A 72,089-nucleotide genomic window follows, 5' to 3' on the forward strand; every position below is an offset into this window, starting at 1 on the left:
AGTTGTCCCACATTTTCCAGGTCATGGAGCTACAGCGTATCCTACAGCTTCCATGAGAAAAGATCCATGCTGTGGGCACACAAAGGTGAAAGAATTTCTCTCATAAAGTGTGAATTTTCCTACGGGCAACCACAACAATTGCAGCTTCCAGATTGTCGCCAGACACCAACCACTTAAATAATGCATGCTCAGCTGATGCCTCTACTTGGTACATTTTCTAATCGAGTAGTCAGGAAAATCTGCAAACACTCTGTCATTTACCATAAATCCACTGCCTGCTTACAACTACAGAGTAATTAATTTTAGTGTTGCTCAGAATTATTAATTTCAGTTGGGAAATCTGTCTTCAGAATCGCTGCTGTTTAATGCCTCCCCCTTTTTTTTTTGTTTGGTTGTTTCCTAATATTCTACCTAGGGGTCGGAACATCAAAGCACTATTCTACAAGGGAAACACTGTTAGTAGCAATGCTAATGTGCTATTCCAGTGTGACACAAATCACTGCTTCAACATTTCTGGTCGTAATCTGCAATAAGGCTCTCTCAGTATCTGGCTAGCTGGCCAAATGAAACTGGCAATACAAAATAAAGGAGGTGAATGATAGTCTTCCTTTGGAGATGTAATTAATTTATTAGTTCCTAAAAGGGTTTACTGTATGATAGGCAGTGTGAAAATCTTTCCATTCTTGCTCTTATTCAGGAGAGCGGAGTGTCACAACCCAAGTGTTGAAAATAACTAGAGGCAAGAAAATTACAATGAATGGCTTATCATGGGTCTAAATATTTGTAGCATACAACATTATGCACTCTTTGGTGAGAATAAAATGATAGGTTTATTCACAGTGCTCAAGAACACTAGACAGAAAATCTCTAATTACTTTTTTATATCCACCATTTTGTAAACACAGAGAATTTAACTTGTTGAAATGGTTCATCCTTATTTGCAAGGTTGAATTCTGGAGTTATAGCATTCAATATTTCAAGCAGCAGTCCAACTTGGCTGCAGTCCAAGCCATGTCCATGTCCACTATAGTGAGAAAACTGGTGCAGCTGGGTTTTGCCACTGGAAGCACCAGTTCCCATCAAAATTGTGAAGTAATCAGTATTAATCTTGTAACTGAATTGCCATATGGCTGTGTTCAAACAAATAATGTTAATTTCCTAAAGGGGGGGAATGGGACAGTGCAAGTTAAAGTTTTTAAATTAAAAAAAAAAAGTAAGCATGACTCACTGAGACATCAGACATTGTAAAGTATTTCAGAATGCTTGTGGTCATCTTGGTCTAAACAATCCTGATAGTTCTAGCTAGGTAGTCCTGCTTCCAACTGTTCTTTATAGTTTGTCTAAAACTATACTTGTTTTCGGAAGAACTGTAACCCTTTGATTCCAAGTAGACTACTACCTGACTTAAAAAGCAGATTGCAAGTGTTAATGAAATTAACTATTAGACTATGAATAGTGCCAAAGCTAATGATTTAAAAACAGTACTGTGAAATTTGACACAGCATAGTTGTACATTTGGCATGTTGATTTACTAGTAAACCGTGAGATTATAGACACTTGACAAGCAGTATGGCAAATCATAGATTAGACAAATGTAAAAAATGAAGAATATGTACTTGAAGAGCATGTTTCACAGAGAGATAGTTTAAAGAAAATGCCACCTCTAATTTCTCATCTAATTACTACATGAACTAAACTACCCATTTAATCCTGAATTTAAGGCTAGTGCCAAAGTACCTTTTGAATATAATGCAAATTCAGTTCTGTGATCTTTCAATATAGTAGCCAAGTTTTCCTTATCCAAATTATGCAGGTCTATAATATAAACAGTATGAATTTTTAAGAAACATTCAAAAATTTGACCATTTCCATCAAAAACCTATTAGTAGCATTTATTTGGGGCATTTTAGAGAAAAGGAATGGTAGAAAAAATCTCAGTGTATCTTTATAGTAGATGATTTAAAGACTTTTAGCTCAGCATGTTGGAAAAAAAGTGTCATAGATTTGGGATTTTCTCTTTGAGTGTGTAGTTAATTTTTGTACCACAGAAGAGGATCAATTTTTAAGGGGGCGGAAGTAAGTTGTGAGAAATAATGTAAACACTGTGACACTAAACCAACACCAGGACAACATTCAAACCCATTAATTAATCATTCCAAAATACTGAGTTACAGCATAACATAAGCAATGTTTCTGGTGGCAAAAAATATTAGGGAATTAAGTCTTTATATATATATATATATATATATATATATATATATATATATATGAGATACTGTATTTTAAATATATGCAGCAGACTTCTAAATATCTGGAATTAATCATATCTGAACCATGCTATTAGTGATGTATTATGTTACTTCCATTACTACTTTTATTAATCAAAAACATTTTTAATTTAATTTAATTCAGACTATTTTGTTTAAAAGCAGCACTGTGCTGCTCGTCACTGTATTTTGACAGCAAACTGAATTCTTGTTCACAAGTACGGGATTTGTTTAGCTCCAGGCATCTGTGTTTGGATTACGAGAATGCTGATTGGTTCACTGCCAGGGGCACATAAAGGTCAAGCTGTCCTTTTTTAAAGGCTTTTTTTTCCCTAAGAGTTTGGCTCATTAATCAGAGTTAAAAGAAAGGGGAAAAGGCAGTGACTTGAAATCATTTGATTCTTTTTCAAGGGGTATTTTAAAAAGCAGAACTCAATGTTAGTGTTAGAGGTTGAGTAGATGTTTGTATGGATCATACTGACATACTTCTGACAGGTGACCTGAAACCTTTCAAACTGACATCTGTCACAAAGACAGACAGAGGTTTTTTAGCCCGAGAGCCTGTTTTCATGACATTTCATTTTTCATCAGATTTTGAGAGAAGGGAAAAAAGAAGATGAACTTGAAAAAATCTTGCCAGGGGCAGAAAATGAGATCAAGTTTTCTGCAGCTGTCTAACTCACCTTTAAAGGTTAGAGGTCCAAGTAAAGTGAAGAAAAGGGTCTCATTTAGATATTATTAGCTGAAAGGACAGATTACCTCTTTAAGTGTGTCTCTACCAGTTGCATAACCAGTAGGGGATATTATAGTGGTGGGGATAGTTAAGGGTGAGTTGGTGTAGCCATTACAAATCCTGATTTTCCTGGTCTACTAGCTCATCTGTTTCATGTTGCACCAAAGTGAAACTTGGAGCACAAGTTTAGCTTTGCAGCATCTGTGCCCAAATATACAAATATTTTTCACATGGGTTGCATTATGTATGTATGATAAAATATATAATATGAACCAGTTGTCAGCTACCTTTATTTTTTCACACCACTTTTTGGAAAATAATGGCCTCTGTTTTAAACAAATAATTGGTGTGGATCCAGAAAAAATGTGACACAATAATATGGTTAAATGCAGAAGCCACAACTTCATTTTGAACTTTTCCCTAACTGGGGTAGCTACCCTCAAACTACCCAGCAAGATTGTTCGAGTGCAGATCTCAACTAGCACCAATGGCATCAATGAGATTGTACCTAGCACCTGAGAGTGGGTGCGAAGGCCATGCCCCTTCTATCCTCTCAGGCCTGCCAAAAGACTTTGATTGGAAGCCAGTGCATTAATCCCCTCACTTTTTCTGCATCAGAGGTACAAGAGCCATGATGAGGGGAGCCAGAAGCTGTGTGAGACACACAGACATTCCCTTAACAGTTGTTGTGCCCAGGACCAATGCTCACTGGGCCACAGGAACCTCTATCAGACACTTTCTAATGCCCAGCTGCACTGGAACTTACCAAAGTTGCAACAGTTGTAACCCAAATTCCAAAACCAGACCTGCTGGAAAGTGTAAAAACTCACACAGCAAAACTGAATCAACCCCTCACATGCTACCACCTCCAAATGGGAGCCAATCAGCCAGTCCCAGGAGCAGTAGGTAGGACATTCCCTGGAGTGCTGACTCCAGATGCAGCATGGGATCCTCTCTTCCCTTCTTCTTGCTCTGAGCATGATAAGGAAGGGGGAAGACAGACGCAGCAGCCCCTGCATGTTGAAAACAAAACTGGGGGGAGGAAGAGAAGAGGTCATGTGGACACTGCTTCAGCTTCTCCCAGAGAACTGCTCCCCTCACCAGCCCCAAAAGGTGTCTCTACTGCTCTCAGCCTCATCAAAGCCATACCCTGGCTAAGCATTTTGTCGGCCATTAATCCTTATTAGAGTAGCATGGATTTTTGCAATGGACCCTGAAGGCATGCAAAGTTCACCTGAGTATTACTGAGATTTCATTTTAAATTTGAGACTCAGACCAAGACTTGTCAATATTCACTCAGGTTCATTATCTCTTGAGTCTGGAGCAAACTTGGGCTGCTTTATGGTTTTCTGTTGTAATCATGAAAATTGCATTCTACGTGGTTTTAACACAGTTTCACTTGAATTTCACTTAGAGACTTTTGGTTAGTTTTAACCCAGAATTCAAAGTGAATCAAATCATATGTTTGTTTAGTCCTACTGATGTCAGTGGAACTACTGAGGTGATTAAGAGATTGCAGTTTAGGATTCAGAAGTTAGGAACTCATATGGGTCAAAAATTAAGACAATAGTGTCATTAAACTCTAACCAGAAAAGCTTTACAGTCCTTACAGGGAACTTGGCTGTTTGTTATTTTGAAAAACCAGAGTTTTAGTGTCACTGACAGATTTATGTTAAAATCAAATTCACAGCAACATTGTTTTACCGCTAATGTACAGAGAGAATCCCACAAAAGCAAAGAGATATGTTTTGTCACCTTTTGTTGAGTCCATTTTTCCCCAGATATTTCATATGGTTCTGCTTGGTTCTGCCTTCCAGGGGCTGTTTCAGTCACCTCTGTACTTTGTCATGCTAATGTTGTGGACACCCATCCTACAGCCTCAGTGATATTCACACTTAAATAGCCTTATTTGAGCTTAAAATTTCAATTTTTGATGGTGTTCACACTAAAGAAACTTGAGTCATAAATATACAGGGAAATGAAAAGATTGTGAATATGTTGAACACAACATTGCTTTTGAATTTGAATTATTTGAAAATATTTCCTCTTTTCATTCAGTTGTATTTAAAAATAAAAAGCAATACATTAATAATAATAAAAAACTCAGAGTACGTGAGGATTATTTCCATACTAAATCAACTTACTTGGAGTTTGCTTGTCCTACTTTCTGCTTCCTGATGAAAAAATGTATGGCCACCAAAAGGCAAGAGTGATTTATACTAAGCTGGATCATTTTCCCATGTCACCCTTTCACCTAACAGACCCCTACGTATACCATGGAGGTTTTTTTCTCAGAAAAAGACGACATGCTTCCTTGGTTCTCTTGATTTTTTTCTGTACTCAATATCTCACAAGATTCTCTCATTTCTGTTAATTTAATTTTCTCTGTGATCATCTGTCTAAGATGGCTGAGACAGATTGGTGCATGGTTTCTTAAAAACAATGTTTTGCTCCATCAACTGCAATATATTCAGTTTAAATAGAAGCAACTGCTATTCCCCATGCAAAGTAAGTTCCCCAAAAGCTTAACGCGATGATGGGAGAAACTAAGCCTTCACTGGCTGGCACATCTTCAGTTTCATTACTCTTATAATGCTGTTTGCTAAGAAGCTTCACTGTGTATTTCAAATTTAGGTGTGAGAACCAAAGTCTAATTAGGGGGAAGGCTTTTAGGTTGATTGGTTGTTATCCACCCAGTTCTTCAAAGGTTCTAAACCCATGTATCTTAGTAAAAGAAATGCAACTCAGTGTCTTTTTATACATTATATTAAAACACTTAAAACAAAAAATTAAATCAAGAAAACGTATCACAAAATCAAGGTGCTATCAACAATATGCAAAAAGAAAAGGAGTACTTGTGGCACCTTAGAGACTAACAAATTTATTAGAGCATAAGCTTTCGTGAGCTACAGCTCACTTCATTGGATGCATTTGGTGGAAAAAAAAACTTTAAATAATTTTGTGAGACAATTTAAACTTGGGGGACCTTTTTGTCAGACACTTTCCCCGTGTGATCACACACGCATGCACATCTTAAGAATAAAAAAAGGACTAGATATCACCCAGATAATGACTTATTTTTTCTTTTTCTATTTTTATTTAAAATAATAGACAGCTCTCACAGTCTTCTGGACTCTCATAGAGTAGGACCCAGAACTGTAGTTAGGGGTCAGACCCTGGTGCACCACTATCTGGTAGTGAGTTTCAGCTGGTCCGACCTCCGTGTACCCCAATTCATTAATGTCACAATCTGTATCTGTGTCTTGTAAGGTATCATTTGAAAACTATTAACACACTAATCATCAATATTCTTGAATGGTGTATGTAAACACCCAAGGGAAAATACTAATATGAAAGAAATGGGGAACTAAAATGTGTTCACTAAACAAGTCTGTAGAGTGGGTAAACTGGTTTCTCCCAGACGAAGGATGATCCCCAGTTCCACTCAGGTCAGTTAGCAATCACATATCAAGTGGCCATTCATTTGCACTGGAGAAGGTAGGAGCAGATTAAGTTGCATTTTAGCAAACACCAGCAGGGGATACAACTAGAATGGAACTTTCTGCACCACAGATTCCATGTCTCTTTCCTCAGAGTTTCAAAGAACTTTATTTTGGGGCATAACTTTCTGAAGAATCCATGTCAAAGATTCACTGCACTACAAAAGAGTGGGGCAAACAAACCCAAGTTATCTTTCACTTAGGAAGACAAACACCCTGAACTTCTGTGGAAGGCCCTGAGAGACATACCAATCAGTCATCTAGAAAAGATTCACTGTATCAACTCGGAACATCGGTCCAATCTGTCCCCAGCTGTGGCAATCTCTGATGCTTCAGAGGAAGATGAAAAATAAATAAATGAAAACACCACAGAATACATCTGGCCAATTGTGTATTGAGAGGAAAAAATCCTTCCTGATCCTGGCAGGTGACCAGCTGAAGCCCTGAAGCATGAGATTTGATTATAGTCATTAGCTTAATGCAAAGCTGCCAGTGTTGTGAACATGTTGAGGGCAGTGCAGGTTATCCTTTTCTTACCATGGCTCACAAAAGAAGGGGATCAACAGGGAGACTCAGATTCACTTACTCCAAGGCCAGAGGGAACCAGTACCCTGACTCTTAGCACACACAGACTACAGAATTTCTCTAAGAAGCTGGATTAAAGTTTATCTTTTAAAAATATATCAAATCTGTCTTAAAGACTCCAAATGATGGTGTGTCCATCATGTCCCTAGTAAGCTGTTTAAAAGTTTAATTCCCTCACTGCTAGAAAATTGCATCTTATTCAGGGGTGAATTATCTAACTTCAACTTCCAGCCTTTGGATCTTGATATGCCTTTCTCAGCAAAGTTGAAAAGCCCCCTTCCCTCTTCCCCCCCATCAGATGTCTTTTCCATATGTAAGGACCTTTACACAGTGATTAAAATTACCTCTCAACTTTCTCTTCCATAAACTGAATAAGTTGAGCTCCTTAAGCTTCATATCATAAGGCTTGTTGTCCAGCCCTTGGACTATTTTTGTGGCCCTCTTTTGAACCATCTCCAGTATTTCCACATCCTTCTTGAAGTACGGATGCCAGAACTGGACACAATATTCTAGTAGTCGCTTTACCAATGCTGATAGTTTCAAGATAGTTTCCCTACTTTTACTTGACACTTTGGACAAATCAGCTGTGAGGAGACACACAGCTTAAACAAGTCAGTTTCAAATTAGGTCATCCTCAGCAAGCATCATTTCAGAAAAATCAGCTGTTTAAATTTTTTTGGTGTATGTGTTTTGGATGCCACAGAAACAGAGTCTAAGATCTGCAAAAAATATCAAAGATACATGAGACCACTTTTGAGGAATCTGGCATGGTCTCTTCTGGTTGAAAAATTCTTGAGATGACATTGTGTCACCAGTTTACAGAAAGTTCAATCTAAAGAAATGACTGGAAAAAGATCACTAGCAACAACTGGTCACTCAACTTCCATTCATCTGCAAAATTAAAAATATGTTAAACCTTATGTCCATTTTCATCACCTCCAATTCCTTCTTATAGACAAAGGTGTTTTCAATATTTTTTTTCTGTTTTGGAACTGAACTATAAATCAAGCAGATTATTTTCTGAAATCTTCATTTTATAGAGGAAAGTTATTTTAAACCCATCAACATAAAGCCCCTTGAAACATAAAATTTAAAATGTTATATAGGATCTTTATTCCTGTATAAACTATTTCTCTCACTTAGGTGTGTTGATACCAATGGAGTTTATAATGAGTAGAGGATTTGAAGTACAATAGAAATAAATTAGGGATATTTTATAGCAGACATTCAGTGGACAAATAAATTAAGTAGAATCTTTAACATTTCTCCTAAATCCATTGTGTGAGGATGCCACTGATTAGTTCAGAGAACTTTGGCCTAACTTTAAGGCACCTAGAAAATCACTGTAACAACAATGTGAATCACATCCATAACTCAAAGTGTAGACCTACCCTTTGAAGCCAGTAACATTGGAAATAGAAAATAGTCTCATGATCCTTGTTTAGTACAAAAGACCATATCGGGGAAAAAGATGATACTTGAGCAATTGTGTTATATAATTCAAAGAGGCAAATCCTCAGCTGAGCTCAGTTGTCATAGTTCCATTGACTTCAAGGTGTTCAGAGAGACAAGGTGGGTGAGGTAATATATTGTATTGGATCAACTTCTGTTGGTGAGAAAGACAAGTCTCTCTAATATATTGGGACTGACACAGCTACACCTACACTGCATTCGAGATCTTCAGTCAGAACTAGATTGTACTAAAGTCTTTAATGAAGCCCTCACTAAAGACATTGCTATCCTGCACAAGAAGACAGAAGTGCTAGAGAAGTCATCAAAATATTACAATTTAAGAATAGTGGGACTACCTGGAAAAATTGAGGAAATGAGCCCAATAGAGGTTTTTCTAGCTACTTTAGAACTTATAGTAGAATCACAGAGTTATGAACACAAGAGTTACAAACTGACCAGTCAACCACACGTCTCATTTGGTACTGTAAGTTCACAATCAGGCATCAGCAGAGACACACAAAGAAAAGAAAAGAAAAGAAAAGAAAAGAAAAGAAAAGAAAAGAAAAGAAAAGAAAAGAAAAGAAAAAGCAAATACAGTACAGGATTGTGTTATACATAAACTACTAAAAGATAAAGTGAAAGTTAAATAAAGATTTGACAAGGTAAGGAAACTGTTTCTGTGCTTCTTTCATTTAAAGTAAGATGGTTAAAAGCAGCATTTTTCTTCTGCATAGTAAAGTTTCAAAGCTGTATTAAGTCAATGGTCAGTCAGATGACTGGCTTCAGATAAAAAAGGAGTTGAAAATAAGGATAAAATATAGATATATTTGAATCAATGGATGACTAGCTAACATTTGTATCATACTAAAGTTCTGAGATTTCTTAAATTTTATTCTAATCTGTTCTTCGTTTTTTGTACTGTTTCCTCCTTCCTTCCACCTTCGTAGGTGGGGAGTATATTATTTGACACAGAATATTTTTCTTTATGATGATGATGTTCAAGTATTGAAAATGTATTCATGGTTTTATTTAAATTGTGTTCTGTGAAGTTCAGTATTAGAGCTCTCTTTTTCCATTTATCTTGAGAAATTTGAATGATGATTCTGCTATATATTCCTCAATTTTTATTATAACAATTTGGATCTGATTATATGGGATTTTATAAAACCAGTATAACCTGTCATAAATTAAATTTTCAAAATCAAGTAACTGTATTACAAGTTTCTTAGTTACCTAAGAAAACCAGAGAACATATTATATATTATTATTTATTATTAGAACCAGAAAAAAATAAATAGCAAAGAAATGTTATTTCACAGAAAATGTCACCTATGACATTTAGGATTGCTGAGGTAACATCAAGATACCTCTCTTGGCATCTTTTGTTGAGTTGAAAACTGAATGGGAGAGATGCACTTTTGGTCCAAGTTTGCTTGATGGGGCTTGAGTGGCTTGTAGCATGGTAAGATTGTGTTTGGACACATGGCATGCAAACAAATAAGCTTCTTGGAAGATGTGAAGTCCCAATCCATGTCAATATGGCAGAAACCCAAGAATAAGATCAGGAAGGAAGGTCTATGATAGACAAAAAGTTTGAAAGGTTTTTGGTACCTGAGTTACTCTTCAGGTCAGAGTTATATACTTGTTTGTGCAGTTGCGTGCATTTGTTTGTGCATGCCTACCTTCAACACACAGATACCTGATGTGAAAGTGCAAATGACGAATTATGCATCTCAGGATGTGTCCACTCTGCAGCTAGGGTGTACTTTCCAGGATGGGTAGGCAAACACATGCTAGCTCGAGCTAATGCACTAAAAATATCTTTCGCTGGGGTAGTATGGGGCAGTGGCTCACCTAACTGCCCAAGTAGCTACTCAGGAGGTCTAGGAGGGTTTGTAGTCAGACCACTAGCCCAAGCTGCCCCCATGCTACCTTGCTATTTTTAATGGGCTAGCACAGAGCTAACATGTCTTTCTACCCATGCTGAGAAGCATGCTTCCAGCCACCACACATGTTTATCTGTAAATAACTGATTTGTGTTGTATTCTGGATACAGCCATGCACAAGTTAGTTACATATAAGTGAATGTGCACAATTATGATTATGATTATTATTATTTTATTATTTAATATTGCAATAGCATCTTTTGGTGTATGTGAAGGCTTAAGGTGTCAATGTACATATACATAAGTCACTGTCCAAAAGCGTTTTCCAATATTCCATGTGCTTAACTTTGAAAATCTGCCCTCTCACATTTGAAGAGTGTGACTTAAAAGAAAGGAAACATTAGAAGTCAATTAATTTTCTCATCTTTATTTAGACAATGATAACGATAAGTTTGTATTTTTAATATTATCTTTCCTGTATATCCAGGTACTTTGTTCTCTTTTTATTATGTGCAGTAAGTAGTATTCTGAGATTTTTAGTATTTTTCCCTACTCACTGGTAGGGTAGATAAATAATCATCATTTGTTTCCCTTTCCCTCGTAACCTGTTACCTTTAGTTGTAATGCCTGCTCTGAGCTTAAAAAGTTTTATCAGCATAATTATGTCAGTAAGGGATGTGAATTTATTATTTGTTTTTTTCACCTACATAGTTATGCTGGTAAAAGCCTTACTGCAGATGCAGTTTTGCTAGCACAAGGCACTTTATACTGGAATAGATAATTTTGCTTCAGCAAACCAGAATTTGCTATACCAGAATAACCTTTTTTATACTGGTATAAATGTGTCTACTTTGAGAGGGTGGGGATTGCCCACCCCTGCAACTGAAGGGGCAAAAAAATTGTGTAGACAAGGGATAATATAATACAAAAAGGAGCAAGTAACCTACATTTGATAAGCCCTGGAACTCACACTGTGATTAACCAATACCGAAGAGGAATCAGTGTTTTTTCACATTACCCTGAACAGGTGTAATGATTGCCCAGAGGTTAGAGCACCCAGCCATGTTGTGGGAAACCTGAATTCAAGGTCCGCCTCTGCTTGATGTGGAGCAATGACTTGAACCCAAATCCCACCACCACCCGGGGCGTGTGCAGAACACAGGGCTATAAGATATTCTGCACTGGGGTATTCTCAGTCTCTCCCAGTTGAAGTTGTTCCATTTTGTATGAAATACTTAAATAGTCACTGAAGCAAGGACTGGAACCTGAGTGGGTCAGGTGAACGTCCTAACCAGAATGCTCTAGTCATTCTCTCTCTCTTGCTTGCTCTGATCCAACAACTATTTAATATTTCATACAAAGCAGTCTTTTTCTTTTTTTTCCACAAGAAAGGTGTCACCTGGCTTAAAGTGTTTAACTTCAGGAGAGAGATTATGGCTGTGTGACCCTAGGCACCTCTGTATTCATACCCTATAAAATTAATAAGCTGTAACGTGTCAACTCTTTCAAAGAGCAGCAAACTTACTAACTTCTGTGAATGCACAGTGGTTTGGGAAGTGAATTGCCTAGAAATATCTCTGAGGAACACGAGGGCTGGAGTTCACTGATAGTTACCTGTTAGGCAAGGTTTGGGCCAGGAGAGCCTTGAGGAGTTTGCTGGTGAGGAAGACAGACTGATATGGCAGAAAGCTGATACACCATCTAATCTCTAGCAAAGCTCACTCTTGCTGAAGCAGAGAGGTAACATAGTGGCTTACAGCTCTGAGTGTCCCCTGCAGAATGTTACAGGTTATGCATCCAAAGTGGAGGGAGGCACCTCTCATTAGGTGTCTAACTCCCTTTGAATGGTGTGGTTTAGGCCCCACACCTCTCCTTGGCTTGCTGGCTTTGGGGAATGCAATATTTAGATGCCTAGCTCTTCTCATGCATTGTTCAGGGAACCCAGGAGCCTAATTTAGATCTGTGGATTCCACTAGACTGTGAGTCACATGTAAGTTAGGCATTGCAATACTGAGTTTCAGATCCCTTTGTGAATCTACCCTTAAATTACTTGCTGGGAGTTAAATGCTGATCACTTGAGTCCCTGTCTAGTACATTAACCACAGGACCATTCTTCCTCTCCAACTATTACAATAACACTCTCACAGCTTCTGTCAAGAAAATGTCCATGATAATATGAAAAATTTTAGTTTTCTAATATTTTTTCTTTTTTTAATTGTACCTTTTTTTATATACCTGTCTGTTGTTTTCCTTAAATCTCTGTCTTTTTAACTAAGTATTTGTATGACCTCACCACTATAGTAGCAGAGCATCTCCTGAGAAACTAAAAATACATATAACAATCCTTCTCTCTCTTTTTTCCCCTTCCTAATCTTTAAGAAAAATTGTTTGATTTAGTAATAGGGCTTAGTGAGAGAGAAAGTGGATCACAAAGACACTGGGCCCAAAAGTTTCCCAGTTTTTGTGATCATTTATGTAACTTTTAGTTACCATCTGCTTTAAGCTAGATTTGTCTCTTATCTCTAAATTGACCAGACCTTCCAGATTCTGATGTCAACAATGTTAATGAACTATTTGGCTGATTTAAAACAGTAAAAGTTTAAAACATTTAAATCCTATAAATAATCAAGCTGAGAATAGACAAAACAAATTGACCTCTTCAGACATAAAAAAAGATCCTGAAAATGAAGGGTTTAGAAGTTTCTCAGCAAGCGTCCACAAAATAAAAGAACATATATTTATTTTTAATACTGACAAATGTGATCTCATGTAATGAAATATTTGTTGCAATTGCTTCTGTGGTCCTCTACAATTCCTGATAGAGTTGCACTATAATCCAGCAGAAGACCTGTATGATGGAAGCTCTCTCTATACATATATTTATTTACATTTAAGGAGCTGGTCAATAAGTTTTACATTGGGAAAGAATAAAACATTATCAGTAACTATGTTCTTTTGAGATTTTTAACGCAGTATTTTGCTTACCATGGTATGTGCAATCTTTCTATTATAGTATAGTATATGCTATTATAGTATAGTATAATTAACAGACTAAAGTATTTAACACTTCATTCAACATCTGTTTGTTTTTCAGTATTTTAACTCTCCTTTAGCTATCCTATTTTTGTCACTGTGGTCTCTCCATGCCCTAAGAATCAGTATCATTTTACCAAGTTGAGGGCATATTTCGTTCTTTAGTCCCTTTGGTCAAGATATATTTATCCAAATTAGGACCATGCCTGCCCAAATTGGATCAGACAATGACCCTGTATAGGCAATTATTTCCAAACAAGTCTTAAAATAAAACAGCTGTATGATCTGCCCTCAGAAAGAATGCATAGTATGTGAGATTCTGAAACTCTCTGTATACCAAATAAAGGATTTTTTTATCTGTTTACTAGCTATTCAGAGAGAGAAGAGTAGTATTGGAACTGTGTGTGTGAATTTTCATGAAGATCATCAAGATCACTGGCTCGTGATTTGTAGAGACAGCTTGAGAAAGTCACAGACTGGAGGTAGCAGAGGGATTTCCTACAAGATGGCTAAAATAGCACGTGAAATTGTTTACTTCTTCTATTTCTGGCTTTTACCAAGATAATAAATTATATTGTAACACCACACATAATGATGTCACATCAAAGAAAAAATACAACAGTAGCTTTTGTGATCCCATTGCAAGTTTTCAAAGCTGTTGTCAGCCTTGTATAATATGTATTGCTTCTAACTCACTATCGCAGTATAGAGCTTATGCTGAGGTGTTCTTCGTGCCTCAGTGTGACATGTATTACAGCAACTTGTGGTCCTTCTGTTTATAAATTCTTAAGTTCACAAGTTGGATGTTCCTGAGATGTCTGATTTCTACTACTAAATCCATTCTGCACTTATTCTAAAATACTGAAGACACCTGCCAAGAATGCAGTCTTCCTTTGTGTATCACTGAATATTCATGTTGATGCAAAGGGCTGTGTGAAAGGCCCTGTCAGACTCCAAAGCCTGTCCAAAATCAGCATGGAGTTAGGGTTCCAGTCAGACTGTAAACATCAAAACAGATCCCGCACATTCAAACAAGCACTTGAGATGCAATTTTCACAACCTAGTCCCCATGTCTATAGATGCCCTGACACACACTTCCTTTCTTCCATGTGCCCCCGTGACCAATATCACCAATGTGGCTGCACAATGGCCCCTTTGTATGAAGTTTTTTGTCGTTCTGGATTATTCATTTTCCCCCATGTTCCTGTAGGGGTTGCCACTTCCCCTCCCCCATATCCTGCCATGACATTCAGAGTATGTCAGGAAGTGTCCTGCCAAAGCCTCAGACCCGGTCTATGCTTAAAATATAGGTCAACATAGCTATTTCGCTCTGGTTGTGGGGAAAATCCACACCCTGAACGACATTGCTATGCCAATTTATTTCCCCACACACATACACACATACACACACACACGTGTGGACACAGCGAGGTTGATAAAAGAATGCTTCCATTGACTGAGCTATTGTGGGGAGATGATTTTACTATACTGACAGAAAAACACCTTCACTCACATAAGCTCTGTTTACCCTATGGGGTTATGCTGGTGAAGCAACAGTGCCATAGCTAAGCCAGTACAGTCCCCCCTAGTGTAGACATACCTATAGATGCATTTTTTTCTTCAATTGCCATGATATGTTAGTATTGTGATACCACCATCCTTTCTGAGTTAGTATCCTTATATCTTGAGTTTGAAGTTTAAATGCCTGCTTAACTACTCTCTCACACACACACACTTGCTCATACACATACTTCTGTTATTTATTACATAGGCAGAGGGGTGAAAAGCTAAACAACCAAACTCAGTAAGTTAGATTTTGCTCTTAGTCCTGGTTTACGCTACAGGGTTAGGTCAAATTTAGCTGTGTTAGGGCAATTTTATAATTAATGCATCTACACAAGCAACCCTGTTCAGTCGACCTAAAGGGCCCTTAAAATCGACTTCTGTACTCTTCCCCGGTAAGGGGAGTAGCACTAAAATCGACCTTGCTGGGTTGAATTTGGGGTAGTGCGGACACAAATCGACGTTAGTTATCCCAGAGTGCTCCAATGTGACTGCTCTGGACAGCACTTTCAACTCCGATGAACTAGCCAGGTACACAGGAAAAGCCCCGGGAACTTTTGAATTTCATTTCCTGTTTGGTCAGCAGCACAGGTGACCATGCAGTCCCCCCAGAATTGCAAACGAGCTCCAGCATGGAGTGAACAGGAGACACTGGATCTGATTGCTGTATGGGGAGAAGAATCTGTGCAGGCCAAACTCCGATCAAAAAGAAGAAATGCTAATATATATGCCAAAATCACACAGGGCATGATGGACAGAGGCTACAACAGGGACAGACAGCAGTGCCACGTGAAAGTCAAGCCGCTCAGGCAAGCCTACCAAAAGACAAAGGAAGCAAACGGTCACTCTGCCTCAGATCCCCATACATGCTGCTTCTATCATCAGCTGCATGGCATTCTAGGGGGGGACTCTACCACTACCCCACCACTGCCCATGGACACCTGCAAGGGGTTAGTCTCATGCAAGATGGAGGAGGATTTTGTGGATGAGGAAGAGGCGTAGGAGGAGACGAATGTGCAGCAGGCAAGTGGTGAATCCATTCTCCCCAGCAGCCAGGACCATTTCATCACCCTGGAGCCGATACCTTCCCAAGGCAGGATCCCTGACCCTGAAGGCAGAGAAGGCAGCTCTGGTGAGTGTACATTTGTAACTACAGTACAGGGTTTAAAAGCAATAGTGTTTAATGTTTGATTTGCCCTGAAGATTTGGGATGCATTCGCAGCCAGTACAGCTACTGGAAAAGTCTGTTAACATGTCTGGGAATGGAGCAGGAATCCTCCAGGGACATCTCCATGAAGGTCTCCTGGAGGTACTCTGAAAGCCTTTGCAGAAGGTTTCTGGGGAGGACTGCCTTATTTCATCCTGCATGGTGGGACACTTTACCACACTAAGCCAGTAGCAAGCAGTCTGAAATCATAGCAGCACAAAGCATGGCAGCGAATCATCCCATACCTGCAAGACTATGCAGTCCCACCAGTCTGTGCTTATTTGCTGGGCCCAGAATCAGCATTCCACTGCTGCCATGATGTCCCAATTGCCACATCCCGTGCTTTCAGGAACATCTCTGTCCATGTCCTCCTCACAATTGTCTCGTGCTGCCATCTCTTAGCCAGGTTCTGCACATACTGCAGTATAATGCGTGAGGTGTTTACAATGCTTGCAACAGCAGCAGTGAGCTGAGCGGGCTCCATGCGTGCCATGCTATGGCGTCTGCACAGGTAACCCAGGAAAAAAGGCGCGAAATAATTGTCTGCAGTTGCTTTCACGGAGGGAGGGAGTGACGGGAGGGAGGGGAGACTAACGATGTGTACCCAAAACCACCTGTGACAATGTTTTTGCCCCATCAGCAAAAGTGAGTCGATGCTATGCCATAGTAGTGAGGACGCACTCCACTGACTTAATGTGCTTAGTGGGGACATACACAGTTGACTGTATAAAATTGATTTCTAAAAATCGACGTCTATAAAATCGACCTAATTTCATAGCGTAGATCCCTTTCACTCTTGCATTGTGATGCTGTTAGGGTCACACTATGCCTGTACCCAAAGACTTGCTAGCGAGAAGCTTTGTGCCAGCAGAACACCACGGTCTGTCACAGAACTTATGTTTGAGCTATTGAAGTCCTCAAATTGTGGTTTAAAGACTTCAAGGTTCAGAGAAACCTCCAGCAAGTGACCCATGCCCCATGCTGCAGAGGAAGGCCTCTGCCAATCTGCCCTGGTGGAAAATTTCTTCCTGACCCCAAATATGGTGATCAGCTAAACCCTGAGCATGTGGACGAGACTCACCAGCCAGACACCCAGGAAAGAATTCTCTGTAGTAACTCAGATCTCACCCCATCTAACATGGATACAAGCTATTTTGGTTCTTGTTTCATTGGCACTAAAGAAAGGAAAGGTGGTTTTATGGTTAAGGCATGTGACTGGAAGTTAGAATATCTGGGTTCTAAACCCAACTCAGCTAAAGACTCATAGGTGGTCTGGCCTACTAGATTACAAGGAGTCAGGGAAAGCAGGAGCAGGACTAATTTGAGACAGAAGCAAGGCTGGGACAGGATGGGAATAAGACTAGGTTCAAGGTAGGATGTGGGCTGGAGCCATGGAGAAGAAAAGTAGGAACAGGGCTTGGAGAAAGACAACCACAGGGACGCTAAGGGTATGTCTACATTGCAATAGACACCTACAGCTGGCCCATACTAGCTACTCAGGTTCAGGCTAAGAGGCTGTTTAATTGTGGTGTAGACAGTCAGGCTCAGGCTGCAGCCAAAGCTCTGGAACCCTCCCAACTCGCAGGGTCATAGAGCCCAGGCTCTAGTCTGAACCACAATTAAACAGCCCTTTAGCCTGAGCTCCGCAAGTCCAAGTCAGCTGGCATGGGCCAGCCACTGGTTTTTAATAGCAGTACAGATACGCCTAGAGAGTCCATGGACATGTGCATTGAGCAGCTACTGAGCTATTGCTGCTTTTGGGCTTAAGAACAAGCCTGCTAGCTTCTTCAGCCAACCTGGCAGTGTGGTCTGTCAGGCATCCTAGCTGAGTGTCAGTTGTACAGAACGGGTGCAGCTGCAGAGCCTTACTCCTGACCATGGTTTTGGACAAGTCACTTTATCTCTTTGTCTCAGATTCCACATCTGTAAAATGGGCATGAGTAATAGTTCCTGCACAATTCCCCCGTGATATGGTTATATTTGTTCATGAATGTTTTAAATGATCTTAGATACTTGGATGGAAAGCATAATAGGATTGCAAAGTAATTAATCACTTTTCCTCCCACTCTATCATCCATACAGCAATGATGCAGTATTCTATGGTGATTTCCCCAAACATGACAGTTTCCCAGACAATTTACTATCGAGGTTTGGCACTCTTATTGCTAGGATACTGTAACAGCCTGTTTTTAAAATAAGTGCAGGTTATGTACTTCTAAAAGATAAACCAGATGCTGTTCCTCTTCTGCTCTGTTTCATTGTTAATATAATTTTTATTTAGTCATTTGCAGCTGTTATCATCCATTTTAACTGTGTTGGTCCAATGACGGTATTTTTCATACAGAAACAAAACCTTTAGCAAGGTGAGTACTAAACGAGCTAATTAAAGGAGGAACTTGGAAAAACATTTTCTACATTTCTTGTGGTACTACTCAAAGTTGAGGCTCAGAACAGAAGAGTTAGGTCAGCTCTTAGATGTGAAATTCAAGCTTCCGTGTATGGTTTGGGCAAATAGTAAAGCAAGGCTATACAATATATTGCACAAGTTACTTTTAAAATATAATGTATTATGCATCATAAATACTATATAATTTTATACCACAAGATTATATAAGAAACCAGCTGGATAAATCATTTTATCTTCAAACAGTAGCCTTGAAAGCTATGCATAATAACTAAGAGGTTATATATTGTTTGACTAGAAGACAAAATTATTTAACTGGTTCACTCCTACAGAGCCAAAATAATTCAAACCCCAATAACAGAGTCTGACTTATCAGAGATTCATTATATTTTTAATGCTAAATTTGACCTATCCACTCTCTTCAGTAGCAACACAAGTGCACATTTAGCATCCTGTTTCCCCACAATCATTTTGTTGTTAAAAAGTATGTTCACATATTCCCTTAATAATGGATCCTGTATATAGCATTTGTAAGCATCTGTTTGCTAGAGCCAAAACAGGCAGACCACATTCTCGATTTGATGCCTCAAGAACTGGCAGTGTTAAAGAAAGAGTTTGCAGACAAAGCAGCAGAAAATTAGACCCTGTATCTGGTAAAGCTCTGTCTCTCTTAGAGGTAAAATTCAAGGATTGCCAATAAAATCCTAAGAGAAACAATAATGAGCAATCTATCCAGTGGAAGATTAAGAGAATATATGTTTGGAACTTACGTTCTCATACTTTCTTATGATTTTTCAGTTTTTTCTAGTTGGAAACTGTATAAACAAAAAGGAGAAAGTAGGGTTTCCCCCCATCCCCCACTAACTCACTTTTTTGTTGCTGTTGTTTTGTTTTGGGGGCTTTCTTCCTTTTGTTCCAGTGGAAAAAAAGAGAAGAATGTGAGGGGAGGAGGAGAATGGGGAAGAATCAAAATTCAAACCTCCAAAATGGAAAACCAACATTTTTCAGTTTCCAAAAATAGAAATGAAATGATTTGATTTTAATTAAATAAGATGAAATGTATGTTATTTTTTTTAAAATTTCCCTTGGAAAACTGATGCTTTTTGGTTTGAAAAACTTCAAACAGGCATTTTCTCATGAACTCTTTGGTTTAAAAAAAATGAAATTTTTCTCAATCAGCTATACAAGATGGAACTGCTCTGCTCTGCTAGTGAAGGCTTTGTGGACATAGCATTTCCTACCCCTGCCAAATGGAGGGGTTAGTTTTGGCTGGAGGATATGAATAGTTATGGATCCTGGAAGCCTTTAAGGGGAGGATTTGGAGTGGAAAAGAAGGCAATGTTTGTTTTCTTTCATAATCTCCTCACAGCTCAAGCTCTGACAATTTATTAAGTCAGAATGAGATGCCACTGCCAGTAGATCATCCTTGTCTATTCTTTCTTGCTTTGATCATCAACAGAGTATTTTTCAATGTTGACATAAATAAATCATTCTTAGTTTTCAGTGTCAATAGTCTATTTAGATAACTGTTGCAGATCACACCTGTAAGACCTACTATCTTAGGCTGGCTGCAGCTTCAGGCACACAACACTGCATCAGTTTACACTTGACCCATATTCTGAAGGTGAATTTACACATGGGAAGAGGAACTCTGTGTCAAGCGATATGAAAGGCAGAAACCTGTCAACCAAATCAATCAAAAAAGAATAAATGGACACAAATCAGACATCAGGAATGGTAACATACAAAAGCCAGTAGGAGAACACTTCAATCTCCCTGGACATTCTATAACAGATTTAAAAGTAGCCATCCTTCAACAAAAAAAACCCATCAAAAACAGACTTCAAAGAGAAACTGCAGAGCTACAATTCATTTGCAAATTTAACACCATTAATTTGGGCTTGAATAGGGACTGGGAGTGGCTGGCTCACTACAAAAGCAATTTTCCCTCTCTTGGTATTGACACCTCCTCGTCAATTATGGGGAGTGGACCACAACCACTCAATTGGCCTTGTCACCACTGGTTTTCCACTTGTAAGATAACTCCCTTCTCTTCATGTGTCAGTATATTTATGCCTGCATCTGTAATTTTCACTCCATGCATCTGAAGAAGAGGGGTTTTACCTATGACAGTTTATGCCCTAATAAATCTGTTTTAGTCTTTAAGGTGTCACCAGACGCCCTTGTTTTTTAACCAAATCAATGCAGTGGCAACTAATAATAAGAAGTGTTAAGTGTCAAGAAGCTGTAGAGAGTCCTGAGGTGCTGGGCTAAAGCAAAGCAGATGAGGCCAGTGTGGTATTTGTAATAAGGTGGAGTGTTTGCTTGAGTTGGGCATCTCCCAAATGACTGTCATGGCAGATATAACAATAAGTTCCCTAGCTATTTTCACAGTACAAAATAGCTAATGGCACAAGAGTTGCTGTGTTTTCAGATCAAAAATAATAGCTCTTTATAAAGCTCTGTTAATCCAGTGATCACAGAATGCTTTACAGAAGAAAGCATTATCACACGGGGATTGACACCCCAGCTCACACACACACAGCCATGTCAGACTTATTACAGCCCTTGTCCTAGATTTACCTATCCTGGCTATGGGTGGAGATGCTGAGAGAGCTCACTGTGAATTTCCCACTTCCTAGACAGCTCTGAAGGTGTGGGCATCAGAGCAGGTGGCTTTTGAACTTTCCTCTGAATGAATTAGCTTGCTACAAGGTGAACAACTGCAACCTTCCAAGGCTTGGGAGGCTCCTAAGGCCACTGACAATTTGTGCTGGATCTTTTCCACAGTTCCATGGGATACATAATACATATACATAATACTATGAAATATACAATAGATATTAAAAGAACCTCACTGGCTCCAAAGAAACAATCAAGGACAATAAGCAACTATGTTTTAAAATATTTATTTATAAATATGAATTCAGCAAATAGACAAGAATTGTTTCCTTGGTTGCAGTTATATTAAAATGTTATCTAAATGATCTGCATTTAAATATACACTCACAGATACCAAATATATATAAGTAATTTTCTGATAGAGCCATTGCAATATACTGAGAACATGACATAATTTAAAAATAACCTTCCAGAAAACTTTAATTTTTTTAAAAATGCAAAACCCCTGTGGTAAATTTCACTAATATTAATTTATAATAAAAACTAACAAAGGTCAAGGTAGTTCCCATCCTTGTCTATGCTGTCTTTAATTAATTGAAAAAAATCCTAATAAAGCAATGTTTCAGAACAGTTGTAGCCTTACCTTCTAGGACATATTTTTAAAATCCAGGTTTCATTTCTTCACCCTTTTCAAAATTAGACTTTTTAATCTCCCAATTTAATCAATTTATATAAATAGTATCTAAAATCTAGGAAATTGTTTAAATGGTTATGAAGCTGTCATATATTGCAGGTTAATTAAAATCAACAACTGAATTATAATACTTGTAAAACACACTTTCTTTCCTTAGGGTAGCTAACTCAGTAATACTGCCTGCACATATGGTTATTGTTTTGAATTCATAACTTGTAATGTTTTAAATTTATTGCCAGAAAGCCAAGCTAGATGGCACTGGCTATCTCCTCTTTAATAAGGAACTATGACCTCAAAACTGACTAGCTTTACAAGAATTAGAGAGTGATCAAAAGAGAATCTCCCTTACACTACAGCAGCAATGTGTTTTCTGTCTCAGTTGAACTTGGACTAAACAGTGATTTATTTTGAGGAACATGTTGCAGATAAGCAAAAAGTCATCTGGAAACCTTCTTTCCAAATGGCAAATTTCTGGAAGGTTCCTCATTTAGAAGTAATTTCTGGAACATTTCTTGATTAATATGAGTCCATGAATAAACTTAAAAATGATGGCTTTGTTATTGCTTTGGCACAATATGTTAACAACACAGTGAGCTCTGCCAAACTGTGAGAGTTCTTTCAGATGGATTATGGCCTTGTTTACATATCCAGCTGTACTTATTGTTGATGGTGGTAATCTAACAATGTCCCCAGTGGGGGTGCCCATTAGGGGATGGTATACTAACTGGAGTTTAGTTTGTTTAAATTGAGCAAGAATGCACAGCGGTACTCTGATCTTTCAGGAATGTGTTGGAATCCTACACTTTCTGCATTCTGTTTTGGTTTATTTAATGGGGATGTTTGGATTGCTTAAAAATAGCAGTCCACAAGATTGCAGTGTAAAATCAATTCAAAATGTGTAATGTGGTCTATACAGAAGTGAGTATAAAACATAAATACTTAGCGAAGCTTCATATTACAAAAGTCCTATAGACTACTCTCCTATATGAGGCTTACACAAGGGTTTGCAGGATCATGTCCTTAACTAGTGCTAGGTTGTGTTTTGGTTTGGTTTTGTTTTGCGGGGAATGAGGTTCCTCTTTTTATGACAATGCATCTAGTAAATAAATTTGACACAAAATATCTTTTGTTACATGCACATAAATGACACTCAAGCAAAGCAGATAAGTGGATAAAAGAAGGATAATCAAATCAGTAGGTCTCAGCAGAAATATGATGATTTTATAATGCTGTGCCTATGAACTGTTACTGCTTTCATTTTTCAATTTCTTACCCTACCCTAGTCTTGAATACAAACATTTGTAACTGTGAACTTCATTATATATCAGGCTGAAAATTACCAAACAGAGGTTACAGTTCATAAGCAGTGAAGTGGAAATTGAGAATTCACAAGGAAAAAATGGCATTTTGTATATTTTATACTGTTTCCAGTAGATGTTCGAACCTGAAATAGTGTTTCCTTTTTCAGGGTCTGAATGTGCTTCTGGCCGCCATGTACATTAGGAAAGCCTCGATGTTAAAGTTCTTCAGATGATGTAGTGAATTATGCCAAAGCTGGGCTCCTTCCTGTTTCCAATTTAAGTCAACGATGAAACACCGTAATTTTTTTTAGCTAGACAAGGTGGGTGAGGTAATATCTTTTATTGGACCAACTGCTGTTGAGACCAGCTTTTGAGCTACACAGAGTTCTTCAGATCTGAGAAATGTACACTGTGTCTTTTTTTAGATACTCATGAAAACAGTTAACCTTACAATTTATGATGAATTCCTTACCAACAAAATTTAAGAAAAACACTGAAATGCTTTTTTTTGTCTGTAGTAGCCCTAGAATGAAATCCTAGCCAATTACAAAACTTGCATTGACTTCAGTGGGCCCAGGATTTCACCTGTAGTATTTAACAGAATATTATCAAGGTTTCAGTCACCCTTAATCTCACTGAGAAGTATCTTAACCCATAAGAAGCTCCATTGACTAGAAAGGCTGCTCTCATTCTGGTGAACATGGATCCCATCAAAATGGAATGAAGAAATTATTGATTTGGGGGTTGTTTGGGGGTTTTTTGTTGTTCCTGTGGAATTTACATTTTTCCCCATAACCTGATAGGTTTTGCCGATCATGTTTTCCTTTTCTATTTTCTTAAAATAAGATTTATGTGGTGCTTTTTGCACAGGAGTGAATTTCACCCTGAGGGAGGTTCAAATGCCATTCTCATGTCTTCCTTTTATTCTTCAGTCAAAACCAAAACAATAAAAGCTCATTATGATGCACTATTTTTGCTATTTACAAGTGCAGTTCTCTTTACCTGCATCTTTTTATATGTCCGTAGCACCTTGACCTGAGTTCTTGAATTATTGATTTATACAGAATCAAATCCATCTGTTCCCATATGTGAACGTTGCCGTTCACTTTGGCTGGAGCAGAATTATACCCATATTTTACTTTGGTTTTATATGCAAAACTCCTGTTGGTTCATATTTAGAATCTCACTCTTATTGAAGTGACATTTAGTTTATTCCTTTCTCTAAATGTGAATTACTTTTATTCAGTACTCTGTGCTAAAATATCCTTTTTCTACCTTTGAGCACAGACAGAAAAGCATTTTTCCTCATTCTGGTACAGGCTTCAAGTTTTGTAATGTACCACAGAGGGATGTTACAATTGACTAAGTTTTCTAGATCAGTCAGTGATTTTGCAAACTTAGCATTGTTTCAACACAGTCAGTTTTTCTGTGTCTGTGAGTGACAATAAATATTCTTCCAGTTCAAAAAACAAAAAGGATTAAAAATGGGTGGCCACAATGATCCTAGATATGTGCTCAACTTGTTCAGTAAACCTCAGTCCTATTAAAACCTGAGGATTTTTAGAGCTCCATATGGAAGGTGGAATATTGGCCTGCCTGACCTACCTCAGAATCGTGCCAGTCCCTCAGAAGCTATACTTCCAGGGGAAATATGAACCTAAAATGGGTCTTACTAATTGCCAGTGTAACTGTGAATAATTAAGGTTCTTGAGGGACACTAATAGCTTCCAAGTCATGGAATACTTGGTCCATTTCTTAACCTGTGACATTGTTTCTTAAATCCTTCAATCAAACTTTGAGGTGCTGAATTATTACTTGGCCATTTTACATGGAAAATAGTTGTCTCAAAGTGGAGCCAGTCTCTGGCCAATGTAACAAGTGCAACTGACCTATAGTAGGTTGCCTGATTGGCTATGCTGCCTGATTGGTTGGAAGAATCAGCAGAATTTTAAGCTCAGCAGCAGCAGGTCAGTGGATGCTCAAAGCATTCCCCCACAGGCAGCTATGATAACTCCTGCACCTGCTTGTTCCCAACCTTGTTCCAGCTCTGCTCCTACTTTGACCTCAGCCTTACCCCTGCCTTGCCTCACTCCAGATAACCCAGTCCTGACCCTTGGCTCCAATTCTTGACTTTGGCAGTGACACTTGGCTCTGGCACCTGGACTTTGGCTCTGACCCACCGGGGTTAGAATCCTAGTCAAATTGATAATATATTGCAACTGGGAGGGATGAGTGCAGATACCAATACTTGCAGGTTGCTCCCAATGGCTTGTAACAGAGCTACGTTATAATCTTTATAGGTAGCTATCCACCTTCTCGTCTTGTGATTCTTGTCTGTGATGCAGCTCCTGCTGAGTCTGAAGTACATAGATGGCCATGGTATCTTTAAAAAGTGAGAAAGCTGGCAATGTGTAGAATTAGAGAGTGAGTGAAATCCTAATAAAATTACTCAGATTGGGCCAATATCTTGGGACCCTGTCATGGAAGAAAAAACGTCCCTGACATATGAATTCTAGAAAGTAGACATAAATAACCTATAGGTCATCCAGTGCATCTCTATAGGATTATTTCCTAATGTATGGTTGCTGGTACATTAGCCGTTTTAGATTTAAATGGCTCAAGTAATGGGGCTCTTTCTATATTTACCCTCTATTTCTTTTAAAGGCAAAGGAAAGCCAAAGCAAAATAGTGTCATTTAACCTATATTTTAAAAAGTAGCATTTTGAAATCAAACCACAAAAGGGTAGTTGCCTCAGTGAATTGATAATAGATATGGAGCTTTTCTCAATGATCTGAATCTCACCTATTCAGCAGTGACTAAAAGCTATTAACATTTATGACTTCTCAGTAGTCTACAGTATTTTAAATGAGCTGGTCGTCTCCTGCATCCTGATATTTGACATCACAAGTGACACTTTGTTGTCAGTCTAAGCAAGGTGCCCAAGAACTGAATGATTATCAATACTGAGCAGCTCTTTCACCTCTACAGGTGGTCCCTCAAATAAGAATTAAAGCAGTTTGGTTGGGTAATTATAATATTTAGAGATGCAATTAGCACTGCCAGGCCAGTTTAGGAATGAAAATTTCTTAGGCCTCTGCTGATATTTCAGTGAATTTAAGGACAAGCAGGGGAATCTGGGCTGCACAAAACAGTAATGCAACAGATATTAATTTCTATTAGTAGGATATTTGACAATAGTGTATAAATAGTTTCCTTTCAGCCTTTCCTGCTTGCCTCACTAACTACACAAGTATAATGAAAACGTATAAAATTTGTAACATTTGGGGCATTGTGTTTTGGAAACTGGAATTACGATCCAACTAAATACACCCCCCCTTTCCTGCAAGTCCCCATCGACAACTGACATATTTGCTATCTCCTCTAATGGCAGAGGGTAAACTTTCCCAATCAGGGACCTCTCCCCACACACACACCAGGTGTCTTACGTTACTTGGCCTTACGCAAACATACCACTGCACATCTCAAATCGAATTCAAGACAACCAGCACACTTCACCCACTAGAAATTTGCTGTTCTCCAAATAATTTTTAAATTTCAATTTACAAGATGGAGACTTTAAAAAAAAATCAAGTAAAAAATTTGCAGGTTCAGATCTTTCATACTAATGTGAACCTAGATACTGGAAATAGATGTGCACGTGCATACAGGAGTTCACACTATCAATTCTGTTTGTAGAATCTGAGTCCTCATGAGTTTCATGTGTTTTAAATTTTCCTGTGAACATTGTTTGCAATATACTCTGTTTGTACTGCCACTGCTCTGTCTTTACCTGTTCTGTGGAAAAACAGAGCACTTCAGTCTCCAGTGCTGACCAGTCAACATGACTACTGTAATTCACGTAAAACTCTCATGAGCATTAATCATTTACAATAAAATGGGCCCAAATGCTAAGTTTACTTTTTTCCTTTCTCTTCTGAGTAACTTCGTGTCTATAGTTTATTTCCTTGGATATGCGAATGCATGTCTTCAAGAAAATGGATTTGAATATAAACATAGAAGCAGGTGATTTGTAATAGAAGACAGCTTTCATTCTCACTCATTAGGACTGTACTTTCATAACCTACTGCCTGCTACCAAGTATTCCTCAAATATTCCCTGGAATGATGGAAGATGAATGAGATGTGAAGGTGACACATGCAGTCTCCAGGAGGAAACTGATGCCCCAGTTGCTCACTAAAGAGCCATACTGACATTAAGAAAAGGAGTACTTGTGGCACCTTAGCGACTAACAAATTTATTTGAGCATAAGCTTTCGTGAGCTACAGCTCACTGAAGCTCACGAAAGCTTATGCTCAAATAAATTTGTTAGTCTCTAAGGGGCCACAAGTACTCCTTTTCTTTTTGCGAATACAGACTAACATAGCTGCTACTCTGAATACTGACATTAGTTACAAATGCACTCATCCAGCTGCCCTTCTAGCTGGAAGAAAGGTGTTAAGCGGCAGCTGTTAGGAAGTGGGTGGGTGCTTAAATAGGGGAAAATAAAAATTGTTTTCCAGTAGAAGAGTCATCTCATCCAAGACTCCTGACTCACTTCCTTAAAACTTCATGAACATTTTTGACTTATTAGCTTCAGGTCAATTTATTATTCAGCTGCTGCCTACATAAGATGAACCAGAAATATTTGAGGTTAATTCATCTCGCCTAGCAATGCTAGGAATCCCTCTGTTCTGAGCTTCTGAACATGATGCATGCAGCATTGTGTTTGTTAGCAGTCAGTTTTAACCAAGTACTTCTACATAGAGATCCAGATTTTGGCAAGTGGCCCCCATTGCGAATATTTGTAGTTAGGCATTTAACTACTCAATTTCATGTGTAAAACAGGTATCTATCTATCTGAGGTGCTTGCTAATTTTTGCCCCTCCCCCTGCCCCCACATTGTTCATGAGAACTAAAATGTGACTATCTCTTTTCACTGGTGAAAAATACTTTGTAAAATGAAGATACTGAGATGAAGCCTGTCTGAAAATCATACCTATCCTCAAATCTTGGGAGCCTGATTCTTCACTACATTACACCTGTTTGAAATCAGCCAAGTTACACTGACATAGAACAGGATTAATACAGTGGTGATTCAGATTTATTGTGTACAAGTGCCCCTGCTAAAACAAAAACTATCAATTATTAAAAATATTCTTACACAAAGCATAGTAATTTTGAATTTTTATAGCTAAAACATAACTTAAAAGTTATACTGTATTTCTGTATCCTTTACTTTTATAGTATAAAGTTTCCAGAATATGCCAAGAAATATACACAGATTTTAGCCAGGTCATAATTTAGTATAAAATAAAATGACATTTAAACCTGGGGGGGAAAATGAGAATGGTAGAACTATCAAACTATGTGTGCAATTTCCTTGTGCTCAAATTGCATTTTCTCCTTTCAGTGTTATATGGAACAGGGTCTTGCCCTCTAGATTAGAGACTTTTGCATTAGAGGAAACTAGGTTATGTCTTCCACTGTCAGAGATAGAAATTATGAGTTGGAGTGCATTTTAGCCAGTCACTCTGAAAAATGTTAGCCCAAGGGGGTAATAATTAGAACTGTTTTTGTCAGGTGACTGCATTTTAAGCAGTGATGTGTCTGAGAATCTAGCTGAGGGGTTTAATATAAATATAAATATTTTTTTTTTTTAGTCAGCACTTGCTGGATTTTTTTTCTTTTACTTTTTTATTTCAAAAGTAAGCACTTTTCAGAAATTATCAGATAGAATGTAATACTGCTTAGCATTACGGACACCTGATAATCATAATTCCTTTGGAAACCAATAATTCAATGTAGTCGGAGAAGTTCATATGGATAGCTGTAAACTAGACTATTACTTCTCTCACTCTCAGGCACCTGCACATGCATGCACAAAATACACACTAAATACATACGTTCTTCAAGTTTTAAAATTTAAAAATACTCCAATTTAATCGAGTTATACAAATTAAGAAAAGGATTTTATAGCCTCATGAATGAGTGATATATACTTCTGTAGTTTGAAAATAGTTTGCTTTTTCTGTTAGTTGCCTCAATGTTGGGGAAGGATGTGTGCAACTGAGTTTTGGAATGGGGAGTTGTTATGTTGCCAAATTAGAATTACTGAGAAAATCAGAGACAGGCTTTGATTCTGCAGGCTCAAGTCCGTGAGCTCTACAGGGGCTCAGGGATCCATCCGCGTGGAGCAGCTTATAGGATAAGGGCCTAAGTATACGCATCATGAAAGCACCATGCACTATAGATAGAATAGAAACAGCTTCATCTCTCATCTTTTGTTAAGAGTTTACTTAAACCCAGCCATGCTTTTAATTGATGCCAAGAGCTCTGTTCTTGTTTAATAAAACCTCTCCGTCTTTGATTACCAAACTTTTCTACTGAATAATTCATTTACTTTTCCTTTCTCCATCTTATGGGTATTTAAGAAGTTACACCGACTTGCAGATAGCTTGTTGTCTAGAACTGCTCTGCACTGTAGCAAGCACAGAGAGAATTTAATGATATTGTACATCAAGTCTAGAAGTGGGATGAAGTAGGAATTTAGACTAACTGAAATAAATCCAAAATGGTGGCCATAATTGTTGTTAGGTTTTTATCACTTGGGAAATACCAGCCCCAAAGGCTTTGTTTATACTAATGAACTTCATAGCTACCATTCACCTCTAGTACAATCAATTCACTTTTAAGCGTTACATATTTTTGTGCAAAGAAAAAAACCCAAATAATTATATTAGGAGTCTGGCAGAGAGGAAACATAGCTGCTGTATGTCGACAGTGGATCTCTTCAGTGTTCCTATTTGCCTCTTTTACATAAGCAGCGCTCAGCTCATTATTAAACAAAGTGTATGGGCCAAATCCTTTTTTTCATTACTCCTGGGAATAGGCTCATTGATTTCAGTGGGACTACTTGTCTGATCAGGGTAAACAAGATTTGGTTTTCTGGTATCTCTAAAGATTTTCTGCATCCTATGTTTGGTATTTTCAGTGAATTACATTCTTAATTCTGCAACAGGCATGCCTTTATAATAATTATTTGTTTAGCCTTCAACAATGTTTAATGTTTATTTCTCTTTCTGAATTCTTTGCATGTTGCCCCATACCATCTTAGAAGACCCATCAGAAATAATAAATTGCATATATACAGAAAATATCGTTGTACATCTAAAACTGAACAAATAATCCTGTTCTTGAAGATATGTAAATTGCCATTTAGTTAACTATTTTAGTATTGTGATTTAAAATACACTCACTGATGGTTAATCCTGTGAGTATTTTATTATTTCTTACTCTCCTATGTTTATAATTTTGCTTCCTCAAAAGACAGAGAGAATTTAAATACCAATGCCTTTCCTAGCTATTTTTTTAAAATAAATGCTATGAAAGACCCTACCAAGGTTAATACCTGTCCTTGCACCTTCAATGAATCCATGGCAAGAATGTTTTTTATTGCTCTGCCATAGCTAAAATTGCTTAGTCTGTACTATCTATAAGACACTTCATTTTTCAAACGAAAACTTCCAAGTTTCATCAGAAAAGAGCAGATCACACTAAATGCAAAGTGAATGAGCATTAAAATACAGGGAGCATATGCAAAACCAACATTAGAAAAAACAACCTCACATTTTATGAAAGACTTTTTTTATTTAGGAAAATATTACAGAAATGTCACCATTTAAAAAACAACTACAATAAAGTATTGCATGCTCTTTTACTCCAAAACATTTTTGAATAAAGGGACTAAATATATGTATTTTACTAAAGAGTTGTCTAAGGGGAAACATGTTAACTGTCTACAATATTTGAACATCTAATAATTATGTAAGAAAATCTTTATGTAGAGTACCCAGATGTATAACTAGAAGTAACAGGGATATCATTTAAAAATAGACTGACATAGCTGAACAAGAAGTATTTGGCTGTAGAAAGCTGATAGAGACTGTACTTTGGGGCTTCTAAATCCCTTGTTGGTCCAAAGATTTTAGGGAACAAAGCTGTATTAGCAGAGAGATGAACTGAATGATCTAACTGATCTTTTTTTTTTAATTTCTACTTTCAGTGACTAGATCATTTTTAATAGAAACTAGTTTTGTGTCTGAACCCCTTTACCCAGACTTCTAGCCCATGGGCCAGACTCATTGATGCTAAAGCAGGTAGGTGTTGATTACACCTCCCCTTGCCAACCTGGACTCATGCTTTCCCAGGGGAGATTCATCCAAAGGGGAAGAGCAGGCAATGTCAACACTGCCATTTTCTCTAGGATGTTTCCTCCAGAGCTGTAGTTTACAAACTGGTGGATGTGATGGGGTATCCACAATGGGTAACTTGAGATTAATGAGCTCATGTGGCTTCCCTTGACTCTGCCCCATCACAGGATCTTAATAGGGAGGAGTCCAGCTCAGTTGAAGGCAGAACAGGGAGGAGAGTAGACCTTCAACACTCAGCTCCTGAAGAGAGGGTTCACTAAAGGCAGGAGCTCCCCAGATGAATACTGGCTGATGGCCCTCCCCTAGGAAAGGGAGGGCCAGATGCTGATGCACGTTGAGAGGGAACCATTCCCCTTTGTTACCTGTGAGCTCAGTTTATTAATTCCCCTTGTCTTTGTTTGTTGGCTATCCTGGAAGGGAAGAGACTTTAAAGTGACCTGTCTGGAGAGCTAATTCGCAGAAAGAGGCAGACCACTATAGGCCTGGAGCAACTGTTGGCAGGCAGTACCCACTGGGAGAGAGCTGCTATGCTGCTCCCAGCCACAAGGATGTGCTAGCTAACCCCTTCACAAAGGGGGGGATGTACTTAATGAGCTACAACCTTACCCCTCAGAATTTTCTGTCTCAGGAGCTCTGTGGCAGGATTTATCCCATCTTCCACTGGCAAAATTCTGGGCTAAATTTGACATGTTGTCCTGCAAGATGCAGTTCATATACTGCACATATTTTACTTAATTACAAAACTAATATAAAATATCTGTACATCCAAAAACTTGCTCTGTGATGTTTTTCTGGCAATGGTGCTGTTCTGTAAGAGTTTTTATAGCATTTTATATCATCAGATGGATTTTACAAACATTAACTATCTTAGCAACACATCTGTGATATTTAACTAGTATTTCCTATTTGTACTCATGGGAACACAAAGGCTGCAATGATAAGTGACTTGCCCAAGGTCATAAAGTCTTTATCAAATCCAGGAAAAGAACATGGGAATTCTGGGTTCTCTGTGGTATCATCACATCAGTATCTGAAGGATTTTCCCTCACATAACTAAGTTTGGCAAAGTTCATTTATATATAGGGGTCAGACAATTATTTAATGACAGAAATTGAGACTGAAAAACTATCAATCATTAAAACACCAGTTGTCAGCATCACAAATCAAAACATACAAACTAAATATCCTAAATCAACAAATCATGTCTGTTCTTACTATTCATTCGCTAGTAACAAATCTAACTCAGCAGTCTAAATCACTGGCTTTTTTACTCTAATAAATTCTCAAGCAGCATTTTTCTTACTTTTCCTATCTGCAAATATTGATTATCAATTGAAATATTTTTTTCATCGGTTTGTGCGTGTATGGTGAAATTGACATTTACCAATAAAAATCTAGTCCTTCCAAGCCTAATGATAATTTCTGTCCTGATCATTGATCCTACCACGTAACTCTGCCTCACCTTGTAACTTATTCCTCTGGCATTAGGCAACTCATCTACCATTTCAGCTAATGTTTAGAATGTGTGCAGGTAGACAAACCCCCACCCTAAGCACAGTACTCCTGATACCGTGGTGTTAGGAGTTCACTGATTCTTCTGAATGACTACAGCCCTTTGGTAGAAATCTACAGTGGACACAAATGTGCAATGTCACCACTGTGTCTACACAAAGTGTATATTACTTATTTACTGATGTAAAGCAGTCATGAGGCTGGATTTTCTTTTGCTGAGCTCTTGCTACTGGAGTATAAAATCTTCAATCTCGCTATGACACTTTGGTGAATGATTAAATATTTGCTGGAGATTGTGCTACATAGAGGTTTTAAAAGACACAGCTCCCCTCCTCAATAAAGAGAAGATTAATTTCAATTGTAGCTTTAGCAGTAGTTCAACCTTCAATTTCAGAAACTTGGCCTCTCCTTTTCATAAAACTAACATTGACTGTTACAGTATATTTGTCTTGGTTTTTGTCATATCACAAGTGCACAGAATTGAATGAGAGTTCACATTCTTATTTGTCCAGTTACTAGCCAAACCTACCACTTTTCGATACACACAGGTAAAACAAATTTAAAGACATACTGTTGCAATGTAATCTCCTTTAGGGGTTTCTTATATTTATACATATTATCTGTGCTTGCCAAGTCTTTGTGAATTTTCTCATAGGAAAGACTTCAATATACTCCCTTAGCTAAAGAAAATACAATAAGTAAATGCCAATCTCCCAGATGCTCACAATTAACTCTCCACTTACAAACGATGTATGCACAATGAAAGACATTAGCTAAAGAACGAAGTTTCATTGTCAAGGTTCTTATTATAATAATGAGTTTAAATGCATTTTAAAATGATGAGAAATACATTGACAGGATTTTATTTTTACATTTTTAATGGGCCAAAGATGCAGAGTGCACTTCCTTTGACATGGATCCAAAAAGTGTGATGGTTTCTGTAGAAAAACAGGTTTAAGAAATCAAAATGGGCAGAAAACCATGTGACAAATCCTCAGAGAAAATTACACTGCAGCATGCCCTACAATCCACATAAATAATCTTTGCCATATACAGCTGTAGGTAATATAGTTCCCATGTAATCTGCCGAAGTTGCATGACCGAAGTAGGATAGTAAGGCAGAATATGTTATTACATCTCTAACTTTAAGCTTTTTTTTATTAAATCTTGTATCTAGTGCTCACTATTGTTGGCCTATGACCGCCTCCCTAACATGGCATAAATCAATATGAGTGTGAGTCCTTACTCAAGAAAGACCAGACACATCTTGGGTATATGGGCTACACTTTTCCTGTCTCTAGACACTGATATTTGTCATTAACTTTCATGAGCACTAAATTCACTCCATAATTTTGTTTGCATTTTTTAATTACAAAAAATAGATTGAAGTTCCTTCACAGGGTGTGCTGTGCCCTGACAGTATTAAGCTGCAAAAGAGAGACACTTAAAATTAGCCACAGAGCCCCATCTGATATGTACTGGTACCAATCCATTGACTTCAATGGCCCTATTTACACTAGCTGAGAATCTGGCCCTTAGTTCCAAAGGAATGTATGGCTCAAATGTAGTTCACAGATTAAGAAACACTAAAAAATAAAAATAAAAAAAATGCAAACATACATTTACATGAGATATAAGACCAAGTTCATGACCACTTGTAGCCATTGTAATCTACACTGGTCTATTTAGATTCTTTACCACACTCATCACTATGGTATCTGGACATCATTTAAGATAACCTGACATTTTGTAAGAGTTTGATTTTATTTTCAACCCCAATGTCCAGGCCAATTGAGGAATTACATTCTCTTCTACATTTCCTTTGCTTGTTATAAGAGAAGGGGTATTTTGCTTTGCTTTCTGTATTAACCTGTCAGTTTGTGTTGTATATAGTTATGTTTCACCACAGAGGTGGCTGTATTTCAGTGATGCACAAAGTGATTATTATAAAGGATTTGTATATCAGTTTTCAAAGTTTTAAGTTGGCAAAGTGCTTTCGGGTCTATTACTGGGATGAGAAGTGCTATAGAAAGGCAAATTACTATGGCAAAAATTTGGAAAAGTAGACAAATGTGGGGTATTTAATGAAAAGAGAAGTGGAGCTTGTAGGGAGAGACATGTATCTGTCTGCAAACCTATATATAAACTAAAGATGAAACAAAGGGTCAAAATCAGCATCACTGAACTGTCATGCGAGCACCCGCCTCGTGGCCAGCTTGATGTTGAACACTGTTATCATTTACAATACAGAAAATAAGAGAAGAGACAAATCATTGATGCAATAGGTTAATTCCAGTAGAGCCCCAAATCAACCACTCAACCTAAACATTCCTTCTGAATATTTTTTTTAAAAAATCCTATTTTCATTCCTTTCAACCTAAAACTGGGCTTCTGCAACGCTGTCAGGAGAGAAAAATATCTCCCGGCACCCTACCAATTTGTCCCAAAGGTGTAAAATTTCTTCCTGATCTCTGAAGAAGTGATTTGGTCAGACCCACAGCATCCTTGAAACACAGCTTGACAATTCCTCAACTATAAGGAGGGTGGGAAATTGTGACAAGATGTCCACTGGATCCCCAGGAGGGCTTTAAATGGAGGGTTAGGAGAACCAGCTGGCTCTCTCAACCCTCTTCCCCAACTGGCCAGTGAGAAGCAGAGAAATAACTTTCCCCCACCTGAGGCACACTTCCCAGATGTGTCCTGAGCCCCAAGGAAGATCACAGGGAGGAAAGGCTTCAGTATGTATGAGCACAAGCACTCCTCCCCTCAAGATCTCAGGGGTCAGGACAACCCTCTGCATACCCAGTCCCTTGCTGATCTTGGGGATGGGGAGACATTTCATTTAAATGATCAGTGGTCAGCAAGAATTTTTGATGATTATCAATCTGGGTGGAATTCAAACCATTGACATAAATGTGAAAGGCTCTATAGTTCATTATCAGTCCATCCAGTTCCCCTGATGGTACCTGATTTTGGCTTTGCATTCTGGTCCATGACCAAGGGCCAGATTCTTCCACCTTTATTCCATTATTTCAGTGGAGCTATTTGTTGAGTAAGGATCTGCTCAAAATGAGTACAGCTGATAGAACCAAGCCATAATCTCATAAATTTGATGTACACCGCTAGGAAACTGAAAGAAAAGTCATTCTGTTTTCTTTACATTCCTTTAAAATTTAGCAGTCTCCCTGACTTCTGATGGGAGAAACAGTGAGGCAGTGTTCTGTTCATATTCAGAATAAGTGAGTAAGTCACTAGGCACATGGTCTCTCTCTCTCTCTCTCTCTCTCTCTCTCTCATGATTTCATGTATCAGATTATTCTTTGTTTGTTTTTACTTTTATTTCAGAATAATGAAGCTACATTGAAAAATACAAGTTTGTTCTTTGGTGCAAGAGAAAATGGGACAGTCTTATTATTTATTTGTTCTACCACAGAGCTTAGGGATCCAGTTCGATCTGGACATTTTTACTAGGTTTTCTTATGAATATTAAAAAGGTGAACTGTTAAATGGAAGTACATTCTCAACTCCATTTTTTATTATACTGCTGAACTCATTGCCATTGGATGTCATCGAGACCAAGAATTTAGTAAGAGTTAGTGGGAGATTGGATTTTTTTATGGATAACACAAAACATTTGGAGAGGAATTATGTAAGTTAAGGGTCAATGCTGGCACAAGAACAAATCAATATAAACTGGTCATCAAGTTTAGCCTTGAAATTAGATAAAGGTTTCTAACCATCAGAGGGCTGAAGTTCTGGAACAGCCTTCCCAGGGGAGTAATGGAGGTAAAAGATACTTAGCTAGTTTCAAGAATGAGCTTGATAAGTTTATGGAGAGGATGATATGAGGTTGTCTGCAATGGCACATGGCCCATCCTTGACAGCTATTAGCAAATATTTTCAGTGGCCTGTGATGGGTGGACACTAGATGGATTCTATCCCAGGTTTCTAGCTGGTGAATCTTGACCACAGGCTCAGGGTCTAACTAATCAGCACATTTGGGTTAGGAAGGAATTTTCCCCCAGGTCAGATTGACAGAGATCCAGAGGCGGGGGTGTGTGGGTGTCTGGTTCACCATCCTCTGCAGTGAGAGACATAAGTCACTTGCTGATTTGAACTAGAGAAATAGTGGATTCTCTGTAATTTGAAGTCTTTAAACCATGATTTGAGTACTATAGTAACTCAACCAGAGTTGGGGTCTATTATAAGAGTGAGTAGGTAAGGTTCTGTGAGCCTTCTAAGTGCAGGAGGTCAGACTAGATTATCATGGTCTTCCAGCCTTAAAGTCTATGAGTCTATCCATAGTAGTTATAGTTAATGTCAAAAAGAGTTTTGGATGGGAAATTGAACTTCATGCACTATGGTTTAAGCAAATCTGTAACCATAGATTATCCTACATCTGCCAATTGGCATGTTCTTGCATCTTCTTCCAAAGCATCTGAGGCAGGCAGGCCACTGGTGTAGACAGAGATGGACAATATATGTGATCCAATCTGGCAACTCCTATGTTCCTATTTAATTCAGTAGTGATTAAATTAAAATAGCTGGCTTGAACATTGGGATGAACCTTCTCTTTAGTGCTCTGTTCACTTTAGTGATACTCTCATAATAACAAAAGGAAATTTGCTTAAACGGGACAGTTAAGTATCTTAAATCCTACATATGGTTTATTTTAAAAGTGCTGTAATCTGGTAGGATTACAATCTACTGGATCGTAAACATATATGTGTTTATTTTAAAACATTCTGTTCCATTGCTCAAAAATATTCATCACTTTTGTTGCACTCTCAAAAAATGCGTAAGCTCCCTATTGTTTTGGTGACAGCAGTTTATCTGCAAATCTTTCCCCACCATTCTGTTTTCCCAAATTTTTTTAAAGCTGCTGTTTTACATAAATATTTTTCTTGTATTTAGCAGAGGCAGCCAACCAAAAGGCAGAATCTTATTCCAGGACCTGAGCTGACATCTTTGATGATGCTGACACACAAGCAATGAAGTAAATGATGCAGAGTCACAATGACTAGTGCTTCATAATAAACTCTGGAGATGGGCCCAACCCCAAAATCTCATAATCTGAATATCTATGAATTATAGAAATATCTGAATCTGCAGCCATATTTTAAGGCTCCAGTACACTTCTTACAAACTCAGGGTAAAATACCAATGTTAGTGACATGAAAAGGGACAAACCTGATTGAGAAACAAATACACTTCAAAGAGTTTTCAAAACAATGAAGGGATGACAAAGCAGCTAAAAACTATTCTCAAATACTTAGTAGTATCCTCTTCATATTAAAAATTAAGAGCTCAATTCTATCACTCATACTCACTTTGAGTATAATATCATATTGTACATATTGTATCGATGAAATCCAAATGGACAACTAGCAGAGTAAGGTTTTACTGAGTGTAAGACTGGACCTAATTAGTCCTTAAAAGGAGAAATGTTCGTGCTCAGGACACAGAATGACAATGTCATGTTGATTTTAGAGGGCTCCTTTTAAAAGTTTTTCCAAAATTGCTCCATTAAAATCTTAGGAAAATCTTTTATCCCATGTTAGATTATAGTGGTAGACTCTCTGTTTATTCCTTCAAAAGGAACAGAATGTAAGTCCTCATGTCTCGTCATGTAGGAAGCACTTAAAATATCCAAGGCTGACTCTGAAACAAGCTTTCAAGTACTGAGAAGATTTGCCAACCCCATTTGAATTTTTCTTGAGGAAAGTATTCTTTTATTTACGCCCTCCCTGCTTCCTAGAGTGGATAAAAATGGCCTCAATATTCTCATGGGAAAAATGAGCATTCCCCAAAAGCCTTGGAAGATATAGCAAAAAAACACTGCTTCTTGCCAAGAATAAAATTGAGAAAGTCTGAAATGTTTAGAGCTTCTGATTAAACCTTCAGTGGTATGTTTCTCTTAGACAAAGCATTTGTCATAAGTAGCATGTCTGCTAGAGTATGATTTATGCCACTGGACTGAAATTGGCTGAATAATTTATGCTGTTTATTGTTCAGTAAAGATTTTTTCAAAAAAATAAAATAGAACAAGCAATGTAAAAAATGGAAATAAGGAAAAATATGTATTATGGAATGTTGGTAGTCTTGAGGAAAAAATTAATTTTTCCATGTTGCAAGTTAATGAAATGAATCTGAGGGTAAAATACGCCTTATGGAGGGGGACAATTCTAATAGGTGAACATTGTCAGCATTTTCAATGAAATCAATTGGCTAAGAAAAGCTGCCAAATAAGTGTGAAATGAGGTAAAATTACTAGGGAAACACTTTCTTTTAAGGTACTTTGCTTTGTTCCTTGCAGCAAAAAATTTAATTTAAATGCTGAAAAAGAAATGCAGCTATATTGATTTAAATTTGCTAAGAAAGTCTTGGAATCCTCTTCCACAGTATAAGTGCATAGTGTATTTAAATGGGTGGAGGGGTGCGCATGTGACTAGATAGACTGTATATAAAATATACCTTCAGCTTTTCTACTGTTTATGAGTAAATGACAGTTTGTTAGAACCTACTACTATATGTATTAGCATAAAACACATACTTTGAATTGTCAGTTTATAAAATTTTCAGAATGTATGATTATGGTTCTGCTCTTACGGTAAATTTTTACACAGCTTATATGATTTATCATATGCACTGAAACACTGGTTTATATTAACCCATTTTTTTCCTTTTTAACACACAAATTTAATACCCAGAACCTATTGCAGAGGTAGAGTTAAGGACAAAAGGATAGATGGATGGATGAGTATGCAGAAAAATACATGTGGCTCAATTCAGCTGAAACTATTCCTCAAATAACTCACTCTATGCTGTAGCAAAAAATATTTGAAATGTTTACAGGCTGCATGATATCTGTGTTTGACATATTAAAGCAGACTCCTATCAGCTGCTCAATAACCATTCCAGTGAAAGTCCTTAAAAGAAATCAAGCGAAATCACCGCCACTAGTCTGCTGTGCTGTTTCTAATTTGAAGGCAAATTCATCTCTGACATATAGCAGATTCTGTGCAGGTGAAAGCAAGCCCCTCACTGCTCCTCTCTCTGCCAGTCAAATTATGTCATCAGTGAAGGATCACTGGTTTTTAATGATACAGAGGCCTCCATACTGAGAAGCAAGTCCTAGCAGAGCAATATGCATAGCCAATAAAATGGCTGTCACCAAATTACAATTGACACTTAACATCACTAAATCTGTAGTGTAATTCCTTGTGACAGTTGTGTAGGTATATTAGAAGAAAATAATTTACTTCAAACCCAGCATGTAAGACACATTTTCTGAGTGTAATTCATGTCACATTTACAGTAGCCAAAGCAAGCAGTCTCGAGGCAACCTTAATCTAGGAAGTGATCATAGATACTAACATGTTCATTGAAGTATGATTATTTATGCTTGCAATAAACAAAGCTAGAGCAGTTGTTCACTGTAGGTTTTAATTTTTATTGGGTGTTTTAATTGTTATTGGGTTTTAAATGAATATTAGCCTCTTTTGCTTTAGGGAGTAAGAAAACTATAAATACAAAGCAACATTTTAAATGGCAAACTGGCATCAGCTAAAAACATCTCGAAATTTTTCTGAACCAGGAGGACCCACATCTATGAATGTAATTCCTTATTCTATCCCCGCTCCCTTATAACCCATGACTGAATATGAATTTGAACTTTGAATTTCTGCATGCTCCTGCATGTATTACAGCATTAGCATCCATTATGTATATTCAACTTTGGAAATACTAGTAAACACAAGGAGCATCAACAGCAGTGTCAACGTCCATATTTCTTTCCTCTTGAAGTAATAATGTTGTTGAACAAAAGGTTTCAGAGGCAAAAAACACTTTCTTCTGGATTTCTTATTTTGATACATTCATCTGGAGCAGTTCTGCAGAAAGCACCTTCTCTGGCCTTATAAGCATATATAAATGTGACAGAGTTAAAGGTCTCCACTCTTCAGAATGAAGTGGTTTGAATGTCTGGCAAAATGGGACTGCAAAAAATTCATTCCAACTTTGTCTCTAGGCAGTTCACCTTTGGCCCAGTGATGATATGAGTCTTTCAGCTGATGGGGAAGACATAATAAGTCAGGTCAGGGAGTCTTTAGAAGGCAGAGGCCTATTTGTTAGCAGAATGAAGCAGGTGTAGTATTCTGTGCTCGATTAGCTCATCCAGCAAGATAATTACCTCATAGGAAGCCCTGAAGGTTACACATCAAACGCATGAACTAGAGAACCAATCCTGCAAATAGCCACTTATAAAGTAGGCTTAATGTAGAAACCCCAAATTTAAAAACACAAATCAGTGGGCGACAATCTTCCCATTCTTTAGCACTCTTATTAAAAAATTTCCCACAGCTGCAAACACATTAGAGAATTAGGATTATGTTATTGCTCTTCTATGTGAAAATGAGCAATTATTGTACTTCTTTCACAAATTGTGTTTCCCCCTTTTATTGTCTTTCTATTTACAAACCAATAAACAAGAAAACAAAATTAGTTTCCAGTACAGGGATGTCCTTCTGCTCTGCCCCATCACTTAAAACCATTACGGATTGTCCATGAAAATGACGTACGATTGGTAAGTAGCACTAAGAAACCACAAATATATATGACTTATTTTTTTAAAGTGCAATCAGTGCATGCATGTTGCCACACTTTTCATGGATGCTCATGACAATGAAAGGGTCATTGTTATAGTGAGTCAGGTTGCTAGAGTGCTGCAACTGCTGCTGTGCTCAAGAGACCTCAGTGTCAGTGAACACAAGCAGAATCCCAGGCCTGCTCAGCTCCAGTTGGGATCCCTTTTGAGTGCACTAGGTCAGCAAAGATAACCTAGAAAAATTCCTGAGTGCCATTGCCCCTTAAGCGTTTTAGTGACAGCATCATGGAACTGGTTAGATTTTTGGCAGGGCTCTGAGGCTGTGCATACGAATATGTATGAGAACCTTTCTCTTTAGAGCTGTTGCTCCCAGAGCCCCTTAGTGACAGCATAGGGTTGGTTACATTTAAGCAGGGTTCCTTTAGTGCTGCAGCATCCAGTGGCTGTCATTGTGGGCATCAAGGTCTAGGAATCTGTATGTTAAGATACTCTCAGGATGAATGTTTAAATACTAGAACTGGAGTGGGAATAATGCAGGATTCAGTTGTTGGTTTTTCACTATCTAGGCAGGCAGACCAGTTTCAGGCAACACTTCCATTTCCCCACAGTCCTTGGAAAGATATAGCTTCACAGTGCCTGAAAGAGATTTGAAATGAACATTTTTAGACTGAATTCTGGGAGAATTTTCTTTGCATTTTAGGAAATCATAGGAACACACACAATTCTGAAATGAGGGTACCTCAGTTGATATAAAGGAGAGAAAGAGCTGCTGCCAGGACATTCTTTTTAAGGGGTCCTCAACTGCAGAATTCACTCCTCTGCCTGAATCGACCAGAGTACAGATCCAAACATCTTTAGGCCATGCTTCCTGTCCCATGTTTTCTCTCAAGCATTTGGTCGGAGGTGATTTTTTCTCTGCTAGTGTCTTTGTATAGAGAATAGCAGTCCATTGTATTTGAAATTTTAATGTCACATTAAATTACATCAGGATGTCTAGACTAGGGATGGCACTGAGTTCTGTTTGGTTTTTTTTTTATCATTCAAATAAGCAAATATTAACTAATGAACCTGCCTTCCAGAACTGTAACTCGCACTGAAGCCAATATTAAAAATATTAATTTCAAAGTGTCCAAATCGTACAAAATAAACACATTTCATTTTTTTGTCTAAATATAGTTTGAAAGTTTCCATTCACACAGAATAAGTTGGTACTAGATTTAGAAAGTCAGCCTTGTGGATAAGTACACCAAAATATATGTATTATTCCTTGGCAGGCGCTGGCTAAATCACAAAGAAGAAGGCGACCAAACTCCAATACAGGATGCTTATGAGTTGTCATCACTGCTCTGAGGTTATTTGTTCACATACCTTCACTGTAAATGTCGGAATGATTTGGAAGAAAGGGCTGTAGGGAGACAGAAAGAATGGGTAAAAAGCCAAAATAATGCCCCTGAGACCTCTTCTCATTTTAGGGGTGCTACCTTCACAGGTTAAGACAGGTTAAGTCTGTGCTACCTTCACAGGTTAAGTATTACTCTAATGCTTGGAAGTTGGAACTTTGCACTGTAAAGACACAAAAAGAAATAAGATGCACAAGAGACTGTCTCAGGAAAGACAAATGAAAACTAATTATTTATGAGCTGATAATGCAGAGGAGTTTAATCGTTGGCAATCATTGGAGAGCTTGGCCTAAATCTTTGACAAACTTGTTAAAAAAATCCAAAATCACTGTTTTGAAAACACATATTAATATTTTTATTTGTGTAAGCTTGTGATTAGCCTGGCATATACATGCAAACTGATGAAGTAACTTAACTGACAGCAGGTGGAATCTAATCTCTCAGCCTTCCAGTGCTGCCAAATAGGGTCATATCATTTCTGCTTTCGAACCTAGGCTGATTTGTCACAGAACACATGGCCTGTTACCTCATTATCTTACTTCTTTGCTCAGATTTATAATATTATTATAAGCGAGACTTTGGAGATTTCTAGTGTCAATAGTCTCTTTTTTGAAGAATGTTTATCATCTGCTGTCAGGGAGACAGTCTAGTGTATATATACATATAGCTCTTATTGCTTCTCTGCTCTATTTTCCTCATTTAAAAATCATTCACAATCTAAGGCTGACACATCTTGGCTATCTACCTATTATATTTGTAGAAGTATTTGTAACCCCACTCTCTCCATGCCCTGATACAGCTATTTTTCCCACAATTAGCTCTCTAACTCAGATAGTGCCTTGCCCCTGTTTTAAAAGCAAATACATTCCATTCTGATATTCTTTACTGGACTTCCACGGAAACCAAAATTGCTTTAACACAAGCTTCTGAGGCCACATCAAAACCTTACACAAGTGTAAAATGGGAATGCAGATGGCTGACTTTCTTTTCACTTTTACAGAGCCAGAGAGGCAGTAGGGCAAACGGCTAGAGCAAGGCACTGAGAGTTCCAAGATTTGGATTCTAATGCTGACTCTGCCATTGACTTGCTTTCTGGCTTAGAGCCCAATAACTGTTCTGTGGTTCCATTTTCCCATGCCTAAAATCGGGATACAACACATACCACTGTCAATCGCTTTCAAATCTTCAGATAAAAGATACTATGTAAGTGTAAAATGTTGTTAATATTTTATTGATTACTTTAGGCAAAATTCAGACTTACAGAAAATAGTTTAAAGAAAAGGAGTACTTGTGGCACCTTAGAGACTAACAAATTTATTTGAGCATAAGCTGTTAGTCTCTAAGGTGCCACAAGTACTCCTTTTCTTTTTGCAAATACAGACTAACATGGCTGCTACTCTGAAACCAGAAAATAGCTTATTCCTAGTAGTCTGTGAGAGCTGTGCATTTTCTAATACAAAAAGGGGTGACATTTGCCAAGAAAAAACAAATTGAGATATTCTCCTTTCCAAGGGTGATCAAACTTGAAAAAGAAGAGATTATAGTTGAATATAGTCCTAGGAAGATTTCATTCTATGTGCCTAGTCATTGTATGTGCCTAAATGCCTTGCCTTGTCTCACACATCTGAATTCATGAGGCCAAATTCTACTCACAGTTGAATTGGTGTAAATCTGGAATATCCACTCTGACTTCATTCAGTCACTATAATAATCTATGCCTGCTATACCCAAACCAATAAAACATCCATATGCCTGTTATAAATTTAGAGGGAAAATTATGACCACCAAAAATAATTTAAATGGTATATGAGCCAAATTCTACTCTCACTTACGATGAGATAAATTGGAGTGGCTATCAAGGCCAAATGCCTCTTGAGTTCCAGTGTGCAGGTGGGCACATATGTTGTTACATTCATTGATGAGGTGTAACTTACTTCCCCACTACACCATATCTGCCCTTTTGGCCAACGTCTGAGAATTGGATAGAAGGCTAAGACATTCCTAATATCTTTGGGGAACAAAGAGCTGAGGCACTAAAGGGCAGAGACTATAATTCTGCCTGGTTCTTTTTGCAAACAACTCAAAGCAGTGGAAGATTCCTTGCACGCTACTTTACCCCACTGTGTACCTCCATTAATGTTAGGCAGAATCTGTCCCAAAGATGCAAGAATAATTTTAATTAATTGAACTTTTAAAAGTTTTTAGGTGTATTGGTAGTCTATAGTAAAAAGGCAATACATCATACAGATCATGACCTACCATGCAATTCTAACTTAAAACACTGAATAAAAGTAAAATAAATCTGGTAATCAAACATAGGATACTATATCAATGTCAGGACTAATAATAATCAATAACAGAACTCTGACTTTGAGGGATAATATTTGACGTTCACATTATTGCTTATTGTAACATTGCAACCTGAAACATCACAGCCCAAGGAGGAAACATAACTTTCACTTCATGCTCATTCAGATCACATCTGAGGCCTAATGACCTTCTCCTAGCTGATTAAGGTCTAAAACAATAGGCCAATGTGACCATTATTATATTTCTACTACAGTGGACATTAAGGACTCTCTTTCCTAGGGAGACATCAGCCAATAGTTCTTAACTAAAACTACAGCATAAGGAAATGAATTCTGGTATCTGACAAAACATGCAAGTAAATGACTTAAACACATTAAAGGTAATTTAATAATTAGGGATATATCTTAAAGGAGAAAAATGTGACCACACAAATCTGGGAGTGCTTTAAAGTACAGAGGTGGAAAATTCAGATGATGAGTATCCAAGAACCAATATTACAGGTTAACTTTAACAGTTTTCATGTCTCTGGTTTCAGAGTAGCAGCCGTGTTAGTCTGTATTCGCAAAAAGAAAAGGAGGACTTGTGGCACCTTAGAGACTAACAAATTTGTTTGAGCATAAGCTTTCGTGAGCTACAGCTCACTTTATCAGATGCATCCGATGAAGTGAGCTGTAGCTCACGAAAGCTTGTGCTCAAATAAATTTGTTAGTCTCTAAGGTGCCACAAGTCCTCCTTTTCTTTTCATGTCTCTGATGTTCATCACAGCCTATTGGAAATTGTTGAGGAGCAGTGCAGCAAGAGAATTTGCATAGACTCTGTGTGCATTTAAGATAATAAATAGCAGCATCCCAATACTTCTCTTACATCCCTGTGTTCTATCCAACCCTTTAGGAACAATAAAGTATTTGGTGAAAGTAAAGTCATATTTTCTTTCAGATGTTACAGAATGTACTTTGTATAGTCTGGGCATGAGGGTTAGGATATATCTAATCCATAGCTGAATGTGTCAGACAGTGAATCAGCCTTCTCTGATCTGATGCAATATTGAATTACTGGACAATATGATACAAAATAAGCAGACATCTATAGAGTTTCTACTCCATGATAGGAGCAAAGAGAGAGAGAAGTCTTTTGCCAGTGCTAGTTTCCTCCAAAACCTGGGAATAATATGCTGGATTTATGATTCTATTACATTACCTCTGGAAAATAAGGAGCTATAAATATTATTAATCATGTTTATTACAGTAGTTGCTAAGTACCAGCCAAGTATGGTACCCCATTGTGCTAGACAATATACAAATACAGAATTGCAGACAGTCCCTGCCCTGAAGACCTTACAGTCTATACAGACAAGACAGAGACAGGGTTGGGGAAGAGGTAGAACCACACGAGTGACCATTGTGATGGCAGCAATGGCATGTACTTTTTTGGTGGGAGAGGGGTTAGTTAGTTAGATTGGCTAAACTGAAAGAAAAGTGAAGCAGGGGGACAGGGCAGGAGAGAAGAGCATGAGGGGCAGGTGTGGAGTGAAACTGGGGTGAAGTGACTGGGAGGAAGAAGAGTGGAGAGAGAGGGTTGGAGTAAAGAGCCAATCAGTACAGGGCAGAGGAAGTCCTGTCAAATCTGCAGAAATTTTGCTGAATTTCTGAAATCCCCTCTCATCTGGCTTCATTTAATCTCCTCTCTTTCAGTGCAGCAGTACCTGCTGTGCCTTCTTCAGATGCTCTTACCTAAAGCCCTCAGTAGATTTTCCACAATACAAACATGCAATTAGTCAGTGATGCCAGAAATATCATGATCAAATTTTATTCAGAACATCCTTGTTCATCTAACAGAACAGATATCTTCACAATATATTAGCATCAAGTTATCAACTGACAACATTTGGACCCATTTTAGTTACATATTATCTAAATCTCTGCATCTATTACAGGGATATTCACAAGAGTCTTATATTACGGAGGCCATATTGCTTCAAAATGACAGTCAACCTCATAGCTCAGACAACTGCCTCATGCAGTAGGTGGCAGCATTCTAGAACCTTCTGTATCACCAATTCTATTTCTTATGACAAAGCTTTGTTTTTTTCTTTCATCCATCTGCAAATATCCCTGAATGTTCAATGTTCCCTAGATTGTAAGGAAAGACTTCTGTACAGCAGATGCTCAGCATCCAGTCAACTGAAACTTCAGAAACACCAAAAGCAAAAGAATATGTCATGTACCTACCCAGCTCTCTCATTTTCATGTTTGTTTCCTCTTGTTATCTGGGGCTAAAGCACCCTGGCCCCAGTCCAGAAAGCATTTAAGCATGTGCCGATCTTTGAGCATATAAGTAGTCTCACTGCTTTGCTAAACTGGGGGCAGAGGACTCAGCACCTTGCAGGATGGAGCTACTGGAGCATATGAAGGGTGAAACATAAGGAATAATTTAAATCAGACATGTGGGTTTGTACCTTGACCTTCATAAATGAAAAGCAAGGGTTATACTCATTAGCTTATATAAAACTGGTGATAAAATGCCCTCCTATATCGTAAAGGCCAGAACCCTCCTATATGCCATGATATGGACAGATATTTGAACTCTTAGAAGGCCACAGTAGTGGGTAAGGTGAATGCATTTCCCTTGAGTTCATACAACATATAATATTTCATCTAGAATCTGTTCCTATAACTCTCACAAGCTCAGAATAGGGATCTAAGTTGCTATGGCTCCAAAAACTGAATAAGATGAAAATTTTTAAAAAAAGATAAAGTTAGAGTACAACCCTGAGAGAAAAACATCTTTATAATCATATGTAAAAGTATCCAAAGCAGTTCAAGAAAGATTTTTAAAGCACCTTTCAGATCATGTGAAATAAGGCAGCTAGATGGTGGGGATAGAGATGAAATGGAAGTATTTAAAAATCATTTCTTTTGGAGGTTTCTCGTAAAGTTCAGGGAATCCTCAGACTTGTTGTTTCAAATAATGAAGGTGAATGTTCTTTTATCTAATCCACACTTTTGAAATCCAATTTTTCTTCTTGACCTATTTATTTCCCCAATAGTTTTATAATTGATTATTTTTATTGCTCTTTCTTGCAAGTCTAGCTCTTCATTTCTATTGTGGATCTGATCTTTGAGTGATGCAGGTAGTGCCCCAAGTGTTTGATCTTTGACCTCTACTCACAGTCTGTTTTATGTAGAAAAGCCCCTTGATTATTGCCATTACTTTCTTTAACCTACTTTTTCACCTTGAAGTGTAAAGGGTCACAGCTAGGGCCTGGCTCTTATTACAGTCTTTAAGATGAAGCATATAGTATGAAAAGAACTCTGTTTTTATTTCTTTGGAATTATTGGCTTTCAAGCCTTTGAATTCATGAAGATAATTACTGTTTTGGCCCCTTTTTGTCTGATATTTGATGCTGCTGAGTAGAATAAATTACCTATCTAACAAGGATAGTTAATTGATAGTTGCAAGCCAATATGCATGCTCTATGCTAACTCCTTTATTATTTTTTTAAACCTCCATGTGAACTATCGCCACATAGAATGTCTTATTGTTTTAACCCTTCCCCTAGAATACAACTTGGTGAGGACTATTTAATTTTTATTATTGTAAGCTGCACTGGGATTTAAAACATTTGTGTGTGTGTGTGTGTGTGTGTGTGTGTGTGTGTGTGTGTGTGTGTGTGTATTAATACAGGGTTTACATATATTCCGTGTACGTATATCAGAGAAAGAGATCTATCTAAATAGATATTCTCTTTGTTTTTCTTCTACCAGCCCTGGGGCCTGCTTCTGGATTTTATTTACACCAGTTCTCCACCGGTGTAATCTCCAGTAAAACCAGTGAAGTCACCCCTGATTTACACTGGTACAAGTGATCTCAGAATAAGGCCCACGATTGTTATCTCATCAAGGTGACCCCAGATCCCATTAAAGCTTGAAGTTAGAGCTGTGCAAGTTTGAAAAACCCATGTCCATATCAGGTTAATTGGATCCAATCCCAGGAAGCTTGCCAGAATTCAAACTGAGCACTGAAGTTTCCATAAAGTATCTGTACCACCATGACAGCTTCCTATAGATTTGTTTCATGAACTTCCTTTGAAATGAATGTCCTTTTTTTTTTATTAAATATGTGGAACTAAAAGTACTTCAGAGGTAAAACATTAGTGCCAAATTCCACAGATAATTGTTAAATGTGAATGAAAGCTTTTAAGAGTGTAACTCCAGGAAAATTACCCCAAAGTAATTTAGTAAATGCTATGAAACATAACATTTGTGTATCAAAAATGCATTTTGGATGCCACATGAAGATTGCACTATTGAAGTAATTACCTAATATTTCCATATTTATAACAAGCATCTGTCCTAAGAAGGTTACTGGCTTTCATGTTTCCCAAAATGAAAAAGTCTCACACTTGGGTGTTCTAATAAACATGATATTATAACAATTATGCCATTTAATATATAGGATTAGTCCCTCTGATAGTGCCATTAGCCATCACTATACCCTATAATAGGTGGCTTCATCTTTGTTATGACATGATCTTTCCTACTGTTTGTTGACCTTTCAATACAAGGGGGAGGGAACATTCCCAGCCCCCAAACCTTTAAGCAGCTACTGTAAAGCTGTGGTTTTATTCTCAGCTGGAATGTTTAGAAATCCTTAGAGCTAAATACCTTGGTGTACTGCTTAAACACCAACAACAGCCTTATGGGGCCTTACCCGACTTTAAACACCTCTTTTTTTGTTGAGAATATTGCATTCTGCCACAATTCTGTAGGCTAACCCTGGGCTCACATTAAATATAGCAGCCTCATTGAAGCTTACTGAATTGAACTGAGTTTCTTTTTGTTTTATTCTCTCTTTACCTCACCCCCAACTGGGACTGGGCAGTCTTTCTTCCAGTGGAGCGTGCTTTAAAGAAGCCCAAAGAAGAGAAGGGGGGCAGGGTGGGGGTAAGAAAACCAAAAGGTGCAGCTTAGGCCCATAATTAGTCTTGATCCTTAGAGTCTAAAATATTTTAACGCCAAGTTTCTGATTGCAGTGCGGCAAAGTGGATTTGGGAATGTAGAAAAGTAATTAGGTCTGTGCATTGAAGTGTGGAGAGCATTTAAAAGTGAATGGGTGGTTACTACATTCTTGGCAGGCTGTTTTTTATCTTTTCATGCTCCGTTGTTGTTAGAGGTGATGGGTTTATTGCAGCTTTAGCACTTTGGAGGTGGCTATGTTTTTCTTAACCTAGCCTTTCACTTTCTGTCTCTAAGATAAATACTTGTGAAAGGAGGAAAACGTTAAATAATAATAAAAAAAACAACAACTTAAAAGTCTGAAATCCCCAAAATATTGTCTGCAGAAGTAGAGCAAGCTGGAGTAAACTTCAGCCCCAGAACTGGCCACTTACAAAGAATCTGGGTTTAATTAATGACTCATTGTGTATAGAACCAGCTAGAGACAATGGTCACCCGAAGGAGAAGAAATACAAAACATTTTATTCTCTGGCTGGGTATGTTCACATAGTCATCTGGGCAAATCATCAGACAGAAAAGGCTGGAATCATGATGCTACTTACAGCTTCTGTGGAGTGCCATGATATAGAGGAAACAAGAACACAAATAATGTAATGGTCTGTAGTAATTTGTAGATTGTTGCAGTGTACATAACCACTGAAATGTTTTAAAACTTACCATGAGTCGTTTTTTTTTTAATAGACCCAAATTTAGGCTAGCATGTTCACCATTCAGATTCTCATTGGTGCTGGCTTGAAGTCATAGAAACTTCCTGCTTAAAAAAAGAAAAAAATGTGTAAGGAACTTGTGTATTTCACAGTGCTCGCTATGGAGAAATAAGTTCCCTAGCTTTGTCTGACGGCTGCTGTAACTGTAAACCACTACATTAAAAGAGTTGTGCTAGAAATAGAAGGAAATACTGGACAATAGAAAAATACAGAAAGAGTGCTTATTAGCTTGAAAAATCAACAGATGTCTCTCAATATTTTTAGGCAAAGTATACATAGAAGAAAACAAGCAAAGTATACAATAGAAATCTGATAAATAGATAATCTTTTGGCAGTATAATTGTGTTCTTTTATCAGATCTTTTTCTTTAACCAATACAGTATTCTTGGGAAAGAGTTATGCTATTTTGTATGAGATTTTGGTTTGTTCCAATGAAAAAGTATCTCTCCCCCCCTCCCCCGCCCCCGCCAGGTCACCTTGAAAAATTCATTCTAGGTTCAGGTTCACTGGGTGGTTATTCTAGTAACAGGATTGTCTTATTTTCAGATATCCAGTTAAAAGGGATATAGTATATTTCTCTCTCCCTGCATGAGGCCTGTATTATTTTGATAGACCTTTTCTGGTGCGTATTTGTTTAAGTGGTCTCTTGTTTGGAGGCATGTACAGTAAAAAGGGAAGTCTCAGCTCTTGCAGAACGTACCTGCTACTTCTTATGCTTAAAATGCCCTCACAACAGATCTGTATTACAGTTAGAGATGAACAAAAGTTGGGGAGATGTGGTTCAATTTTGTTTTATTTTTGCAAAATTTTGTTAGTCAAGTTTTGGCTTTATAAAACCAAAGCCAAATTCAGGAATTCTTCCTATCTGGGTCCTATGTGTAACATACAAACTGCTTCCAGCATCCTGGATCCTCTAAATTTCAAAAGACTTGAATAAAAGCATCTGGTTTTGGCTTCTTACCAATTATTGTCACTGGTTAGGTGAGCATTTGCGAATATGACATTAGAATAGTGCGAGTGGAGAATATTCCTGGTTCCTTTAAAGCCACTTCTGTACCTTTGAAGTAAATGACCTCACCACACATTAAGCAGTAGGGGCTGTTGGCTGGCTTGTAGGAAAAGGGCTAGCAAGCCAGAGCGACCTGCTGCAGCAGCTGACTGGGAGACTGACCCATCCTCTCAGGTGACCAAAAGAAAGGGGGGACTGTTTAGGTCCATGCTGCTGCAGGAGAAGCCCTCTTTAACTGGACCAGGCAGAGCAGCACCCACACTCCCACCCATGGAAGTAGTTAAACACCTGTTTTGTCATGATCCATTGTGTTAGTCATTCCTTTCTTGCAGGGCTGGGAAGGACTTTTTCCCTCACTGCCAGATTGACCAAGGTGAGATGTGGGGGGTCACCTTCCACACAGTGGGTTCGGGGATGGGGGTAGTTGTGGGGATCATGAAACAGGGGTTAGCCTGTGATGTTGCAACTCATTATGTAAGTGTGGTGCAGATGTCCAGTGCGGGTACTCTGCAGGGAAGGGATATGGTGATCAGGATGGTGATCAAATGGACCAAGAAAGGATTTAAAGGAAGTATTCTTTAAAGGAGTGGAAATGGGCGGGGGGCGACTCTTATGACTGGTACAGCTGGGAGCCAACCCTCCCATCTTTATAACCCCCCTTAACTATTAATCAAGCGGATGAGGTGGCAGGGTCCCAGCAGCAGGTTGGCTGGGGACCAGGACGGGTAAAGGGAGATGGCTGACAGCAGCCCCTCCACAGTACATGCAAATGATTATGGAATTACCTGCACTGTATACTTTTATCTGCTGGATACTCCCAGGCATTTAGGTGTAGCCCAGGAAAATATCTGTGACCTTGAGAGAGATAATATTTTCCCTGATTCCTGCCTTTCTCCAGGGAAGAATAATCAACTGTTGCCCTTGATCAACATCCTAGTTCTGCTCCTTTTGCTGGCCAGAATATTGGAGGACTAGTGTCAAGGTTGTGTCCATTGCATCCTTTTCTCTGCTTCTACTCTCTCCACCCACTCCCCTTGACACCTGCTAATGGCAGGGGAGTAGTGACCCAGTGGAGCTTGCTCTCTATTCTGTGCACACACATTGGTAATCCAGGGAGCATACAAAAGACAATAGAGGTAGGGACTTACGCTGCTTTAGTCCATAGTGAATGCTTAGGACAGGTCACAGTCATAGAATCATAGAAATATAGGGCTGGAAGGGACCTCAAAATGTCTTTTGTCCTTTTATTAGAAATGGACACAAAGAAAAATCCCAAATGTAAAAATTTCCTAATAGTTGCAAGGTTCAGAAGCCAAATCCAGACCCAGAGCTTAGTTTCAACACTTACCTTTGGCTTTACGTCTATAATATTCTAAACCCGATCCCAGATTCCAAACCCCTGATTTTGAAAGATACAAACTATGTACCTGAATTATGCAGTGGAAACCCATTTCATGTGTTGCTAAGTAGCTGTATGGCATTTATATTTGGATACAGCAAATTATTACAGAAAAATAAAATCTTTTATAATTTTCTTTTAACAGAGAAAATTATGAGGGTGGCTTATAAATAAAGCTGTGTTAGTTTCTCTTTTATGTGACAATAAATATGTATTTTGATTTAGCTGTATTATCCCATAGTCCACATTTATACATAAATATTAATTCCCAGCCAGCTGGTTCACAATAAGGTTATACAATATTCTTATATATAGAAATTGTCTGAACTGTGATCTGTTAAAAATCTGTGATGTTAAATAAAATAGAAATTGAATTTTTAGGAATAGCAAACTAATTAATGGCTTGTTATAAAATTGAATCTATCTTGTTAATCTCAACAAACACTAAGTTTAAAATGAATGAACACTTCTTAGCATATATAAATTGTGAACTGTTTTGGGATGAAAAACTGGCTTTTTGATGACTTCCCATTATTTTAATTTCTTTCCACTGCAAACACACATATGTGAATTGGGCCCTATATTTATATTCAGAAATGTTGCGAGAAGGAAAAATATTTTCTGATGTATTCTTTAAGGGCTTAATTATAAAACACAGTTGTAGAGGGTCAAAATAAAATAGGCACAGAACTTACAAGAAGCCAAGATTTTCCTTTAATTAAAAGCATTTTCCTTATAATCTGGACTGACATCTCCAAAATTATTATTATTATTTCTTTATGCAATCATATAGGTTTACCTGCAACTATCATAACCATGGCAAATGGATTAGTCTTACAAATTTTGTTTCTGCATTAATTGGATATCTCCTGCAGAATGATCATCATCAGGTAACAATATCCCAAAAATCTGAAAATAAAAGAGGAATATATCTCTACACTCAGGCTTTTACCTCTTCCTTCAACCTGACAGTTGGAGAAAAAATCAAGTGTCAGACTAGGATGACTAGATTACCACTTCATGACAAGTTTCAGAGAAGTCCCCTAGAGAACTTCTATTTTCGCTAAGATGCAGAACCGAAAAAAATATTCTCTCACTCTTTTTTATCCCTGCATGGCAACAATGGAATCCCCATGGGAATGTGTGTGATTTTTTTTTTCTGTTGAAATCTTGGGAATCTGTTCTTCTTTGCCTTTTTTGAGTCCCTTAAATGGAGAGAGCTATGTAATGTAAGTGAAAATTATTATTAATTATTTGAAAGACATGGTATAGCAGTACTCAGAAAACTGAAACTCCATGTTCAAGCCTTTCCTAAGGGCTTCTCTAATATGAATTAAGTGTTTTTTAGCTCCATAAGAAAACAACCATCAGAAACAAGGTAATGATCTGCCCAGAATTAGTAATGATTGTGTCATAACAAAAATAAATTCTCCTATTATAGGGCCAAATTTAGACTAGTGTAAGCATTAAGTAAGGGATTTAAGTGGCTTTGAAGATACAGCTCAACTTCAGTAATTAACCACTGGAACATACTAGCAGAAGTATCTAAATCAAGATTGGTTGTCTTTCTAGATGATATGCTCAATCGCACAGAGTGAGTGATGAATCTGATTCAGGGAAGCATCCCTTTTTAGGAAAGGCCCTTAAGCATGTGCTTAAATACCATTGAAGTCCCATTCTTAACCACTTCCTTGAGTTCTGAATAGAGATGGACTTAAGCATGAGCATAAAATTTCCTGAATCAGGACATATCAATGGGACTGATCCTAGAAAATAAATTGGATCTATATAAACTCGTTATTAAGAAGAGGCCTAGGGCTCAACAAACAAAGACTGAATTTTATTCCACCCTAAAACAACTGTGATGAACTTGTAAATTAGCTGTAAAAAAACAAAATAAAAGACCTCAGAAGAAGTGTTTCCTCACACAATTCAGTTAGATGTTTGAGTATTTTTATATTTTCATTGGTTCAAATAATCCCCACAATGCAACTCCACAGGGCACATTAGAGCTCAATTTACCACTTATCAATTAGCAAGTAGCTCAGAAAAAATATTGTACTTTTCTATTGAAAAAGCCTTGTGCCACATTCTCTCTCATTTACATTGATGTAAATCAGGTTTTGAAATGGTTTTAAACTAATATAAAAACCCAGTAAATTAGTGAACCAGCACCATTACAGTTACACAGGATTTTCACTTGTGACTAGAGGTCAGAATCCAGCCCTATTAATCTGGGAAATGTAGGTTTCCATTTCTTCATGATTACAGTTTTCATTGGTTTCAGTCCTGCAAGGAGCCAGTTCAGCAAACCATGTGTTTAACTTTAAGCATTTGGCTCATCCCATGAAGTTCCAAGGGACTATCCATGTAGTTGCAGTGTTGTTGTAGCCACATTGATTCCAGGATATTAGAGAGATAAGGTGAGTGAGGTATCATTTATTGGACCAACTTCTATTGGTGAGAGAGAGACAAGCTGAAGAAGAGCTCTGTATAGCTCAAAAGCTTATCTCTCTCACCAGCAGAAGTTGGTCCATTAAAAGATATCACCTCACCAACCTACTCATGTGCTGAGCATTTAAACATATGCTTGCTTTTATGCTGGATCAGGACCAGAGTCCTCAGCACCTTGCTTTATCAAGCTCATTATCATTAAGGCTTTCAACACCCATCTTTCTTTACCATAAATCTGGTAGATCACTGTGGCAAAAATCTCAGGGACATACATAATAATGGAGATGGAAGAGCAGAGCTGAACCATAGTACTAAATTTTATTTCTTTTATTTTAAGTGTCCCTATCTCATAGCTATGAGATACATATTAAAAATTAAAATAATACACAATTTTGAATGTACATTAACATCAAAAGGATCCTATCCCATGACTTGCACTATGTTCTTTCCTTACGCCATTCCCTTCAATTGAATGGTTTGGAGAAGAGATGGAAGATCTCTTGATATGGCTGGAAGCCACTGTAAATTAGAGAAGCCTTTAGGATGCTCTAATTTAAATTGAAACCAGATCAGTAGCAGGGTAAAAAAAGAGCAAAGGTGGCTTGTAGCGACCTTTTCCCCATCCCTGTGTATCCCATTCTCTGCCTCAGTTTAAGGTATGGACCTATAGCTGTTTGAATTCGTTCTCACTGTCCTCCTTTTGAAAACACTTTACACCCAGATGGCAGCTATGACGTGCCTTCCACATGATCAGGGTGATATAAAAGCCACTTATGGTGATTAGTGTCACCTTATGCAGGGGGAATCCTTCATTAGCTGATTCTGCCAGGTTTAGGGCTGCTTTGCGGAATAATGTAAATCAGCTTTAAGGAACTAGATCAGTGGTGGGCAACCTGTGGACTAGGAGCCACATGCGGCCCATCAGGGTAATCCACTAGTGAGTTGCCAGACAGTTTGTTTACATTTGCATGGCAACCCACAGCTCCCCGTGGCTGCGGTTCACCATTCCTGGCCAATAGGAGCTGTGGGAAATGGCAGCCAGCCCATCCCTACAGCCCGCACAGCTTTCCGCAGCTCCCATTGTCCGGGAACAGCAAACCGTGGCCAATGGGCGCTGCGGGTAGCCGTGAAAATGTAAACAAACGGTCTAGCAACCTGCCAGGGAATTACCCTGAGGGGCCGCAGGTTGCCCACCACTGGACTAGATAATCTGGCCAGATGCTTCCAGCATTTGTATGCAGTGTTGTTATAGCCAGGTTGGTCCAAGAACATTTGATTTCATAGAAAAAGAATCACAGAAATATTCAGCTATCAGGGACCTCAAGATGTAATCTAGAACAAGATGGCTGCTAATGTTCTTGCTGGTGTCCAGTAAGTATGAAGAGAACTTTGATTTGTATAATTATAATTTTTAATTGAATTAGATTTTCCAACATTTCTATAGGCTTGGTTTCTCTCACTTTCTGAACGCAGGACCAGCATTAAGCAGTCTGGGCCAGATCTGGAGCTCTGCTGCTGCTTGGCATCACACTGCTGGTGACTTCTGCCCACAAAGTGAATATAACCAGTCAAGGGGGGATCACCCAATGTAAGGCTGGTTTTCTAATGGTGCAGAAGCAGCTAGGGATTCTTATGCCATTAACCTTCGCTGTTACCAGTGTAACAGGAAACAGGATAATGGGAAGGATATCTCTATGCAACAGCAGCCCTTGGCTATATTTTTGTATCCTGTAGTCATTGCAGCCTGCAGTAAGAGCAACCTTCAAGTTGCTCTAACACAGTGCAGGAGGACCGGCTATGTATTAAAACAGCATCAAGTGCTGGGAAGTATGAGGAAAGTAAGTACCCCTTGAGTTGTACTTTCTGTGATCTGGCCACAGGCAAGGATCTGGCCAGTGTGCAATGGTTTGTTGGAATATGAAGCGCAAGTGAAGAAAGGCACATAGAACATACCCTTGCCCTTTCCTTTTATATAGTTTAGCATATATCCATCTAGCTCAATGAGATGGTAGCTAAGGTATATTTTGCCAGTTAAAGTATGTGGTTCTTTCAATTATTTTTTTAATATTAACTAGCTATTGGACTGGGAGAAATTTATTTGGCAGGAAGTCATTACTGGCCAAAAATTGTTGTATTCCCTACTAAATGAAAACGTCAAATCAGGTTGTTTTAACTGTACACATCCTTTCTAAGCTAATACCCAAGTAACCTATTGAAATGGGAAGGATTCAAGGAGGCATGCAGAGGAAAGAAATAGCATTTTTCTTCAGTTTGCAGAAAGTGCTGAAAAAAAATAATTTCTAAAAGATCTATTTTTGTAACTGTACAGAACATGAACAATGTTCCTTCTGGAAATATGTTTAAATAATTTGTGTCAAGGGGTCTCAGAATCTGCCACAAGTAGCTTAAATCATGTTCCAGCACAAATGTACCTCCTCCAAGTACTACTGGAGAGCATGAATGACCTTTGAGATTGTCCTTTTTTATAATCTGTGGACAAAATTCTGCCCCAGTTCACGATACAATTCAGGCAACTCACCTGATATGGCAGTTTTAAGAAGGTCTAAGTGTTACTGATAAGAAACAGGCCCAAGTTCTAGTTCTTAAATATTACAAAATGACAAACAAATTGAGTATTTTCAAATATATCTGGACAGAAAATAGTTGGCATTTTAACACAGTAAATTGCACACTATAAATCTGGTAGATTCAACGATTTGTGACTCCTTTTTGCTTTTTAAATACTGATTAAGCATTGAACACTGAGTTTTTTAGAATGAATGAACATTAGATTTAACTTCAGACTCCAGATCTGCTTGCTGATTGAAAAGATGGCACATCCTGATCTCTTTCTCTCCCTTCAATACTTCATTTAATCTCTTTCTCACTATCCAATCCACTAGTGTATATGAATGTTGGGATGATGTAGGAGTCAGGGGGATCCCAAGGAGCAGTTACTGGGACATATGTGCTTATACAATTTTTAGCTAGGATTTTTAGCTAGGCCCAATGGCAGGAAAGTAAGTCTGTGAACTAGCCCAGGGCAAAGCTGGTGTAAAGTTTCAGATAAACAATCAGATTTAACCACCTCCGATTTACTCCTAAACCAAAAAAAAAAAAAAAGCCATTTTGTAGATTGTCTGTTTTTCTTGTAATCTTCACAAGTGATCTCACTATTCTCACTAAGTGGAAAGATTTAAAAAACACAAGGTTATGCGGGGAGAAGAGGTGACATATATAGCCTTTCATGTATGTTATGCCTCAGGTATGTAATACAAAATGCTTTGTGGAGCAAGCACTTCAGATTTGGATTACACTATGAAGGCTGTACATGCATACTTTATCAAGGGTTTTAAACTCCCCATTTCAAAAGAAAATTATTTAAAGCCTGGGTATACAGCAACCGGTTAGCCTAAGGTTTCAAGAACTGCCATTTAACATCAACGGATGGAGATTTGGCCTTTGGTCAAAGGCTTGATTTGTAAATAACCTGTTCTCCCACTATTAGGTTTTTAAACTGTTTCTGTGACTTTCGTGTATATTTGCATAGGGGATGTTCAGTTAAGGTTCCCATTTTTAAAGAAGTCTCCATCAGGACATTTACTGGCAGTGAACACCAGGGTTTTTCAGATTTGAGAAGTTGTCCTGAGGTAGTTGGTGACCTGATCCCTTAATCCATTTTGGAGAACTATACTTGGCTAACACACCATTTATTTTACGTATTCTTTCTGCTAGATTTACTTTTATATGGGTTTCTTTTGTTCAGATCCCCTGTCTTACTATGGCAGAAACCAGTGAAGTTTGGATCAATATAAAATCAGGATATATTGAATTCTCTCATATTTGAAAAATGGCAACTGTTTAAATTGAATGTATGATTCATTCACAGCTGGTTTAAGATTTTATTGGACCTTGGGCAAGCAGTGTCTCTATTATGAGCACTGAGAAGAATGTATGTCTGCCAGTCGCATTAAAACACTGTTTTTACAATCTCTCTCACTACATACCAGGGTAACACTTTAAGATTTGACAAAGACAATTATGCATGTAGAGTTAATAAGAGGGAGTGCCTGCTGAATGAACTGATTATTAACAATATTTTCCTGAGGTTTCATAATTATGTAACCATTTCAAACCAAATGGTTGTGCATGATGATGGGATTTAATAAATAAGTCCAAGTAACTAAAGACAGCATAAAGGGCCTGTCTTATTACATTTTAATTAAATGCAGATTTAAGAACCTTCTTGTGAAGTGTGACCAAAATCAGCACTAGAGGGTACAGTAAAAACAGAGGCACAAATAAAAAGCAAGCTTTACTTCTAAAGATATCATTAAAATACCTGGCACACCCACTTCATAACAGTGTTTTTGTTCCCAATTATCTAGATAGCATTTGGTCCAAGGTATATCTAAAGCAGGCCACCTAATACCTCCTAGTAACAGAAAATGCCAATGTGGCATGATCAGTACCTGGATGAGTTCCTGGGTGGGGCTGCACCAAGGATGGTTTTATCAGCATTCAGAATCAAAACCATAGAACAAAAACCGTGAGAAGAAAATGAGTACACTGAGCTGAGGCTTTGCCATTGGTCTGTCAATCTCCTCTCTCACTTATAAAATGTCCCAATGCACCAAAAGGATGTATGTAATTCCTATTAATTTCAATAGGAGCTGCTCCCGTGAAAGAACTGAAGTTTAGACCCCTAAAACAAGTAATAAGCATGAAGTGTTCTGTGGTTGGATCAGGGACAACACAGCCGGTTGTGCCTATCTGTCCACAGAATTGTTTCAGCTTGAATTTGCTAGTCATTTTGTAAGCAGTGAGTGTGTGTGTGTGTGTGTGTGTTTGTGCATATGGCAAAAATTTCTCCCACACTTCACTTCCTGAAAGAGACAGAGAAATTCCACTGACAATGGGTAAAATTCTCACAGGGCTGTGCAAGGCCCCCCAGTATAAAAGAGTCATGCTAGTGTACACGGAGAACATGGCTGTGAATTATGTGGATAGGGATACTCTATAATCCCTCCGCATACTGCTGTTTTGTTTTGTGCTAGGTCTATGCTGAAAGCTGTTAATGTTTTCCATTTCCAGGTGAGCTACAGATGTGGCAAAACCAGAACCTTTTTCATTGTCTTTCAGCACTTCTGCTCCTAGTCTTAGCCAAGAAGTTGTGTAAAAACTGAAACTAAACTGTTTCAAAATTTCACACAATCACCAAACATCCATTGTGTGATTACAACTTCCAATAACTATTTTAGGTACTTAGGGCTCTAAGTCCTTTTGTAGATCTAGGCCAAAGTCACTTCTGAAATTACTAAGAGACTAGTAATTACTTTCCCATAATAGTAATAGACCAGCACTTGGCAAATAATGCAGTCAGTTGGAGCTGCTGAATGTACTTCACTTTTGAAAATCAGCCCATTTATTAGTTTTGCAAATCTTGGCCAATGAGTTTTAACCAGACAATATAGAAATTTAATTAAATGTATTTCTATTCCATCTAACCGTAAGTTCTGACTCCATTGGTGCCCTGGGGCTGGAGCATCCACAGAAAAAAATAGTGGGTGCTCAGCACTCACCAGCCACAGCTGTTTGGTGATGCCACCAATTAGCTGATTGGGGTGGCACTAAAGAGCTGATTGGTGCTGCTGCCAAACAGCTGTTTGGTGGCTTGGGGAAGGGCTTGGGGGGAGGGCGGAAAACACCAAGCAGTGGATGGGTGGGGGCTTTGGGGAGGGCAGCAGAGCAGGGGTGGGAAGAGGTGGAGCAAAAGCAGGGCCTTTGGGAAAGTGGTGGAGTGTGGCGGGGCAGCACCACAGGGCGGCCAGGGGTGGAGCACCCCCAGGGAAAAGTAAAAGTCAGCGCCTATGCATCTAATGCTTGATATCAAAGACAGAGCAGCATTACAGGAGAAAGTGAAGCCATGCCTTATCCCCAGCCTCAGAATCCACATACAGAATATAATTATTGACTTAATGGAGTTGCCACAGTAAAATGGAACTAGTGTATGAAACAAAAAAACACTGGTACCCTATGCACAGAGAGAAAATAATGTCAACCCTGTTCTTTTTGCAATAATATTCAGCTGGGAAACAAACCAAAAGTCATAACAACCCAAAAAAAGAAAAAATCTCCCACATTTTTTTTAATATATTTCCTCCCTCTTTCAGGCCAGCCAACTAGCTACAACATTTTGGAGACAGAGAAAGCCTTTCCTCAGCACACAATGGCTTTGAAAAACCTTTTAAGTAAACTATAAAATTAACTAAATCCTAACAATTATCTTCACTATGTATAGATGTATAGCCAGAGGTCAATAGGGAGGGATAAATTGCAGTAGGTTGTCCACTGGCAGATACAGACAGGTTCCATGATTGGATCTCCACCACTCCCAAAACAATGTAACAGGTTTAAGAGGGTAAAGTGAAGACCTTTTATTCCTCCCTGCTCCAGTGCCATGGCATATGATTCATGTGCTTGCAGCCACCACTTCAGTCCTGCATCAGTCATGCTGCAGTGACCAATTTTTTAAAAAAAAGTAGGGCCTTTCCATGAGAATGGAGTTGTCATTCATAAGACAAGACTGGCAGAGCCAGATCTCCTACTCCCAGACATCTGAGCCAGTTCAGGTAGACGATGGATACAGCCAACCACCACTGAGAGAGACAGAAAAGCCCGAACACTGCAGCAGGACACAACAGGAGCATTACCACTGTACTGTCATCAGAAGAGGAGGAAACAAATTATTAGACTTTGAGTCTGATCCTCCACTGCATTGTACCTTCAGTCATTTTTTAACTAATCATAGTTTTAGTGTCTTTCACGTACTTTCCACAAACATAAATAACTACACAAAATGCCAGGTAGTAGAGAATTGGCCCCATCAAGAGATGCTGAAAGGAATAAAAGGGCCAAAAGCATTTAGGAATATAGGTTCAGACACAATGTCCAGTATCCTATATCTGACAGTGGCCAGTACCCTATTTTTCAATGGAAGGTGTATGAACCCCATAGTAGGTAAGTATAGGGTAATCTTCCTCCATTCAGATCTCATCCTGATCTCTAATAGTCAGAGATTGGCTTAAACCCTGAAGCATAAGGCATAATAGCCCTTCCAAAAACTTTTTAACCATTATTTATAACACTGGATAGTCTTGATTTTCATATAAATGTTCAGAGCCTTTTAAAGTCTTAATTTCTTGTCCTCAAAGACTCTCTATGGTAGGAAGTTCCAACAGTTTGATCACATAGTGTATGAAAAAGTATTTCCATTCATCATTTTGGAACTTCCCATCTTTTACCTTCATTGAATGTCTCCTTGTTCTTGTGTTTTGAGACAGAAATAACAGGAGTTCTTGATCTGTCTTCTCCAGACAATTCCTTATTTTATATGCTTTTATCATGTCCCATCTTATTCATCTTCTTTCAAACGTAAACAATCCCAGTCTTTTCAATCTCTTCTCATATGAGAGCTTTTCCAAACCCTGGAATGTTCCCATCACTCTTCTATGAATTCTCTCTAGATCGAAAGTATCCTTTTTGAAATGAGGTGACCAGTACCAAACATATTTCCCACACCAGCAGGATAGAGACTATTATGCCCTCGATTAGGCGTTCTGTTACCTAGCAGTGTAGACCCAAGGACCTAGCATATGATTATCCTGGCTAGTAGTGAAGTTGTTGCTTCTGTTAGGTCAACTGAGTCCTGCAATAGAGGTCTCTACATATTCTGTGCATGATTCTCATCTCACACCAGCATAAATCAGGAGTCTCTCCAATTAATCTAATTGGAAAGTTAGTATAGTTATAAAATCGGCATAAAAGTGGCATGAAAGAAAAATTAGGCCCCTTCCAGGGAGGGCCACAACAAGGCCATAGTTTCTAAATTAGAAATATTCTACCTCTCTTCTTGTATGATTATTATTATTACCGCTGAATGAAGTTGTGGCCTGTTATTTCCAGTCAGTTATTTCTCTCTCTTTATTTGTGGTGTGCTGTAGGCAAAGCTTTTAAAGCTGCCTAGGCATTTCGTTTTTACAGTACCAATTCCAAATCATCTAAGGTGGTGTTCTAGTATACAACTGTGTGTTGTAATAATAATAATTTTTAAAAAAAAACCTTCTACAGGTAGGTGAGAACTTCTAAGATGTATGAGAACAGTAATTTGTCTCCATATGTGTAACTAGTCAGTACATAATCTGACAAATTGTAGTATCCCTAAAGAGCAATACAGATAACAATGAGGGCTATACGGTTCTCTCTGTGTTCAAGGAGTCACTAAGGTATTTTTTTCTTTTACACTCATACTGGTCTATATAACTAATTTAGTTCTTGCATTTCATAGTGATGAAATTTACTTAAACATCAATATAGTCCTAAACACATGGAACTGAATATAATGGACTGCAGAAAGAATGGTTTGATCAAATAGCTTTGTGAATTATTTCTGAATTATTCTGTTTTTTTTAATCTCTTACCTTTTGATCTATTTGGGCAACGTAGTACTGTTTATGAAGTACAATGTTGCTGATTTAAAATTTCAGCTCTCATGTTCTATCAATATAAAATTATATTGTTAATCACTAATATTGATTAAATTCAGGCACCTACAAACTGCAGTAATATGTATATACATAACTGTGTGTTGAGGTTGGAGAGCTACGTGTAAAATAGTTATATTAAAATTAAGATCAAATTCACTCGGGTTTATGTTACTTTAAACTTCAGGGTTCATGTGCATGAATACTAAATTGAACATTCCTGCTTTTTATGTTGTATTGAATTATACTTTAAATTATACAATTAAATGCTCAAAGCAGAAACCCTGTCAGTTACAATGTCACTGAATCGAATGCTGTAAAGATGAAGTAGCCCTGCTGTTATTTCTGTCAAAGCCTTCTGGCTATACTTCACATTTGATGCATTTATTTGTTCCTCTATTTCTATTTTGCTAAATAAAATGTTGAAGCAACAGCATATGCTGTGAAACACAGACTGTAAATATAAGCACTGAACTTAGCAGAGGTTGAACATAGGAGACAAACACTATGTGAATCTTGGAATTTTCCCCAGTTTGGCAAAAAATTACTTTCCAATACATATAATTGGGAAGGAAAGAGTGAATGTGTACTGTACATATCTCAAAATCAAAACTGGTACTATTTGGCATATAGGCTATAAAATACAGTATACAAAGATTGCATTCATTCCATGCCCAATTATTCTCAATGAAGTCATAGGGAGTTTTTGGTGCACATCTTGGTTTTTCATATGTCCCTGAGTCCTTTTTCTTCCCAGAGGTACAACTGTCAGTCATTTATGTTTCTGCTTAGTATTATTCTGAATGTATGCAGAGGTGGTAATAATCGGAAACAAAGAAGATCTTAAGATATTGTGTCATTAAACACAGCACACTGCACTATATTTTTCTTTGGTTACAAAGTGTTCTTTTAGAAAATGCTCTAAACAATTACACTTCATTTTGTGAAATGAAAATAGCATTCTGTATTTGGTTGCTATGATTTCTTTTAAGAGAAAGAGCTGTTACCTAGAAGTACATGAACAAATATCTTTGCATCTGAACTGATTATGTTTAAACTTTATTTTCAGACATGTTACAAGTAAGTCTGGCCCAAAGTGTTCAAAGGCCCAGTACACTTTTGCATGTGCCCACAATGCATATGCAAAATGAATTAAATACATATGCAAGTTGGGGTAGTGCATATGCAAAATTACTGTGTACATGTACAGTGGGTAAGTGCATGCACAACACAGGGGTGCACAAAAGATTAAATTCACACCTTTGCAAGGGGCCAACAAAAAAAGACATATATAGCACATAGCTTTATTTTGAGAACTTAAGTGGCTGCACATGATGTATAAGCTTTGGTGTTGGCCATTTACACGGAGACTCTTTGAATTTTGGACTTCTATTCTTACAACTTTCTTGTTTCCTGGCTTCTAAAACCGAGGACACTTTTCATAGAATTTTTTTCCACATATAGTGTTAATTATCTGGGATTCATTGTCATGAATCTATGGATTCTACAAATAACAACTTAGTCCCTCACATTGTATCCTTTGCATTCTCCTCTCCCGAGAAGCCACAACCAACCTTACTTGGAACCATACAAGAAGAATTCCCTTGCTACTTGTTTTTTGAAGTAAATTCTGTGGTACCAACAACTTCTCTGGGAATGTGGTAACTTATACTATAAAATCCCATTTCAAGTGATGGAACCCTTTAATTAAGTGACAATAGATTCCAATCCTCACTTTTTCTTATTCTAGGAATTAATCCTCTAATCTATGCCATATAGGCTGCTATTTTGCTGCTGGGTGAAATTCCCCTGCCAGAGGTCCAGCACAAAGCCTATGCAACATAAGCCCTCTGAGTAGTTGGATCTTCTATAGCATAGAGACTAAGCAAACACCTTTTTCCATAATCATTGCTTATGCTACCCTTTGAGAATCGGACATTAACTGTAATTGTAAACAGGGAATCATCATCACATAGGTATGTTTCTAACATAAATCATCATTGATAAAGTTAGCAGATGACACATATATTGGAGAAGATGGTCTGGTTTATTTGGTTCTGCCTCAGTGCAGGGGCTGGTCTTGATGACCTCTCAAGCTCCCTTCCAGCCCTACATTTCTATGATCCTATAATAAGGAAGAGGACAGGTCACTGATACAGAGTGATCTGGATCTTTTAGAAAGATGGGTGCATGCAAATACTATGCATTTTAATATGGCTAAATGTAAATATATACATATAGGAGAAAAGAAAGTAGGCCATACGTACAGGATGGGGATTCTATCATGGGAAGCAGTGACTCTGAAAAAGATTAGGGGGTTATGGTGGATAATCAGCTGAACATGAGCTGCCAGTCCAATGTTATGGACAAAAGGGCTAATGTGATCCTGGGATGCATCTACGGGGCAATCACAAGCAGAAATAGACAGTTACTTTACTGCTGTATTTGGCACTAATGTGGACCACTGCTGGATTACTGTGTCCAGTTCTGATGTCCACAATTCAAGAAGGATGTTGAAAAATTGGAAAGAGTCCAGAGAAGAGCCACAAGAATGATTAGATTAGAAAGGATTAGAAAATACGCCTCATAGGGATAAGCTCAAGTTGCCCAGGTTTCAGAAGGGTAGCCGTGTTAGTCTGTATCAGTAAAAACAATGAGGAGTCCTTGTGGCACTTTAGAGACTAACAAATTTATTTTGGCATAAAGCTTATTACCATAAATTTGGTAGTCTCTAAGGTGCCACAAGGACTCCTTGTTGTTTTTTCAAGGCGCTCAATCTATTTACTTTAATAAAGAGAAGATTACTGGATGACTTGATTACAGACTATAAGTATCTACATTGGGAATAAATACTTGAAAATAGGCTCTTCAATCTAGCAGTGAAAGGTATAACATGATCCAATGCCTGGAAGTTGAAGTTAGACAAATGCAGACCAGAAATAAGGTGTACATTTTTAACAGTGAGAGTCACTAATCATTGGAAAAACTGATCAAGTGTCATAGTGGATTCTTCATCACTGATCATTTTAAAATCAAGATTGGATGCTTTTCTAAAAGATCTGCTCTAGAAATTGTTTTGGGGATGTTCTATGGCCTGTGTTATACAGGAGGTCAGACTAGATGATCACAATAGTCCTTTCTGGCCTTGGAATCTATGAATTAAGAGGCACCCTGACTTCCCTTTCTCTCCCACAAACCCACGAATATTGCCTCTGACTTACTTCCACTTACCTAAGAAACAGCACAGTCAAAATTTTCTTCAAACCTGGATCACTCGTTCAGTAGTTCGCAGGACTGAGCCAAGCCACTCAGAACCTAACACAGTACCTTTGAACCCAAAGTATTCTTAACACCGAGATGTTTTCCTAGCACTGATGCAATCTGTGTGCAGGAAAATCTAAAACAAAGGAATATTTGAAAAACAGTCTAAACCATAAAAGACTCTGAAATGAATAAGCTTAAAAAAGAAATGATTCAGAGAGCAAAACTCCTACCTGTACACTCCCACTTTCTCAAACTGTAAAGTCCCTGTAAAGCTTCAATTCCTCTTCTACAGGCTGGTTCTTCTGTAGCCTTGACCCTTGAAGGTTTAAAATGTGAATGCATCTGGAGAGATCCTGGGCCTCTGTTGGACTTGTAAATTAGACAGAAGTCAAAAAAATATATTCAAGCACATATTTAGATAGCTGCAGAAACAGACAGGTGGGTGGCATGATTAATCCATGATCAAAAAGGAATCAGTCCTCACTCTACCCATTTTATTTTTTAATAGTTTTCCCACAATCATTTTTGCTGGTCAATTCTTATTCTTATGCCACAATCTTCAACTATGATTACAGTGTATTAATAATTAATTGATTCTTAATTCTTTTGCGTCTTCTGGCAGTCATAATATCCTGAACAATAATGATATAATCATGGCCTGAAAGGAAAGAAGGAAAAAAATTAATTAAAAATTGTTTGATTTTTTTCAATTTAAAAATTATAATTTCTCCAAATGCTATATCTTTATTCACTGCTCAAGACTCAGCACAGTTGCATGTATTATTTTTAATTAAGATATCCTTTCCTATTTGCCTGATAATCTGGTGACTCTTAAACCATGAAAAAAGAGCATAAAATTACCGTTTAGTGATTGTGTGCTGCCTTAGCTCACATTTTTCTCCCTTAAATATTTACTTTACAACTGACTTGAATTCAAATATACCTGTAGTTGTTGGGGAAAATAAAGTGTTCCACATAACGCAACCCAGCCATAATTTGTGGAAAATTTACATGAGCCGATTGACATAATTTATGCTCCAAGTTTAACCTAGAGTCAAGAAACAGCAGGTATGAGTCACCATCTATTTGACTGCGTGTGGTAATATCCAACACGTAAGACATGATCCCAGAAGGAGTTTTCCCTTTTGATGTTGCTTTTTGACCTTGCAGAGTGTGTGAAACTAAATCCTTTATAAAATACAGTGAATCTATAAAGACTTCAGAATGTATGTCCAGTTGGTGTTTGAGAAGCAGACTGTATTTTCCTGGCTGTTTAAAAACTACTAAAAGAGCTTACACAAGGGAATGTCCATTGGAGGGAAGCAGATCGCCCTGTTAACAGGTGTGCATGTGTATCTGATAAGAAAGAGGTGGTCTAACTGATGCTGAAAGACTAGTCCATATTCATATGAATACTGCAACTAGCTTCAAGGGGACTGCTCAGGTGCAAAAGTGTTTGTAGGACTAAACGTGGTTTATGGCAGACAATGTCATATTCAAACTACATTTTAAAATAAAATCTGAGGAGAGTCCATCTAAAGCCTTATCCTGTTAGTCCTTTCTCTCCTGTATGGGCCATATTCACGGAATTAATCCAATGAGGGTTATTTAGGTGAGTAAGGATTTGCAGGACTTCTCCCCCCTCTCCCATTCACATCTAGCTATTACATTTCCTGTTGTCATTCAGAGAAATGTATTTAATAACAGACAACTTGCTTGCAAGAGGTAACATTAATTAATATCCACAATGTGTATATTTTATTGACTTTTGTGATGGGGTTTCTACCCCACACCAGCCATGAGCATATTAAATTGGGCCAATTAACCTGACAGGCAATACCTAGAGAAGATCCATGGACTGATAAAGTCTAATTGAAGATGAAGCCCTGCTGGGCAGTGACATAAAGTTGAGAGCAGCAGGGGAGAATCTCTGCAGTCACCCCCTAGAGAGAAAAGAGACTTGGCTAGGGACAAAGACGCGTTCTAAGGGGACAGTAAGACCTCGGATCCTACCCTGGACTGTAGAATTGTTGAGGAGCTGAGAGTGGTGAAGTAACCTCTGGAAACAGAAGAAATTCAGGCTTGTAAATCCAGAGATGGGCCAGGAGATAGAGAAGTGAAGTAGGAAAGAGCCCAGGGAAACAGCCACAGGGTCTGAGACTGAGAAGACCACAGTTGCTAGATGAAAGTGTTCCTGAGCTTGAAATAGTGGTTGGGTGCAGGTTCCACACTGGGAAAGTGGTACTGGACCTGTACTCAGATCAGAAGACTGCCTGATAGGGCAAACAGATGGCTCTTCCAGTGAGACTCTGATATCCCTAGAAGGGAAGTCTAAATAGTGACCTAGCCAGATGGCCAAGTCACGAAAAGGGAGCACTCTGAGTCCCAGATAGAGAGTTACCACAAGGTGTGCAACTGCTGGGAAGGGGCACCAGACCAGGCAAGAGCTAATCCTCAAAACCAGCCTCAGGGAGGTGCCTCTGTGGTGAGTGTACCTGTTACAACCTTCATAAATCTTTTTAAAATTTGTATAATCCTATCACATATGTACACTGCCCCACAGTTCTGGGGGAAATAGAGGACAGTTACCCACAGTGCAGTGCATTTAGAAATACCTGAAACATTTTTTTATTATTTTTATTCTTGAGATATGATGCAAATCGAAAATGTCGGCACCTCAGTAAAAGTATCCTGATTTTCAGAGGTACTGAGCACCCAAAATTCTGACAATCAGGCCACATCTATTAAGTGCCTAAATATGGATTTAGGTGTCTAACTTTAGGCACCCAAGTTTGAAAAAAAAATGTTGTTTATAAAGAGCTGAAACTAGCCACTTGTGAAAAGCTAGACATACTGAAGAAGCAGAGGAGATAGGGATTATCAAAGTGCACAGGGGCTCAGAGGAGGAAGATTATTCAAATGCTTTTAGATTTGTAATAAATAGAGCAGTTTGTTGCAGTTTAAAAAAGAAATTAGTCCATTTTTCCCCTCTGTGTTTGCAAAAATCAGAATCTAGGGAATGTCACTGTCGACGCAATTCCTGCATTGCTCTTTTGTGAGTTCTTCAAACCCAAAGGCACATTGGCATTTCAGTTTTTAGAATTCAGATCAGGTCTGTAGAATTTTTTTCTTATTATAACTAATTAAACAAACTATCATCTCAGAGTTTCAGAATTTCCAACTAGCAGGGTATTGGCATATCCTGATGGTTTGATGCTCTAACTTTCATTTTACATATTGAGATGTGTTCACGTAAGTGCTGCCAAAGTTCTTCAAAGTATTTGAACAAAACTCTTTATAAAGCAAACAAAAAATCCATTACCAGCAGCCTCCAAATTTTGTAGACTTGACAAATGGCCAACCTGGACACTTAAAGGAAATTGGGTGTGCTGATAAGTGGCTCTTGTGAAAGCGCTATTTACTTAAATGAGGTGTGTATACACTACACTATAACAGTTTTGGAAATCTAGGATCAGTGAAGCTGCTAATTAAAGTACAGCATCAATCCTGTGTGTTTTAGACAGGATTTGTAAATCCAACGCTGTCAGTTCACTCAAGATCTGAATTCGTTATTATTATAGGTTTCAAGTTGTGTTGTCTGAGTCAGCCGACTTGGACCATCTGAGGAGCTGTTCTGTGCTGCTAAGGCTTACAGGCACTTGCCATAGAAGAGGCTCAGCAGCAGTTACTCTTATCACAGTTTGCCCTGGCAGTAGTCACCTACTGCAGTCACTCCACTGAAAATTCAAGAGAGGAACACTATGAAAATCAGAATAAATTTTATACACGTTTAAAGCTGAAATTACAAAGCTAACATACATATGCAGAACCATAAGATATTGACTAAGCAGATTAGAATTGGAAAGCTACTTAATAAAAGAAGTCTTTGGCAACTTATGTTGAAATGCTGCAAAACCCCACAGGGGTTAAAAACTTTTTGAAATCATTATTTAATAAGAAATCTGTTACCTTTCCAAAGCATGTTCTTCTCCCCACACAAGCTACATAACTTGATGTATTCAGTCTTTTTGATAGCACTTGAATTTTTCTATGCACTGTAATTTTAATAGCCAGTAGTGTAGTTTTCTGCTGCAGATAGACCAACTGAGTGGCCATTATTCTCCAGTTCATTTGCAAACAAAAGCTTTCAGCAGTTTTGCAGTAACACAGTATGAAGAAGGGTGCCATCTTCTTTGCTTTTTAAAATCTAGTAGCTTCTTTATCATTTCTGACTTCACTGGTGGAGTTGAAAGGCTTATGCAGTTGGACCCTCCTAAATACTTCCATAGACTCATTTCAGAACCCATGAAGAAATCAGGAAGTACAACAGAATTTAATTTGTAATTGAACAACTAGCAATTTAAAACTGGCAATTGATCAAAAATGGAACCTATCTGAGCTCCTTTCTAGTTC

General features: G+C 38.0%; 1 long non-coding RNA gene across 1 annotated transcript; it reads left to right on the top strand.

Annotated features, from left to right (window-relative positions):
* Window positions 1–15,294: 15,294 nt before the first annotated feature.
* On the top strand, window positions 15,295–33,908 carry LOC122460209. The gene is made up of 3 exons (XR_006281348.1): window positions 15,295–15,460; window positions 16,043–16,046; window positions 33,898–33,908. It is a non-coding gene; the product is annotated as an uncharacterized LOC122460209 (long non-coding RNA).
* Window positions 33,909–72,089: the final 38,181 nt, after the last annotated feature.

The sequence above is a fragment of the Dermochelys coriacea genome, chromosome 5 (genome assembly GCF_009764565.3).
Source record: "Dermochelys coriacea isolate rDerCor1 chromosome 5, rDerCor1.pri.v4, whole genome shotgun sequence".
NCBI classification, from domain to species: Eukaryota; Metazoa; Chordata; order Testudines; family Dermochelyidae; genus Dermochelys; species Dermochelys coriacea.